The sequence below is a fragment of the Pteropus vampyrus genome, unplaced genomic scaffold (assembly GCF_000151845.1).
Source record: "Pteropus vampyrus isolate Shadow unplaced genomic scaffold, Pvam_2.0 Scaffold11, whole genome shotgun sequence".
NCBI lineage: Eukaryota > Metazoa > Chordata > Mammalia > Chiroptera > Pteropodidae > Pteropus > Pteropus vampyrus.
The window spans coordinates 8897098-8964530 of record NW_011888792.1 but is presented as its reverse complement, the minus strand read 5'-3'; the positions used below and the strand labels follow the sequence as shown (position 1 = coordinate 8964530).

General features: G+C 34.6%; 3 protein-coding genes across 8 annotated transcripts; 2 read left to right on the top strand and 1 right to left on the bottom strand.

The window, feature by feature from the left end:
* Positions 1-7742: 7742 nt before the first annotated feature.
* Positions 7743-19595, top strand: LYSMD3 (LysM domain containing 3). Its single transcript, XM_011377960.2, has 3 exons — positions 7743-7959; positions 11234-11499; positions 15798-19595. The coding sequence occupies exons 2-3, from the start codon at positions 11245-11247 to the stop codon at positions 16461-16463; spliced, it is 921 nt and encodes a 306-aa protein (XP_011376262.1). The 5' UTR covers positions 7743-7959; positions 11234-11244; the 3' UTR covers positions 16464-19595.
* Positions 19596-20370: 775 nt separating this feature from the next.
* On the bottom strand, positions 20371-53007 carry POLR3G (RNA polymerase III subunit G). Of its 6 annotated transcripts, none has more exons than XM_023523250.1 (8): positions 52953-53007; positions 46978-47137; positions 44610-44739; positions 38822-38878; positions 36958-37008; positions 31545-31627; positions 27780-27926; positions 20371-22608 (listed from the first exon to the last, which is right to left on the bottom strand). In XM_023523250.1, the coding sequence occupies exons 2-8, from the start codon at positions 47092-47094 to the stop codon at positions 22522-22524; spliced, it is 672 nt and encodes a 223-aa protein (XP_023379018.1). In that variant the 5' UTR covers positions 47095-47137; positions 52953-53007; the 3' UTR covers positions 20371-22521. The 6 variants fall into 6 exon arrangements, with proteins under 6 accessions (XP_023379018.1, XP_023379013.1, XP_011376237.1 ...); XM_023523245.1 differs by lacking the exon at positions 52953-53007 and adding an exon at positions 52318-52341; XM_011377935.2 differs by lacking the exon at positions 52953-53007 and adding an exon at positions 46159-46315 and having other exon boundaries at positions 46978-47104.
* On the top strand, positions 52892-65092 carry MBLAC2 (metallo-beta-lactamase domain containing 2). The gene is made up of 2 exons (XM_011377946.2): positions 52892-53528; positions 61761-65092. The coding sequence occupies exons 1-2, from the start codon at positions 53075-53077 to the stop codon at positions 62144-62146; spliced, it is 840 nt and encodes a 279-aa protein (XP_011376248.1). The 5' UTR covers positions 52892-53074; the 3' UTR covers positions 62147-65092.
* Positions 65093-67433: the final 2341 nt, after the last annotated feature.

The window sequence follows — 67433 nt, the reverse complement described above, 5'->3', positions numbered from 1 at the left end:
TTTGGCTGTCTTTCTGTGTCTGTTTCTATGAACTAAGCAAAGCTCCTAAGTCTCCCAGTCTTATTAGTTTGGATTTGTGAAGTAGGTTTCCAGTGGTACAGTCATGAGAGGGGTTCAGTTTCGGGCCAAATTTAGCCCAAGCCTCTGCTCCTCTGGGGCCCACCTGTTAAGATTCAGCAATTAATCCACAGATACTGTGCTTATAGTTGCCTCAAAAGGCCACACCAGAAAACAAGGCCAGTTGCCTCCAGTATGAATCTAGGCACTGCTCAGCAAGAAGCACCCGACTTGCTGAGGATACACCTGGTTGTGGCTTGGGTGGAGCCACGAGTCGGGAGAGGTGGGGTTTCAGGGAATCCTCTGGGCGGAGTGACTTCTGTTATCTAGTGTGATGATGTCTCAGCTATGGTGGCACTGTGTCCATGCACTGGGAATGGGGAGGGCTCAAAAGGGAACAATGGATACTGCTGGCACTTCTGTGCAGAGCAAGTCTCGCCTAAGCCCTCCCTCCAACAAGATCTCCCTGTAAGTCCCTGGTGTATCCTGTGTTTAGCCGAATGGGCACTGGTGTTCAGAGCTAGCAGGTCCGTCACCATGAAAATCCGCTGCAGTATGCAGCCCTTTTAAGAGGTGTCTGCCGCTGCCGCTGCCACTGCCACTGCTGCTGCCGCTGCCACTGCTACAGCCTCTGTCTCACTCAGCCACTCGAGACCCGGCAGCTCTGCGTCCTCACCCCATCCTACCTTCTGCTGTTGCAGGGTGATTTCTTGAGTTTCTCCCTAGATGTGTGGCTTGTTCATCTTGATCCCAGGTGATTTTTCCTTGCTACTTGCTCCTTGTTTCCATCACAACTTTGATTTGGTCACTAGAGGGATGAACAAAGCCTCTATCATCTACACCATTTTTTTCCTCCCTTTTTTCAGTAATATTTTATTTCCCATCAGGGTTGGCATCATTTGTGGTTAAAAATATTCTTGCTTGTTTGACTTCTTTCTTCTTTCCAGCATATAGAAAACAAGAAGATGGCAGTCTGCAACCAGGAAGAGGGCTCTCACCATGATGCAACCATGGCACACCTTCAGTACCACACTGTTTTGATAAGTGTAGCTTTGTAGTAAGTTTTGAAATAGGAAAATGTGAGTTCTCCAACTTTGCTCTTCTTTTTTAAGGTTTTTTTTTGACTATTTGGAATCCTTTGCCATTTGATATAATTTTAGGATCAGCTTTTCCATTTCTACAAAAAGTCTTTTGGGATTTTGATAGAGATTGCAATGAAACTATCATTTGGGGAGTATTTCCATCTTAACAATATTGTTTTTCAATTCATGAACACAGGTTGTCATTCCATTTACTGATATGCTTTCATTTCTTTCAGCATTGTTTTGTGGTTTTCTGCATACAAGTCTTGCACCTTCTTGGTTAAATATATTTCTAAGTATTAATTCTTCTTGATGCTATTGTGAATTGAATTATTTTCTAAATTTCTTTTTCAGATTGTTCATTGCTAGTGTATAGAAATACCAGTGACTTTTATATGTTGATTTTGTATCATGCAACTTCACTAAAGGTATTTATTAGCACTAACTGTAGGTAGATTCTCGTATTTGCTCTACATTCTGTCTGTTGCTATATACATTGTTTTGGTGGGAGTATATGAAGAAAATTATTCCTCTCATAAATATATAGCTAACATAGGGAGAAGAGTTTTAATAGTTTTTTCAGATAATTGTGGATATTTGTCTTTGATACTATACCAAGATTCAGTAAGTGATAGTTTCTTAAAAGTTATTCACAATGTGGCATCTGAAATCATATCAATAAGCATTTTTTACTCAGTCATATTAAAACTCTTGGCCTTATAATTTGAACGGGTCTTATATTCATGCATGATTTTGTTACATTGTACCTTTGGAAATATTGATTCACTGACTTATGCAAATTTTCTAAGTGTTGATACTTTTCATTGCACGATATTTGAAAAAACCCATTATTAATATCACCACCAATTTTCTCACAAAGTCTTTGTTTTGAGAAGCTGCCAAACTCATTGGGGCAATACAAGTTTTTTAAAACCTACTTTTTGCAAGTCCACCAAATATCCAAGTCTTATTGACCATAATTTTTCTTTCATTCTATTAAACTTTGTGCCCTATGATTAAAATGGCTTGTTGAGCTCCCAACTCAAAGAAGGACACAAAAGCTTTTCCTCCAATGATTGTACATTTACATGTAGTAAAAGAGCTGTATTCATATTTCTCATTTTATCAGAAAAAATAAAAACCTGTAGTCCAATGCTGAGATTTAATAAAATGAATACTTTTTTACTCCTTAAAGAAGGAGTAAAAAAAAACTAAACTTTTTTTTTTTTCTAATGAGTATGCAGTAGTGAACAATACAATGAAAACTAATAGTTTGATGCCATTGCCTTGATTCATGCTAAGGATCACCATGAGTAACAATGACAACACAATGAACAAGGCCAATAACTTCTTAGAATTATTGCAAAAATACTTTTGACCTTGAGGACTTTATGAAGGAATCTTGGGGATCAATAAGGGTCTGCAGACCATGTTTTGACAACAGTTGAGATAGCTATTGAAATGTCAGTTTTGTACAAACTGCATTAACTTCATAAATGTTGAAAGAGGTGGATGTTACCATTCTTATCATAATCTCCTTGTTGAAGTTTTCCAGACACTTAGAAATGCATTTGGGTGCTCTCAGTACACACACCCAACCAGCAACAGCCATCCCTACTTCCAGCTCTTATAAAACTAGAATTTTAATGGAGAAAGGGCAGATATTTAGAAAAAATTGAATATGGCTCATGGAAAGTAGGACAAGGTGGGAGAAAAAAAGAATTCACTATAAATTGTTTTGCATATTCACATCACATTCGCCTCCAAACTCTATCTCAACTAGTTGCTAAAAACCAAATAATATAGATGGGCTAGCATATCTATTTTACTAGATTAAGTAATTGTTTTATGGCTTTGCCTTATGAACAACTATAACATTTTTACATAAAGAATCATTCTTAAGCTAATGATGTCTTCTTTTGTGTCAGCATTAATTATAATGCCTACATAAGATATTTTCTTTTGCGGACTGGTATAGTAAAATATTTCTCTTTCAATGAAATGACATAAACAATAAGATATAGAAATCTTTACAAACAAAATATTCTTTTATATTATGTTAGCCTATAGATAACCAAATATGTAGTATGTTCTCAAGGACAGGGTAATGAAAGGGAAGTTTCCCTACACTAGCAATACAAATCAATTCTCCCACAAAATAACAGATTAGATATAGTATTAAAAAGTACTCCAAAGGAAAATAAGTCCTTTTCAAAACGACAAATCAAAGCAAGTTTCAGTGTGTTTCTTCTTTTAACAGACTACTTACTAATCAGCATATATCATTGCCAAACACAGTATTCTACATGGAAAAGAAAGAAGGTTCCACTACTCTTACTATATACTCCACTGGGTAAATCCAAATGTGAAATACTCTTTGAAGTCAGCAAGCAGTCTTTACTTCAAATAATTCTGAAGGGATTTAGAAGCCAGATAGGATTAAAGCTTTAAAAAAAAAAAAAAGCAGGGAGGGGTGGAATTAGCTCAACCTTAACTGTAAATAAAAGAAAACTTGGTGAGAAGGGAAGAAGAGAAACAGTGGTAAGGGTGGTTTATTTAGAATTAATAGGGAAAAAGGACCCTAAATACAGACTCACTAATCAGAGTATGCAAGAAAGGACCTGTGAAAAATATCTTTAAAACTAAAACTGAATAACCTCATGAATTTAGGTGCTTTGAAAAAATATTTTTAAACCAAGTATTTGTAATCCCAATCAATCTGACATTTGATCTTTCTGATTCAAGCCAACCTCCCTCTTGCCCTAGTTACTGCAACGGCCTCTTAAATAATCTCCCTGCTTCTACTCTAGCCCTCCTAAGTGATTCTTTTAAAAGGTAGCTAATGTCCTCCTCTGCTCCAAACCCTCCCATGGTGTCCCATCTTGTTCTGAGTAAAAGCCCAACTCCTGACAATGGCCTACAAAGTCCTATATAATTTGGCTCTAACTTCATCTTCTACTCTTCTGCCCCCTTGTGTAATCCATTCCAGCAATGCTGACCTTCTGGCTGTTCCTTTAGTACACTAGGCACAGTTCTTCTCAGGGACCTAGCTGGCACTTGGTTGTTCCTTCTGCCTGTCAAGTTCTCCCAGGTACCAGCATGCTCACATACTTACTTTCTTCAGGATTGTGTTAGGTAGGCCTTTCCTTACCTACACTATTACAAATGCAAACTCCTCCAACCCTAAACACTCCAACCTTCTTCTCTACTTACTTTTCCTCCATAATTAATTTATCACCATCTAACATTTTAATATTTATTTTTTAATCTTTCTTCCATCATAAGAACATAAGTTCCTTAAGAGCAAAGATTTGAGACTGTTTGTTCACTATATATCCCCAGTACTTAAAACAGAGTGTGAAACACAGTAGGTACTTAATTAATCTTTATGGGATGAAGAGATATAATTTCTGTCTATATTTTGTCAGATAAGTACTACCTTCACTGTAAATATATACATGTCACTGTTCTATGATTCTTTATAGGGGCATGGAAGCTTTTCTTTTGAACTTCTTGGTTTATTGTTGGTTAAACCGAAGACTGCCACAGACATGGTCTCTAAGCATCTGGAAAGACTTCCCCAAGACTTTTAGAGAAAAGACACAGTAATTTTCTCTATGTATAGATTGTTTGAAGATCAGCAATGAGGAGAATTTTTTTAGGTTTCACCCTCAATCCAGTTTTGAATTCATTTGCATTTATTTTAAATATTTTCTTAATGTACAACTGTATTTTCCAGTTTTGCTTCTAGAAACTAGAATTAGAAAGAAAGGCGGATAAAATGATATAGGGAGAAGCAGAGAGTAAAAGAGGAGGAATGAAAGAAATCTAGCATAGGGAAATCAAGGAAGAACGTAAAAAGAATTTAACATTCTGCTATCGTTTCATTTTTTTGATTTCCAGGTGACTTGATCTGGTTCTTTTCTCCAGGCACTCACTACTTGAATATAAACAGATTTAGGAATGATTAAAAGATCGATGGTTGACTATCAGTTAACTGTAGATAAAACAAGTATGGCTTCTTAACAATAAAATGTGTTCAGTCTTAGTATTTTTTGAATAATAATAAAAGCACGTGGTAATAAAAATTCAATTTATATAGGGAGGTCTAAGAAGAAAAGGCGAAGTCTCCTGCCTGTTCCCCTGCCACATCTAGTCTTTTTTCAACCACCGTTTAAAAAATCCTTTAGTAATTTTCCAGAAAGAAAAATTAAATGCATCTCCCTGCACAGATAGATGAATGTGTGTGGGGTGGGATGAGAGTAGGAGAGAACACATTTAAAATTTTATTCTAAAGGAATAACATCATACCTTCTACATGACAACTTACTTTTTTATTTTTAAAATACATTTGAGAGATCTTTCCATGTGCCTACATGGAAGCTCCATGAGTAAGGAAACTTTCTCTTTTAAATCACTCTATGTCCAGCGCTTAAAGGCCTCCATACTCTTTTCCACCAACAAAAATCTGTTAGGTAAATGAATGAATAAATCAGAAAATACAGATTAACTTCAGTGTTTTGAACAAAAGCATATTACATTATTTAAGTGCACCAGAAATATCCAGTCTACTACTGAAGATCATTTAAGAATATTTGAAGATTTTCTACTATTACTGTAGTAAACATTCCTGAAAATATTTGTTAAAACTTATCCATATGTATCTGTAAGTGAATCCAAGGCAATTACTTAGTAATGTAATAGTTCAGTCCACTGCATTTTTAACTCTTACAGATATTGCCAAGTAACACTCCTACCCAGTTGGAGGAATTTAAATGCTCATTACAATTTTTATTCTGGAGCAGATCACAAAACCTAAAGGTTAAAGACAGAAACACATATTCCTAAAAACTACATATTCTTTCATCTACAGCCATTTAATGAAAACTGTCAGATGAGATCTCAAAAAACTGAAAATCTTTTTGGCTTTGCTGAACACTGGGGACATCCTTTTTCTCAAAGATAAAAGTATTTGTTTGTACTGGTCGGCTTTTTGGAACTTGGCCAAAATTCATGGCTAACTGCTTCCTTTGCGTATTCTAATAAAATATAATTCTCTTATTGTCATTTTGTAAAAGTTCCATAACTGCATCTTTGTTACATATAAATAACAATTCAAGAGCATGTAGATATCTTTGAGAAAGTATTTATACAAAGTAAACAGGTGGCAGTCCCCTAGAAGTGCTTGAAATTCTATGGCTCAGGCTCTCACATGGATTCCACTGCACACTGACGTTAAAATAAGAAAAGTAACCTGTATGCAGAATGAAGGTTGTATTCACATTAACATTCATTAAGGCTGAGCAGCTGAAGCCCTACACATCAAGTAGGGAATACATCCTTTGTTTACTGATGAGAAAATGTCGCAGTGATAAATGGTTACAGACAGGGGTGTCACAAGGGCAAGAGCACACAGAACAGCTCTCACAACCTTAAAAAAAAATTTTGTGTTCCTCTCCTAAAGTTCTTTTTGTAGCATTGTGAAACACAGTGCCTATCCCTTCGAAAAAAAAAGAAAAAGGAAAAAAAGAAAGAAAAAGAAAAAGGAATAATATTGCAATATAGAATTTCTAACTTTTACTGAGAGATGCTCTGACAATAATTTAAAACAAAGCTTCAAAGGCTTCATTACATATATTCAGATATCATGAAAAGAAGTGCTATGCACCCTGCACCATGCCTGTTTCTAAAATGTATACTGTCATAAGAGAAAAGTGCAAAGTCCGTAACGTGAACACTGGGAGACATTAGGCACATTATTAAAATGTTTACTTACATAAATTCTAACACATTATTGTACTTTAGTAAATTTGTGAGAAAAACCATGTATGGAGTCATGAGTTTGTTGTTTAACAAACTAATATTTCATAGACCCCAAAAGTAACTACCAATGACTTTCAATCATTTTCAAAGCAAAATGAATTGCAATTTGTAGACAGCTTTGTCTCGAGAATAGAAAGCCTGAGAACCAGGGCTCGAGGGCAAACATTTCCCAGGGCCTGACTCTAGGTGGCTCACTTTCCTCATCTATAAACACAAAGGATGGAACAACTGTCCTCTGCAGCGCAGGGGTTTTTCTCCAGTGTTTTGGCTCTTCTGCATGTCTAGAGGCTTCTGTATGAAGAATAGTAAGACTTGTACAATATTCTAAAACATAGATGTCAACGCCGTACTTTCGGGGTCATTCCCCATCCTACAGAAACCTCCAAATGCAGTACAAAAAGAAATGCACAACAGCCCCCACAAATCCTCAGCGCCTCCCGGACTCAGTGCTTTCTAGATAGTTTTGCTAGTGCTGCGTGGACAAAGGACAAAGGCATAGACAGCAGGTCGCCCTTGGTCGCTGGATTAGACTGAGGACTTGGAACGAGGAACTAACTCTTCTACTGGAAAAACAAAGCCCCGCCAAAGGGGAGGAGGCAGAGGCGGGCTGGAGCTCGGGCCCCGCCCCCGGGCCCCGGCGACATCCTTGAGCATGCGCGCCGGGCCTAGGCCCGTGGTTGGCGAGCCCCGGTTCTGGGCGCTTCCTCACGCCCCTGCCACCCCCTCCGCCCCCACCCCCGCCCCCGCCCCCCCTGTCCCTTCCCATCTCCGCCCACTTGACGCGATGACGCACGACAGGTTTGCGGACGTGGCGGCGGCGCAAGGCCGGGAAGGCGCAGACGCTGACCGCCGCGGCAACTCCTGTAGAGGCGGCAGTGGGGGAGGAAGAGGACGGGGCAGCCAGAAACGGAGGCTCTGCCATGAACTTACCCGGAACGGTCGCGCCGGCGGACCTGGCAGCCGCCTCCTCGTTGTGTCCCCCTTGCTAACGGGACAGGTAAAGATGGCGGCGAGAGGTGGGGAGTGGCTCCGTCCGGCACGGCGGGGCTGGGCCCCAGCGGTTCTCTCGCTGGAGGCGACGCGGGGCCTTTGGCCGCAGGTGTGGCGAGGGCAGCTGGAAGAGTCCCCGAGGTAGAGGGACCCCGAGGCTTACCCCAGCAGAGTCCCTCGATACAGTGTAGGGAAACAGGTTTAGAAGACGGAGTCTTGCGTGCCCGATTCCCGGAGCAACGCATTTTCTTCCCAAACACTGTATTTCTCCCACAACTTCGTGTTTGTTTTGAATGTTCGCTGACGGCATCTTGCCCACGTCGTCCAAGTTTGATGATGTGACATAAAAATTGAGGTTTAGTCATCGCAGGGGATATGAGGGAAAGGAAAAACTAGACGTGTGAGATGTGAGAGGGAGGGAAGGGAAGTTTATACAAACTGAATTGGCTCTGGAGCATATGGTCCCTGTGATAATGTCCCTGTGCTGAACTGCCTTGTACCTATTGCTCCCTATTTAAGGACTGTCAAAGCGAAACCCCCAACAGCGGTTTATTATACAGAACGAAGGTGTTTGGGAAACCATTTTCATTTACAGCCTGAGCTGATGAATGCTTAAACACCGTATCCATTGGTAACTACTTTTTGTGAGTGCTTGTGATATACGTAGCATGCAGGTTTGTTTCCGTTTTCTGAAGCAGGGATTCGTGATTTTTTTTTTTGCCCAAAGAGAATTAAAAGAGGTGAAGATAATGACTTGAATATTGTGTACTTTCTATTTCTGTTTTGTATATAGTTGGCTCGCATAATTATCTGCGTGGGCCAAAGTCTAGCTTTTCAATTCTTTTATACACACAACCAATTGTTGATTATTCAGAAACAATACCGGTTTGTGGTATTCTGCTTGCATTTCATTGCAATGGGGAGTGAAGAGATATATGTTAAGTTCAGTCTTCAGATATTACTTAGCAACATATCACAGAAAGAGGTCTATGTAAATATCTTAAAATGGCTTTTGGGCATTGCTCAGTGACTTTCATCTGTACTAAGCAAGTTTGTGTTTCTAGGAACAAATTATAAGAGAGAAAAAGTCTAAAGGCAGTATAACTGGGTCAGTATAGCAATATGTAAATTGCTGTATATTAAGTAGGTCTTAATTTTTTAAAATCATGGACACCTTTTGAGACTATGAAAACAATAGTCTCCCCAGAAAAATGTACATATGTATAAAATGTGCCTATGAATCTGTGGGATTCACAGACATTCCCTAGATTAAAGACAGGATAGAAAAGACTTGATTAAATAAGGGTAAATAAAACTATTATGTTTTAGGTGAAGGTGAGATACTCTTTCAACTTTCTTGAAAAATAAAAATAAATCATCCTTAATTTATTATGGTATTAAAACAAGTATAATCATTTTGTCACTTGTTAGAATTCCTGGAAAGAATAGGTGTGATCATGCCTTCGAAACTGATTTTGAGATGTAAAATGTGGGTAGCTTTCTTTAGTTTGGTGGTTGTCAAGTTAGGAATCTCATTCATAGTATTAAATAATATAGCCCCTTGAGGAAACAGGTGAAATAACCTACTTAATATATAGCTATTAGTTACTTATGTTATCTGACTTAAAACCCTTGAGTTTTTAAAGCATTATAAATTTGCCATAGATCAAAGTCAGAAAATGATTTTCAAGGGTTGGGTTCAATTGTATGAAATAGTTCCAAAAATTTTATAAGTATGTGCCTACATAGAAAGTATAACCTATTGTCATTCATATTACAAGTTCAGACATTTGGAGTTGGTCTTTTCTGATTTTTTTTTCTCTTTTTCACTTGGTACTTCTCCATAATAATCACAAATGAACTATGTTCTTCTTTGAGACATCATTTTGCTATGGCTTCCATGACACAACATGGTTTCCTCATCCTCTAAACACTCCTTTTCCTTCTTTACATGATTATCTTTCACCCAGGTACTAACTATAGCAGTTCTTCAAGGCTGTCTTCAACCCTCTTCTCTTGTGTGCTTTCTCTAGGTGATCTCATCAACACCCACAGCTTTAAATTTCTACCTCGGTGCAAAATGAGTCATGAAATTATATATCTAACCCAAACCTTTTTGAATATCACCATATAGCCCACTGGGCTACTTGATAGTTATTTGGGGTATCTTGAAGGAGTTTATAATCATAGTTGCTGCCCCCTTCCCACAAGCTCTTCTTCTACTGTTCCATACCTTAAAGAATGGCACTACCATTTATTGAGTGTTGCAAATCAGAAATCTTGGCAGGATCCTTATCTTCTTTTCACTCTTTATATCAGAGCCATATTATTAAGTCCTAAGTCCTAAGTATTTTGTCTCCAAAACGTCTCTTATTAACTGTCTTCTTTCACAGTAACTGAAAGTGATCTAGTCTTTCTATGCGAACAATTTATACAAAGCTAAAACTGTGAATGTGGATTTAGTTTGTTCTCGTATTTGTTTTTAATGAGAATAGACCAACTTGAAGGCAAGGTGAGAGTCAGTACACAATTAAAAAGTATTCACTGATAAATGTTTTTAACTTAGGTCAGTTCTCAGTCAGTCTTAATAGTGACTTTTCTGAAGTAAAAATGTAGTGGCCTAAAATCTGTTCACAGCCTATTATGGACTGTAAATTGAGTTTGATGAGAACTTTGATAAGTTAAAGTTTAATGAAAAGCTTCTAGAGAAGAAAACTCCCTGGTCAGGAGCAAAGTCATAACCTATGTACTAAATATAAATAGTGATGTCACCATGACCCAGGAAGGTAGAGAGGTAGTACAAAAGATATTTCAACCCCACATGAACTTAAAATGTAGAACAAGCCAAAAAGTTTTGGGTTCATAAAAGTATTGAGTGTGTACCTAAAAAACATTTGATTCCATCAGAACTATAAATTATATATATAGGAAGGGTCACAAGTTTTGAAGACAATATCTAATGTTCTTCACATACTATAAAGAGAACTTAATTTTTTGACCTAAAAATATTATAGCAGTTTGCCTTTGTTAAAATGTAATTACACACGTTTTATGGTATATGGTCTATAAAAATGGATTACCTCTGTCTTATCCTATTGTCTTCACTGTCAAATATGTTCACTACTTAAACAGCTATAAAACATGAACCTAAATTTTTAAATAACTAAAATCATTCTTAAAAAAAAAAAAAAAAGATAAAGTGTCCTGAATGTAAGATTCTTGTGAATCAATCAAATGGATCAGCTACATTTCAAAGTTTTCTCTGCCTTCTTTCTCCCCAGATTTTGACATTATGGCAGGGAGGCATCAGAATCGTAGTTTTCCTCTTCCAGGAGTTCATTCAAGTGGTCAAGTACATGCATTTGGAAATTGTACAGAGAGTGATGTGTTGGAGGAGGATGTTGAAGTGTATGAGCTTCGATCCAGAGGAAAGGAAAAAATCCGAAGAAGTACATCAAGAGATAGACTTGATGACATTATAGTATTAACAAAAGATATACAGGAAGGAGATACTTTAAATGCCATTGCCCTTCAGTACTGTTGTACGGTAAGTTTTAATTTAATATTGTATGATGCAGTACAAAATAATCTGTTCATAGCACAAATTGAAATAAATGCTGTGCCTTTTCATTTCGTCCTATGCCCTACCCTTTTTTCTTCTTTCCATAGAAATCTGTATCATGTAGGTGGATGTTAACTTTTTAAATTAAGTGAAAACTTGAATTTCTTGTCATTTCTAGATCCATGATTCTGTTTGTAGTATTGAAAAACACCCAAGTGTGTTACCTTTTTCTCCTTTTAAGAATACATACATATATATATATATATATATACACACACACACACACACACACACATATATATATAAAATACTTGGGAGATTGGTGATTATTGTGGTTTTTAAATTGGTTTATGCTATGCTTATTACTCTATAAATTGCCTTGGTCTTTTTTCATTTCCTAGTGTATCATAGATATCCCTCATAGCCTTATAGATCTAACTCATTATTTTGTGTAGCTATATAATATTCCATAGTATCAATATGCCATAATTATTAAGCCATTCTCCTCATGGATTGTCAGGATTTTCCCCGTGTTTTGCATTTTGCTGTGAATGTCATCACAATTAATGCTTAAATAGAGGTACTTTTATTTCTGTAGGATAGATTCTCAAAAGTGGACTGACAGATAAAAGGAAAGGTATATTTTTTATTTTAGTTCATATTAAACTGTTTAAAGCCCAAGTGTGTCATTATGTCCATCTTGCATCCTTAGCATGGAATCTGCTTTCATATAAACACGTTGATGTAAAAACTGTTTAGAACACTGATTTTCAAACTATTTGTTCTTGTACTCAGTAGAATTTTGCAATGTATGTACTGTGTACCTCGGACATTTTAAAGTGAACTTCTTAAATATGTCCTTATGACTTAAAATAGTTACAAAGGATATAGTTTCTAGAATGTTGTCAATACTATTATTTAAAAATAAGACTGTTAGAATACTCTTTAAATGTATGCATGGAATTCTAAATATTACCAGGATTTGCTACCTGAAATCATTCATTTAAATATATATATGCTCTTTTTTTAATCGCATGAAATTTTATATCACTTTTTCTCCTTGGTTAATATTTTCATCCTCTCCCCTCCAATCTTTCATAATATATTCTTGTACTTGAAAACCTTTTATAATTACATATTATTATCTGCAATAGAAATACAGATTTATAAACATATATAAATATAGTTATGGAAATGTTTTATGACCATGAGGTGCTATATGTTTTTCTGAAGTAATTATTCTTAATTGATCAAAACATAAAAATTTTGATTTAAAAAGTTAATACAATATTTTATTGAAATGTATTTCTTAATATGAGGCCAGAAGAGCTGGGTTTTGGGTTTGTTTTTTGTGTTTGGTTTGTTTTTTACAGTTCATGTATGGCAGTACCATTTATTATTAAATCAGAAAAATACCTGATTTCATTTTTTTATGCAAATAAATGTGAAGGTGTGGTTTGTAGAAAAATAAGACCACTGAGAAATAAATTACAGAATGTGCCTTAAAAGGTTGATTAGGGAAATTGAAAATTGAAAATGAGGGGTGTTGCTAAAAATACCAAGTTGAGATCCAAGAGATGAGTGTGGTCCAGTAGCTTCATTAGAGAAAGACATTAGTTTTCCTTTCATAAATATGGAAAATTTTCTTAGAAGGAGCTAAGTTTGAAATGCCATATAGACGATTAAAAATAGGTCATATTGACAATGAGATAGGTGAAAAGGAGAAACTATTTCAAGCATATAATAGTGATATGGAGATTTCAAGGAAGAAATAAGGTGAATAATAGAGAAGTGTGGTTCAGAAATGAGCATCATAGACTGGGATGAAGCATTTGAGTTAACTGAAGAGAAGTTTGACCCATATAGTAAGAGAACACCGTCATACAATTTTAACAGGAATGCTGCAAAATGGTGGGGGAGCCTGCTGGTGAATTGGAGGGGATTCATTAAAGAGTATATTGGAATAATTCAGAGGAAGATGATTAGGGCTTAAACTATTTGTTAGTAAGAATAGAGAAGAAGCTGATAGAAAATGTATTTAGTAGAAGTCATATAACATATCAGCTGATTCCATTTGTAGAATGAAAATGATGAAAGGCAATTAGCTTAACATTTGAGGAAAGATGACATTGGCCATAGTGGGAAAATTGATACAACAGAGTTAGAAAGTTAAGATAAGCAATGCTCAAGTAGCAAAAAGAAAAAAAAAAAAAAAAGATCAACCTTACCAAAGGACTTTTCAGTTAAAAAATAAACAGTATTTAGTGCTGTGTGCCACTTACAGATACTCAGTTATAGGAATGATTGAAAATATGCCAGTTATAAAACCGTAATAAGAAACCAGAAAGCCTAAGGTTAGACTCCTAAATTAACCAAGCAAGTTAACGTAACAGCAAAACTATAGGACTATTCAGAGAGAACCAAAGTAGATACTAAACCTTGGAAGCTTAGTTCAGAAAGAGTATTGAGCAATTATTAGTTAGAATATAACCAAGCAAAAAACATTTAAAGAGAAGAGGGTCAGGTTTGCGGTTTGTCAATGAATTTTTGCCTTAAGAAAAAACAGTCTCAAGGTAGTAAAATGACAGAGCACCCTTCATCTTTCATGTCTTATCTCCTAGTTATTCTTCAGTCCTCTCTCCCTCCTCCTCCCACACATACACTTCAAGGGAACTGATTTTTCCAACCAAAAACTCTTACCAGTCTTCTTAGGACTTGATCAGTAGTCTGCCATTGACCAGTTTACTCTCTCCTTAAAACTTTGTTTGACCTCCTTGATTCTGCAGGTTTCTGATTTTCCTACTGTTAATATTTAATGACAGTTAACATTTGCATAACATTTGCATCACTATACTAAATGTCCTTCATACATTTTAATTCATTAACTTTTACAACCCTATATGGTAAGTGATATTATTACTGTCATTTTACATAGGTGGAGACTGAATTTCAGAGGTTAAACAACTTGTCTCAAATCATACAGCTAGAAAGTGTCATAGCCATACTTCCAATCCAAGTAGTCCATGCTTTTAACCACCATCATATATAGCTTTCTTGGTCACTCTTAATCTTTGTGGACTTCTCTTACTCAGCATACTTTTCAAATGTTGGTGTTCTTCAGACGTCTTTCCTGTGTTACCTTTTACTCCCTGTCTTTTTCTAGTGACTATACTCTTGTGACTTCAGTTACCATTTTCGCTGGTAATCTTCAAATATATATTTCTAGACAGGATCATTCTTCTGAATTTCAGACATCTATAACTGCTTGTTGGACATCTTCCACTTGCATATTTCAAGCACCTCAAAGGCAACATGTATAAAATCTGCGTTCATTCTTTTTTCTCCCTGCAAGTGTTCTATGTCTCAGTAAATAGCATCATCCATTGAGTTGACCAAACCAGAAATCTAAGTTTATCCTAGACTCACTTTACCTCTCTGACATCAATCAAGTGATAAATGTTCAAGGTTTAGTTTAGAGCATTGATGGAAATGAAGAATGAGATAAACAGCTTAAAGGTAGTAGGAGAGCTTGGCATGGTAATTGCTAATCTGAGAAACACTCCCCTATGTCTTCTCACAATGGCAAGTGAATAGAATATACAGGTAGGTGGAAGACTACATAATACATAGGGAAAGCTTATAAAAATGACTGCTCTCGGGGATAGTTGAATACTGCATTTACACTGAGAAATTTGGGAAAATTTGAGAAGTTAAAAGTTATATTTTATCAATTCTATGGTATATTTTTTCACATTTTAACATTTTTGACATTGGAATGGGGGCATCTTCAGTATTAGGTGGGTTTTTTACTTAATGATAAAGTAATGGCGCATCTTGGTTTGATAGCATCTTAATCTTGATAAAATATGGTAGTTTTAGTTGGGTAAGTTGACATTTACCTATATTCTTAATTGCACATTGGAAGAACATAAGTATCTGTAATCTTCACAAATTGTTCACAAGCTGCAGAAGTGTGATATTTGTGCATGATATAGAAAGAGAAATAGGTTCCTAGAATCTACATAAATAGCTAGCACTAGTGTTATTAACTTTGGGTGAAAGTAAAAAGTCAATTGGTGATTTCCTAAGACTGGGGTAGATCAAAAGTGGTATAGAACTGTTATCCACAAATAAAATCTCTTTGGATGTGATAACTTAATACTACTAATAATTAATCTCAGCATTTTTTTCCCTCCCAAAATAAGTGGGGCGAATGAGTATTGCTACATCTATTTTGAATTAGAATTCAGTTGAATGTTGCTTTTTTTTTTTTTTTTTAACAGGTAGCAGATATCAAGAGAGTTAACAATCTCATCAGCGATCAAGACTTTTTTGCCCTTAGGTCTATCAAAATTCCAGTAAAAAAGTTTAGTTTATTGACTGAAACACTTTATCCTCCAAAAGGAAGACAGGCTTCACGTCCTTTATCTGTTCAATTCGTTCCAGAACAACAGGAAATTTTGTCACCTAATGATTCTCTTTCTTCCAGTGAGTCAGCTGGTAGCTTTTTAAAAGAAGTGGACCGAGACATAGAACAATTAGTAAAATGTACAGACACCAAAAGAGAGAACCTTAACGAGGTGGTGTCTGCCTTAACAGCACAACAAATACGTTTTGAACCTGATAACAAAAACATTCAACGTAAGGATCCTTATTATGGAGCAGACTGGGGAATAGGGTGGTGGACAGCTGTAGTGATAATGTTGATAGTAGGTATAATAACGCCAGTATTTTATTTGCTGTATTATGAAATTTTAGCTAAAGTGGATGTTAGTCACCATTCAACAGTGGATTCTTCACATTTGCATTCAGGAGTCACACCCACATCACAGCAGAGAGAAGTGGAAAATGGAATTGCTCCAACTCAAAGAATACCTTTTGACCAACAAGGTGAACATAAACTATATAGTCATGATTCTCAGTCACCTGCTGCTCAACACAAAACATAGCATTAGCTCATAGTTACAATGTTAGTGATCACATATACATCTGGAATGTGGTGAATCAATTATATTCAGTAACCACTTCAAAGGCAGGATTTAGGGAGATTGAAGATGCTTTTGTTTTTCACCTTTTTTGAGCCATTTACAAATGGATTGAGAATAAAATCCCTGCAGTTGCTACTTGATATTGAGAGCAGTAAATCCATATATCTGTTGTATAAGTGCTTAAAGCAGAAATGAATTTAAATATGTCTAGAAAATTCTTAACTTAGAAAACCTGTCTTTTTTCTTAAGACTGGTTATGTTTAAATTTTACTTTTTAATTATTTTTTTGGTTTAAGGTTATTGATGTTACAAAGCAGAATAATGATAGCATCAGATATCTGCAACTGAATAAAATTTACTGTGAACCATCAAAATATTTAGTTGCAAAAAAGTGATTCTAAAATTATGAGCACGCATACTTAATACTCCATTTTGAAAGTTTTTGAAAACAAGTTTAGCACGTCTGCCATGAAAACAAGTAGAAACAAGTGGGAAAATAATGTGTAATGTCTATAATAGAGGCTAAGATATATATTAAATGTTATTTTTAAGGCCCTAAAATAATGTGTTATGGTTGGGAAGTTGCTATTTGGTCACTAGAACACTGGATTAGGTCAAGATCTAAAAGTAATCTTTGTCTCTTAAAGAATGCTGCCTTTGCTTCTGTTTTTTAAGTGATTCTATTTGCCTCTGATATTTGAAAGCACTTTTGTAATTCTTTTATGAAAAGTGTTATATGTGTACAGATTAGCAATATTTAGAAAACACATACTGTGATAAATTTTTGCTGTCACACATGGTAACATGCCTTAATTACATTTAATGCCTTATAATACATGTGATACAGTTTTTAGAATTAAAATTAGGCGTTATTTCAGATGGTCCAATCAGACTTATAACATAGGCTGTATAAATTCGTCTCCACCTTCATTTCACTATCAAGCACAAGTTAATGGGGTCAAAACAAATTTTCATTGTCTGCCTCTGACATCTGTTGCATAAAATGGTTCATAAGGTAAAAGCAAGAGTAGAGACCTTTTGCATTAGCAAGAACAAAATGTTTATTGAACCCTTCACTTGTTTTTCAAAGAGAAAATGTCCAACTTAAACTTTTTTTTCCCGAACTATAGCATAAAATTGGGGAACAGAGGCCAAAAGTGTATAAATTTGTTGAAAGGGCTTGATAGTGCCACTTTTTAAGATCTATGGATCTGCTAGATAAGCATTTTGCATACCGATTCCATCATTTAATTTTTAAAAGCATATGTTTTTTAAAATGTAATCAAAAATTAATTAGAAGCAAGATCTGGTGGAGTCTGGATTGCCTGTTTTATGTATAAGAAAGTATGTACCTTAACACCTATAATCCCACCTCATTTTCTGGGCATTATTTCCTAATTTTAATGTTTCAACTTTTTGACCAGTCATTTGATATTTCAAACTCCAATCTTGATACAAAGTAGGGTGAATAAATGTAAATGAGATTTTATGTACCTTCAGTAGCTAAGTTTCATAAAAAAGATAGGACGAAGTCAAACATTAATGCTTTTGCATATATTTGAGGACCTTAAACAGTTACCAAAAAGTGTTAACATGGAAGTTGGAGCAAATTGATTTTTGGGGTAACTTATTTTAAAATTTTAAAAATTGTTGTGCCTTGGACATCTTGAAGTGATGAGTATGATCTTTCTAATTTATGCTCAGTGTTAACTTGGTCAGTTTACGTTGTATTTATTAAGCCTGCTGAAAAATCAAGTTTTAGGGAAGAAAATACAGACTATTTTAGGATAGAATGGGTTAGATGTCTTTTGAAGAACTTTGTTTACATTAAATTGATGAAAAATACAGTCAGTGATTCCTTTTTGCTAGTGGTACTTTGATTTCCAGGGTAATTTATTTTTCAAGTAATGAGATGTACTATGTACTTGATGATTAAAAAACATTTGTCTTGCAAAATATCCTGTTCCTTGAAGGAAATATAACATCCTTTTGACACAATCAGGCAGTTTCCTTTTTCTGTATATTTGAATTACATATTTTTAATTGAATATAATTTGAATTATATATAATTCTGTCATCTACAGAATTATAGATTGTAATCATGTCGTTTTTTAAAGAAAAAAAATCCTAAGCATTTAATGCAGAATTTTAGCCTTTAAAAAGTACTAATATACATAAAAATTTATAGCAAATACAGATTACTTTGTCAAACTTAATAAGAAAAGTTATTGTTTGACACTTGCGTTGAAACCCTTACCTGAATTTCCACTGAGGCTTCACATTAGAAGATATGTATCTGTAAATGTAAAAGTAACTGAACTATATGTGAATCATTGCATTTGGTTCACTTTAAAAATTGGTATTGCAAGTGAAGAAAAAACTATTTTTAGGGCAGATTTTTTTTAAGTCCAGTACAAATGGTTAAGGTTGTTTTGAACTAATGGATGCCATTTAAGATATGATTATAGAGTCTGCTGGCCACGTTAAGAATTAGACTAATATTAAATAACTTCTCTAGAAGACTTTTTGTTTTTTAAAGCTTTTTCTGGACTCTGCTATTCAATGGCCTGAAGAGTTCTTTAAACGAACCACTAAGTAATTAGTTCTTTGAAAAGGTATCTACTTCTAAAATTACCTACTTGGGAATATGAAGGATACAGTTAAGAGTTTTAGAAATGTGAAGCAAGGATACAAAGTTATAAGGTAAAGGAGTTTTTAGAAGTATTTACTTAAATGGTGCATTATGATGGGAGTCATTCTTATTTTGAATTACAACAATGTTGCTCAGGAAGTTAGTATTTTTCTTCCATGTATGTGCATATTGCACTATTAGATCATAGAAATATCTGAATGCATTATTTCTTTTTATATATGCAAATACTATCAATCTTGTATAATGTATTTTATACAAATGCAAAGTGGAATTGTAGAACATTATGTTAGCATGTACATCTGTAAGACTGGTTTTTAAAACTTGCTCCATATTTTTCATATTTTAAAAGATCTTCAAAATGTAATAAAGTTTCTATTTTATTATTCAATCTGAAATGGAAGCTGGTGAATTTAATTGAATAAAGCAAACCTTCTTTCAAACTGTTTGATATATACTGTGTGAGATAGATTAAATTGCCAAAGGTTTACCAATTCAAATTTCCCCTTTATACTGAAACAAAAAATCTACTGGATTATTTATAGGATATAAGTGAAATGAAATTGAAAAGAAAAATTTCAGGTGGAGGTTCTTTAGGGGATCCTGGATCTTAGGGAAGAAGACCATAAAGGCAGGGTCTCTGACTTATTAGTGAATTGTGGAATCAGTCATATAAAATATGCTCTATGGTTAATTTGATTATGAAACCTTTCTACAAGAATGTTAATTTTTAAAAATTGCAGTAGTAAAACAATGAGAGTTCTTTGGAGCTATTATTTAATGGAAGAATTTATGGTGTAATCCTTTTTCCATTTTAAAAATCTTGATCTTAAAATTATATTTAATTACATTTTTTAAAAAAAAGATGAACGTTTTTAATTCCATATTAAGGCAAAGCCAGTGACACTGCACATTAAGGTAGTGGGGAAGGACAAGTTAACATCTTCTGAATATTCATTAGCATTCTCTCAGATCCAGTGTCAGTCCAATGATCACATTCATATTACACTGTCTGACAAATCTCTTAGTCCATTATCAGAACATTAATCACCCAGAGTTTTCTTTGTTGTTGCTAGTGATGGTTTGTTCAATAATACTTGATAAGAATATTTGATATTGGCATGCCTGCTTAATATACAGTTATTTTACCAGGTAAAATCTGTATTAACAAATAAGTTTTTTCTATCAAATATGTTTAGGTTCAAAATAAAACAGGACACAGTTTTGTAAGAATTTAATATGTAAATACAAAAAAGCATTATAGCAACAAAAATTTGGCTTGTTTTATAGCAATTTTAAAACTTCACCAACAAATACTTTTTTTATGTATGAGTTATCTGCATTAAAGTTTTCCATTCGAGTAACTTCACTGAGATTTTAAGCCACAAAAATAAGATTCATGCTGGCAAAGCAACATGCAGATACTTCTGCCTGTTCTTACCGTTAGTCTACTATAAACCTGTAAAGATATTTTCCAAAGGGGAAAGACAAAGCATTTAAGAGAGATGGCTAGGGTTTCCAGGGCAAATACCTGCCCAAGGGGTTTCTGCAGGACAAAATCGTAGAGATAGATTGAAAGTGAGGGGAAAAAAATACCTGTATTTTGGTGTTTTTGCCCTATTCAAGTGTTTATCTGCAAATTTACAATAAAACAAACTACAGAGATAAGACATGTTATTTAGCTAAGGTACTATGGAGGTGAGAGAATAAAACACCTGTTAATAATCCTAAATAACTTTATTTGCCCATTACAAACAACTTTAAGTGAGGTTTCTATTCTAAGTACAGTAGATTGCTGCTTTAAAGTAGACATTCATGTTTTCCATTTAGTATCTTTAAAAATTTTACAAGTTCCTTTAAACAAGAAATAATTCACATACCATCAACATAGCACTGAACATCTGATGGTCCTCATACCTATCTTGAATTATCTGAGAAAGTATTACAATTGAAACTGATCCTTTTCCTGAGAAAGCCACGTTACAAAATGGCACAAGAGAATATAAATGTTCCCCAATTTTCCCTACTCGAATACAAAATGGGAAAACCAGGTTACAATGTTTTATGAGGAAAACATGTTTGTTTCTCAAAACTGTTTTCAAACATTTTATAAGCTACAGTTTTTTAGAGGGCGAGACCAAATTTAAGAGGTGATCATTTCTATATGTTAAGAGAATGAATACAGTAAATTTCAGTCAATGTTGAAGCAATTTATATAGGAAATTGTTTACAAGTGAAGAAACCAAGATACAAAAAACTTAAGCTCAATTTCAAGATTTAACAGTCAAAGGAGAAATAGAACCTAAGGTTCTGATTCTCAGAGGGTAAGGGTGCTATCTTTCCAAAGGGAAAAATAAGTTTCTTTTGGCGGATAATATTAAACTTTTTTGAAATATGTAATATGAATTCCTGTCAAAATCTTTGGCATTTTAAGTATTTAGAGGCTAAGGTTTTTAGGCATTCCTCAAATATAAAAAGGGAAGCTAGTTTTTAATTAAAATAAAAGTCAATTTCAAAATGACCTGAGTTGTATTCTGCACTGTCATATAAATCAACTGGATAGCAATGAGTCTTTTGAAATAACAACAGACCATTACACCTCACAGATTTCACACATGCATTCTGCAGTGAGATTTATATGCCTAGAACTTTACCTATTGTAAAGTAAAAATTTAAATAAGTTGTCTTAGTCTAATATTTTATAAGCCCAACTATTCAAAGATACCAAACTTATTACAGTGGGTGATGATTGATTCATATATGGTATGAAGTCAACCCCAAATTCAAGTATTTTTACTAATCATCTCAGGTAATGGCTGAGATATGAGCTATGAAATTTACATGGCTCCAATTGGCATTTGTCCCTGTGTGCAAGCTTTCGATCACAAATCTAACCTCATATGCACTTGTAAGAGCTCAAATAGGTTTATGTAGTCATAATGTAGTAACACAAAACATGCCATGTAAAAGCAAAAAGCAAATTCAAGTTTTTCTTTTTAAAGTGCTCCATGTGCAATATTAAATCAACTCAACAGAAATCCACTAGGATGACTACTAATATTTTACAAAAGATCAGCAGTTAATAATTTGTTCAAGGACGAATACATAGATTAAAAGATGCAAAAACTCTTTAGGCACATTCTAATCCAAATAATACTAAAAAAAATTGAATACTTAAGAGGGATAACAGGTGTTGAGAAGGAATGTCAGAATGTCAGACTAACTGGTAAGGTAACTGATATGTAAACTCAAAGTGGTAAATATTTGTCCAACAAAACGTGAACAAAAATACTCATTCCTTATCAGAAATAAGTCTGTCCAAATGTTCAGAAGCTGTATCATAAAAGTATTTTTTGAGAAATTTCAGAGCTAATAGGTTGCTTCATCCATGTTGTCATCACTGTCTGCGCCAAAATCATCTCCATCTTCAAAGTATGAGTTAATGTAGTCATTTTCCTAAATGAAATTATATATTCTTCAGTAAACATTAAAATGAATGAGCAGTTAACATTGTTAAGGACCAATATAGGCTGTCCTTTTAAGTTTGTAAATACTAAATATAGGTAATAAAATACCAGGCTTAAAAGAAGTCTCTGCTATGTCATCCACTTACAAAACACATTAGCTTTCACTCACATCTACCTGTGCTGCTTTCTTCCTACTATTCTCAGGCACCAAGTAGCTAAGAGAACACAAAAGGATGCCTACATACCTTAGTAGGATGATACATCTAACTCATCACACCTTAGTGGGATGATTTAGCTAAACCACGAAACACTTATTTTAAACAATGAACAGACACTCGTGAGACAAAGCCAATTTATATTAACATTAGACTACACCAGATCTGAGGGGTTTGATCACAGTACACAACAAGCATAAATAGAGGAATGTTTAATTCCTATAAAAAAAAATGTCTCAATACCAAATCAAACCTAGAGGATGTCATATTACATTGCATTCAGGGGCCCTTCAGGTTAAGAGAGATTAAGCCATCAGGAATATTCTAATTCTAAGGTTAAGTAAGGTTATTATCCATGTAAATGACTCAAGATATCTATGCTATCAAAAATTCAAATATTCATTTTAGATATTAAAAGAAATTTAAGAGTGTTATTAACCAACTGCAGTGTATGGGCTGTCTTTGGATTCTGACTAGAACAAATTTTTTGAGACAACTAAAAAAATTGGAACATTGACTTAATATTTGATAATATTAAGGAATTATATTTCATTGCGTTAACTGTAATAATGATATTGCAATGTTATTAAAGAGCACTTATTTTTGAGTACCTACTCAAATATTTATGGATGAAATGACACAATACCTAGGGTTTGCTTTATAATAATCCAAGGCGGATGGGGTTGGAAATGGGAGGACAGAATTGGGTGGATGGATGAGTGATTGAAAGGTCAACTATGAATTAATTGATCATTGTTAAAGGTGGGTGATAAGTCCGTGAATGTTAATAGTCTCTAGATTTTTGTTCATGATTGAAATCAGACATAATACAAAATTAATCTCTACATCTCTACTGTCTACAGCAAGAAATATGATAGATAAGAAATAGAGACTATTTCCAAAAGAAAGTCTCTTGGATATCAATTTATTTAATGCACGGTGGGATTATATATATAATTTATATAAATAATGCAAGAAAGGTAACTAATATTATTCAGATGAATATTTCATTACTTTGTCTTCTCTAAACACTATGTTTCTGTATAATGCAAGAAAGGTAACTAATATTATTCAGATGAATATTTCATTACTTTGTCTTCCCTAAACACTATGTTTCTGTATATGGCTAAGACCTTTACCATTTCCAGGAAGTTGGCCTGGCTCCACTGGTGCCAAGAAATCCAACAATTCTGGAAACCGGCTGAAGCCTGAGGCCAATGTATGGGGGAGGAATGGCATGGTTGATAGTTCAATTGAGGCTGCCTTGGAAATGACATCTTGACAAGGACACTTGTGTGGAAGTATAAGCTAGCCACTTTGTACATAAAAGTGGAAATGAGTAAGGAAGGGATGCTCTACTATTCCAAACTGAGGATATGCCACTTGTCTTTTAGACATGACTACCTCCAAGTATGTCCAGTGATTCACATTAGATAATTTTATGTTAGTAACCTTGATACAGGTAAAAGTGAGAACTTGCTGAAACTGATGACTTAAATGGTTCTTGGGTTTCATTTGAGCCCTTGCTTTTATCTTTAATTACAATATTCAGAAGATTGAAACACAAAGAAAAAAGTCTATATTTACTCAGTTTTATATAGATGTTACATAGATAATTTGCTCCATTTTATTCTTCAATACAAAATGCTTATCAAATCCTTAATACATTGGGTAAATTAATTAGCATGAATCTTTCATTAATTTCTAAAAAGAACGACCAAAAAAAAACTTTAAATCTAGAAAGGCTTTAACCAAGATCCTGTTTCCATCCCTCACCCAGCCTCACACTCAGAACATATGTCATAGTTGTTTGTTTCCTGATGTTTGCTGTTCTTGTAAGGAGAGATCTTAATTTCAACACAGCTCAAATCAAGCAGACTATAAACAGCATTCCAAAAGCCAGTCTTGTCTAGAAAACTGGCTCATACCCCCTTGAAGCTAATAGCACTCCACCATCCCCAAGACCAATTGTGACACCCAAAAATGGCTGCAGACATTACCAAATATCCTGTAGAGGACAAAATTACCACCAATTGAGAACCACTGGTTTATAGCAACAAGCTTTCAAACGTGATCCAACCTTAGATCCTTCTAATCCAAGCAATTGATCTTTGTAAAATACAGATATGATCATACTATTCTGCTGCTTGAAATCCTTCAGTGACTCCCCATATTTCTCAGCCCGGCATTCAAGACCCTTCATTCATCTCTTCAGCTTCATTTCTCCACATACTCCCAACTTACACTCTCTAGTCCAGCCATATTGACTTACCTGGCCAAATATACTATTAGGCCACACTCTCATCACTTGCAAGCCTTCTCCATGCTTTTTCCTCTATCTGCAAGTCTCCACTCCATTTTTCATCTTGATCTTATTTGACTAACTCTTCAGATCTTATAAAATGTCTTCTTTGAGACATTTCCTTTGACATCCCTAAAATGGAGTTTGGTGCCCCTCTTACATGCTCCTATAGCATCTTGTACTATTACATCATAGAACTATTCACTGTATTATACCTGTCTCCATTCTCATCTGTCTCCCACTAGATCAAAGTCCTTGAGGGGAGCTATATCTAGATATTCTCCTTGCCTAGTATAATTCCAAGTATATACTCAGTGTACAATCACTAAAGGGTGAATGAAAAAGAATTTATTATTAGTCATAAGTATTATAGGGTAACTAAAACTTTGGATATGGATTCAATCAATCAGGGAGATTGCAGAGACAAAAAGAAGTCCAAGGGAAGAATTCTGAAGGATACTGACATTTAAAGATTAGAAGGAAGAACTCAAAAGAGACCATTAAAGGTACCAGTAGTGGGGGAAAAACAAGAAGTGTGTCAAAAAACAAGAGAAGCAACCATGTTTATCTATGTATTGGCACCTAGTACAATGCCTGTAATATAGCAGATGCCTATAATTACCTTAAATTGTTAATTTAAATAAAAGAAATATTTTGCGAGCAGTGTTAAATTGCAGAAAAGCCAAGTGAAACAAACACTAAAATTTACTAGTGAACTTGGCAATAATTTCAATAACATAGTTGGAAATCAGACTAAAAAGAGCTAAAGGAAAAAAAGAGCTAAAGGAGGGGAGGGGAGAAGTGAGCAACTGATGACAGCTAATGAGGTCTTCAAGAGATAGTACAAGAGTTGGAGAAGGAATGTAGGGAACATATTTTACAATGGGAGATGAACATGTTTTAATGCATGAATGAAAGAGATAAGTAGAAAAAGAGGCTGAAAATATGGAAAGGGAAATAATATGAGGATTATAGTCCCCAAAGAGGGAAGGACAAGTAGTCCCAAATAGGATGAAGGACATTTCTTCCACTGATAAAAAATGAGGAGGAGGAGGGAAGACATTTAGTCTGCAAGCAGAGGACATAAAATTAAGGGAGTTTTCTCTTCGGGGCTTTATTTTCTGGAAGAAGGTGCTATATTTATCTGCTAAAAATGAAAAAAGGTACTCAAGGAGAGGGTTCAAAAAGAAAGAAGATCTAAAATACTTTCTATGGAGAGCTGAGTTGACAAGAGAAACAGAAAATGTGTTAGCCAGCAAAATGGGGCTAGTGTTTTTTTGGTGGCATCAGTTTTTGTGATTCTTCAGAAAAAGTCAAAAGGCAAGTCTGGAGAAGAAAAGGAGACAATGGAATTGTTCAAAGGTTGATTTGGTCTAGAGTATACGCTGGGAAACTGAGAGACAAGAGCAATGGCAAGAAAGAAGTTGAAGGGTAAGCAAGGGTCCAGGCTTGCTTACCCTGAAAGAAATTAAGAGAGGAACTAATAGAGTGGAAATAAAGGATCAGAGGGTCTGTCAGTCTCAATCATATCAAAGTGCAGGAATAAAAAGAGTAAATGATTTGGAAAGAAAGTTGGAGACAAATGTGATGTTTAGTTTAAAAATGTTTAGAATTAAAATTTATTTGTAAGAATAAACAAAGAATAATTAGGAAAATCCTAAAAAGGAAGGGTAACGTGCTAAAAATATTAACAAATAATCAGAAGCTTCTGTTCATTGGAAGAGCTTAGTGATGGTTCAGATACAGATCAATGGAACAAAGTCCAGAAATGCATCTAAGTAGATGCAGGAATCTAATAGTTGATAGAGGAGAATTTCAAATCTATGCAGAAAGCAAATTATTTAATAAATGAGGTTAGCAGCTGGCTAGCATCTTGGAAACAGATAAAAATTCCTTTATAGCAATATGAATTTCAAAAGAATCTAAATTTAATGCAAAATAATTAAAGCATATAACGAAGATTTCATAGTTGGAATGGTTTCTGGTAAAGAAAGATTCAGAGTGTGTTGTGAGAAGCTGAAATGGAGTGAAGACAAAGGGCACTGGAATGGAGAAGAAAATCTGTGTCAGGCTACTGCATGAGGTGTTTACAAAGTCCCAAAGAGGATGTGACCAACAGTTGCCCTACTCAAAAATATCTTGACTGACTCCAGCTTACTTTGAAATACACCATGTTTCTAAAAGCTGGAAATCTAAAACACTGAGTTTTGACCCACTCAGATGCCTGAGGTTGGATTATAAATGTTCTGTTAGTGTCACATGCCCTTTAGGATTGGAAACGCGATGTGCTGCAGGAATTCCCCCTCAGACATACAGGACTAAGCCCTTTACTGCGACTTAAAATTTTATGTCCATAAACCTTAATTAATTTGATCAATTTCCTTAACTTATGGACTTCCACTAACAATGTTGCCTATCAGGTCAAATTTACTTCCTATAGTCAATTTGGCATCATTATAATTTCAGTGCTATAATAATTCTCTTGATACAAAAGAATTGACGTCAGTAATAATAATATGCCCCTGTTCCCATTAAATTGCTTTTTGTTTGTTTATTCATTTTAATCTATACCATATATCTGATTCCTTATTAGATAACTCTTAAGCTTGGTAACTTTGATACCCTTCCAAAATAGACCATTACCTCTTCTTGCTCTTCTTCATCATATTCCTCTTGTTCTGCAGCTTCATCTTCATCATCATCATCACCTTCTTTACTTTTCTCTTTGCTTCCTTCTTTCTCATCATTTTCCTCATCTGATTTCTCACCATCACCTTTCTTTTCCAATTCCTGGTATAAATAAGCTTCATTAACTTATATGGAAACCACTAGCCTTTGACCTCCCTGCTCAACCTATTACCTTATTCTAATCCTCCCTTACCAACACCTCCAGACCATCACATGGAAAATTGTGATGTTATCTCAAGAAAATTGTGAGTTAACTCAAGAAGGGAGGAAATCACTGTCCTACTATGACACCAGTATTTTCTTTGATTTTGTTACTTCATAATTTGGTCTCAGGTAATTCTAGAATATCAGCTCAAAAGCACAGTACATTAATTTTATGATTTCTATCCTATCTCCCTCTAAAATATTGAATTGACTCAGTTTATGGTGAAGAACTTTTAGAATGTTATTTTGTTTTCCTTCTAACATAAAGGAGAAAAGAGGATGCAATGGTACTACTTCAAAATGTCTATGTTTTAGTTTATAAGTGGAATTACTTTAAAAAATATCAATTCATATTGGGCTGGATTATCCTATTTGCAGATCATCCATGTCCTTATTTCTCCCTCTTTATTTACTTCCCATTTCCAGGAATTTTGCTTGTTAAGATATCTGGCAGGTTGAGAAAAAAAATAAGATTAAAACTCAAATTACAGTCAACATTAGCACTTATTAACAACTCTATGAGAGGAAGCAAAGGAGGTGCAGAATTAGAAAAGCTTTGACTGCCTAATTCTACTGATCCACCCTGTTAAAATCACTATGCTATGCTACACAAATTTAACTTTAATACACCTTTATATTCCTATTACAACTACCAATAATCTTTTCCATTTGATAAAAAGTGATCTGTTTTCATTTCTGTCACCATTCATTTACTAAATTGTCCTATGCTTAATTTGTACAAGTGATAGAATTTCACAAGTTTTCTAGGAGGTGGGTACAGAAATAATTTCATATATTAATATTCGTAATTAAGGCATGTGATCTTGTTAGCTAAGATGTGACTATCTTTAAATAGTAATCAAAACATTAATTCATAAATTTGCATATACTCCATCCTATTATATTTGCTTAAAACACGCTTTATATTTGGAGTGACTAGAATTTAGCTCTTCCTTTACTGGTTCTTAAATATGTATTTTTAAAAATTCCTTTAATTACAAATTTGAATTTAAGGTAATCAAGAGCAATAGAAAGACTACATCAGATAAACTCAGTTTTTAATGAAAATTAAAACTCCACCTTTCTTGTCACCTCACCCTACTCAGGCAGAACAAATAAAAACAAGATAATTATGTTCATACTGACCCTGAGTTACCTTTTTTGTTTTCTATTTTAATCAAACCATGTTTGGGCAGTTAAAAGGGAATTATAGTTCTATATTTACTTAATTCTGTGCAAGGTATACACTGTATCTAAAAATTCATGCCATTAGCTATTATTTCTCAATTAACAATAGAGTTATTTAAACCAGTTATGTAAACATATTTTTTAAATATAAAATCCATTCCATGGTACATAGGGACTAGGAGTCTTCATTTCCATTACTGCCACCTCAAATAAATAACCTCAAATTTATTTCTACCACATATACCTAAAACTCATAAAGTACTAAATAGGTTAACAAATAGCAGATTTATACAATTTAAAAAAATGATCTCAGAGCCACACACATTGTCTCATTACTTCATTCCCTTTGTGTTAAGCTACTCGTTCTGGTTCATCTCTTTAGTAGTCCCCATTTTCTCTTCTGTGAGATTTAATTATTTACTCCTACTACTTTACATTTATATTTAATTTAAAAATAATGTAAATAATATAATGAGAAAACACTTTAAAACAGTTAATTTATGGACAGGAAACAGTTCTTTTAGTTTAAATTCTTTTTGGCCAACCCATTACAGAGAGAGTCTTCTGTATGTCATGCAGAAATAGGAAGCTCAAATATTAGTATACTGCTGTCTGGTTATTCACACATTAATCATGAAGTTTGACTGTATGTTGCTCCCTCTCCATCCACATTAGTTTTATTACAATAAAACTTACAAGTGCTTTTGCTGAAGAAATGAACAGTAACAGTCATCTGGAAGCTAATTTTGCTCTATTAAAACTGCTAACTCATTGATTTCTAAATTTAATACTCCAGTTTTAAGAATATTTATACTGAAAAATGTGTTTAAATGTAGGAAATAAGGAAACACAATTTGTCCTGATGAGAAACTACAATTACAGGTCCAGATCAATCTTCCTTATAGCACATGTTATCTTAGCAACTTCATTCCAGGAAGCTTTAAGAAGAGTCAGAATCTGTGTTTAATCAATACAAATTGGCTAGGTCTGCAAGCCTATCCATCATTCCACCACAGTTAACCTTGACAGTTAACACTATATTTCAACCATCTAATTGGCTTTATTTTCAGCTCAAGTATTGGTAAAAGAATAAAATAGCAAAAATATGAGTTTCTCTTACCAGGTAACTGTCAACTTTGCCAAGCAATTAAGAGTTTTAAAGCCTTAACTTCTCATCTGTGAGTAAAGAATAATTTATACCCATCTCTCTTTGTTGTAATAAAGTCTTAAGGACAGAATGAATATAAATAGTTCATCAAAGAACCTGGTAAATAGTAAGTTCTCAATAAGTGTTAGCTGCTATCAATATCATCATCATCAATACATTGACAGTGGGAATAAATTGGTATACCCTCCACAGAGAGTGATATGTTAATATTTATATGTAAGACAATACATGTAACAACTGTCCCCACAAATCCACTTATAGAAATCTAACTTACACATATGAAAATTACATACTTAACATGAAGTCACTGTAGCATTGCTTATAATAGTGAAACACTAGACAAGATATAATGTCCATCAGTAGGAGATTGATTAAATAAATTATAGTTCATTGTTATGGTGCAGCCAAAAACAAAAAAAAACGAAAAAAAAAACAAAGTAAATCTAACAGACATGGAACCATCTCCAAGATACTTTTAATAAAATGAAAATGCGAAAGAGTATATATGACCTTTCATCATTTAAAAAAAAAGAAAAACTGTATCTGCTATACATAAAATATTTCTGGAAGGATATATAAAAAACTGGTAATTCTGGTTGTCTACAGGATGGGAATTGGGATAGTAGGGACCAGGATTGGATGGTAAATTTTCAATTAATTAACCTTTCAAATTTTATATCTTTCTGTTTTTGAAACATTAAAAATAAGAAGATACAAAAATGTTTCCTAAGATATAGTTTGCCCTCAACAGAATCTTCTATACTTAAGATGAGACAGAAAAAAATATATTAAAAAAAGTACATATACAATAAGAGAAAAACTGAGAGGTTTTTAAAAGAAATACATTTTAAGTACATAACTCTTTTATGTTTCTTTCCCATGCATAATTCAAATGCAAGGGGAAACAGAGACAGTGGTAAAAGAAGCAGGTGATAAAAGGTGAGGTAAGTTAACAGGTGAGGGGTAGAAAAAGGGCAGGATGGAGCCCCCATATCTCCCAGCGAACAATGTTCATACCTTTCCAGCTATCTGTGTGCTGGGCTTGGTTCTGCCAAATCCGCGTTATTAAAAAGTGAAAGAAGGTGGAAAGGTTGAAGAAGGCAAAAGGAGGTATGACATATTTTCAGTTCATTCTTACAGTAAGAAGAAAAAAAACTTACCTCGATTTTTTTCAATACATCTTCAGTATTACTGAGTGAAGTATCTTTGCCAGTATCTTTTGTCTTTTTGGAGCTTGGGCCTGCTGAAGTAAAACCACTGATAACACATTTTTCTGTAACAGCAACTGTGTGTTGTATTTCTTTGCCTTTTAATATGCTCTCTAGAATAGTGATATGTCATACCAGGCAGTCACATCATTTGCAGACTGAATTAATTTTCTTAAAGAATGAACAAAATAAATCAGCACACCTCAACAATTTTCTATGAGAAGTAAATGATAATAACTTAATAAGATATTTTCTGAGAATGCAAACAAATATCTTTACACAAGTACTGAAAATCTGTACTGGCAATTAATTTCATTCAGGCCAAAATCGTTACCTCCAGTAGAATCACTATAGGACCAGTGAAAAGCTCTCACAAATGACTATCTGAACTGGCTTCTTGTTTACTAGTTAGTGTACTTCATTTTAACTAGGGCCATTTTACTGAGTTTGGAAAATAAAAAAACAAGTGCAATATAAACATGTATTCACCAATAGTTAAAGAGATAAGAAGTTATATTCAGTGCAACATAGCACTATATTTGGAATGAAGATTAAAATAGTTAAAATGACCATACCCAATATGTAAATCTGAAAACGCAAAGCAATATAAATAAAATGTTTTACAGACCTTGGGATAGCTTTTTAAGCCATATAAAAAATGTAGCATTTTGAGGTTATTTTGAAACTGAAGAGACTAGAAAATTATTTCACATGTAGATCATACCCTATCAATCAGTTACCAAAGCATTATGATATGCTACAAAACTGTCTCATTATGATTTAAAAAAGTATTACAGTCTGTCCCCAAATCAAAACTAAATACATAGAAATTACTTAGTAACGAAAGGAAATATGGCTCAGAAAGATGTAATTGTGTTAAAGATTAACATTTAATCTGCAGAAAAATTTTTACATTGTAGTAGTTGACCCATAACTAATGGAATTATAATTTATAGTGTTATTCCAAATTGCCACATGGGCAGTCACCAAGCTCAGAACTCCCAAACACATATAGTAGTGAAGTTTTGCTCAAACAAAAGTAATGGTTAGATTTAATGACGGGTAACTTTCTCTGTTCCCCTTGAGGACAAAGACTGTTTAATTTGAAATGTAGTACATAAAACATAGTATCATAAATGAATACAATCTGAAAATATAATATTGATGCCAGATAACATTAACTAAGAATGTAATTTACTCATACCATTATCTTTTCTGAGTATCTTTTATCAAATTATTCTTCTCTAAGTACCTTTTATCAAATTATTTCATTTTTATAACACATAGGTCTATTAAATGGATATTTTAGAACGTGGTCAGGTAAATAAACTCATCAAAAATTACTAATCTCTTAAATAGGAAAGTAAGTTGCATATTCAAGTCCACTCGGCATCTTTTGCTATTTATCATTCTGGTTTTATACAATGCCTAATCCTTACATGTATAACTAGAGAAGAAGTATCAAATTACCAAAATTTGTTAAAAGACTGTTTTAAAACATTAACATGAATTATTTTTCCATCTTTGGTCAAATATGTGCATATGTTACAATTTTTGTTTCTTTCAACACCTGCCAGTAGGTGTTTCTTCAAGAAAAAATTTCAGCCTTTGGCCCTTTTGGTACTATTCATTTTCATATAAATCGATGGAGCCAATTTTAATAAAAAGGATAATAAAAGCTTATCAGGAATAAAACACAAAAATTATATAATATGCAATAAAAATATCAGCTCAGAATGGAAAAAGAAAAGTTTTATTGTTTTAGTTTTTAACAATCCTGGCACACTGGAAGCTTTTACTAATGATTACTATATACATGAAGTTCCAGGGATGAGCAGTCAGTGGGATGTATTTGAAAACATCAATTCTTCCAAATCAAATTCGTTTTTTTCAGCTCTTTAAAGTCAGCTACAAATTGAGATGCACTAGGACATGCACTAAGCCAAGGGTCTAAAAGATAACTGATAAACTATCATATCTCAACATATCCTGCACTCAGTCAAGCTACGTATTCTTGTATACTGGTGCTTTGAAATAAAATATACTTCCATTTTTATATACATGTCAAAACTTACCAAATTGTGTATTTCAAATATGTGCATTTTATTGTTTGTCAACTATATCTCAATAAAGCTGTTAAAAAGAAAAGGGAGATCTCTTTCAGAGGACAGAAGCAGAAAGAATACCTCCTAACTCATTCTATGAAGCCAGCATTACCCTAATACCAAAACCAAAGAAATATTAAAAGAAAGAAAACTAAAGACTGATATATCTCATGAATAGAGATATAAAAATCCTCAACAAAATATTTTCAAATCTTATTCAACATACAGAAAAAATTATATACCACAACCAAATGGGATTGATCCCAGACATGTAAGGCTGGTTCAACATTCCAAAATCAAATAATGTAATCCATCACATTAATAGGTTAAAAAAGAAAACTCACATGATCATATCAATAGATGCAGAAAAAGCATTTGACAAAATCAAACTCTAACTGACAAGGACAGAGTGAACTTCCTCAACTTGATAAAGAATATCTACAAAAAAACCTACAGCTGCATCATACTAAATGGTGAAAAACCCAGTATCACACTTAATGGTGAAATATCTGACACTTTCCCACTAAGACCAGGAACAAGGCAAGAGAGTTCCCTCTCATCACTACTCTTCAACATTGTACTGCAAGTACTAACTAATGCAAGCAAATAAGAAAGGGATATAAAAGGTATACAGACTTAGAAGGAAGAAATAAAACTGTTGTTGTTCACAGATGACATGATCATCTCTGTAGAAAATTCTTAAAGAATCAGCCAAAAAACTCCTGGAACTAAGCAATTACAGCAAGGTTATAGGATACAAGGTTAACACACAAAAGTCAATCGCTTTCCTACATACCAACAATGAACAATTGGAATTTGAAATTAAAAACACTAATACCATTGACATTAGCTCTTCCATAAATGAAATACGTAGACAAAAATCTAACAAAATGTGTATATATCTATATGAGGAAAACAACAAAATTCTGATGAATGATATCAAAGAACTAAATCAATGAAGAGATATTCCAGGGGCATAGATAGATTCAGTATTGTCTGGATGTCAGTTCTTCCTAACTTGATCTAAAGATAAAATGCAGTAGTCTCAATCAAAATCTTAGTAAGTTATTTTATAGATATTGACAAACTGATTCTAATGTTTATATGGAGAGGCAAAAAGACCTAAAATAATCAACACAATATCAAAGGAAAAAATAATGTTGGAAGACTGGCATCACCTGACTTTAAAATATGCTATAAAGATATAGTGATTAAGACAGTATGGTACAGGTGAAAGAATAAACACATACATCAATACTCTTACCATGCAAGCCAACAATCATTCTCCTTGATATTTACTCAAAGGAGTTGAAAACTTATGTCCACACAAAATTGGATGTTTATAGTAGCTTTATTCATAATTTCCAAAACTCGGAAGCAACCAAGATGTCCTTTAGTAGATAAATAAACTGTAGTACATCTAGACAATGGAATATTATTCAACACTAAAAAGAAATTATCAAGCCGTGAAAAGTCATGGAGGAAACCGAAATGCATATTACTAAGTGAAAAAAGTCAATCCGAAAGGCTACATACTGTATAATTCCAATTATTCTGAAAAAGGCAAAACTATGGAGTCAGCAAAAAGATCAGTGGTTTCCAGGGGTGGAGAGACGGGTAGGATAAATATACAGAACACAGGATTTTTAGGACAGTGAAACTATTCTGTATGATACTATAATGGTGGATACATATCATTATACATTCATCCAAAGCCATAGAATGTACAACACTAAGACAGAACCTTATGGTAAACTATGGACTTCGAATGATTATGATGTATCAATGTAGGTTCACCGATTGTAACAAATGTACCACTCTGGTAGGAGATGCTGATAATGGGGGAGGCTATGCATGTGTGTAGGACAGGGAATACATGAGAAATCTGTACATTGCTCAATTTTGCTGTGAATCTAAAACTGCTCTAAAAAATAAAGTCTATTAAAAAAAAAACAGGGCCTGAAAAAATAAGAGGGGGTATGGGGGAACTGTCTTCTCTTAGTTATTAATCCCATTGTTCTTAACCTCTCTGGCCACTTCCCTTTTTCTCTCTTTATTCTTAGTAGCAAAATTCTCCAAAGACTCATCTATGCTAGCTGTCTCTATTTCCTAAACTCCCACTTGCTGTTTAACCCATTCCAATCTGGATACTACCTCAGCGAATCTTTTAAAAAAGTTCTCACTGAGGTCAGCAATGATCAACGCGGCAGAAATAAATTTACATTTTCCAATCTTTATCTTATGGACCTCTCAGCAGCACTATTTAAGCTCCTTTAACATTCTTGACCACCTTCTGAAATATTCTTCACGTCTGTATACTTTTGCTTCTGTAACTCTACCCTCTTGTTTCTCCCTCTCCTCTGTCTCTCTCTGCATCACCTTCCTTTGATGATTCAATTTCTTCTATCAGCCATTAAGTTTTGGTATTCCTCCAAGCTCAGGCTTAGGCTCTCATTTCTTCAAATTCTTTAACTTGACTCTATATCCATCTCATCCTTTCTCATAGTCTCCATCATATCTATTCTGAGGACTACCATCTTCATTTTGAGGTCCATCCCCATGTATCCAGCAACATATTAAAAAATGCTACCTGTATATTTTTTAAAAACCTTATATATCACTCATGAATTAAACTTACGATTTTCCCTCACCAACCTGGTTTTTCTCCAGTATCCCTCCTCCAACTTCATGTTAGTAAACTACCCATCCTTCCATCTGGAGTCTAATTCCATCTCCTTGAAGAACTCTGTCCTAATCTCCCAATGAGGACAGCGTGTTTCTGTTTAATGTTTTCACTCCGTTTGATTATAAGCCCTACAGGGGCAAAGACTGTCCCCACTGTGCTCACTCATTCCTTTTAGCACAGTGTCTGGCAATATTTACTCAGGAGAATTATGAAAGCATAACACAATGGAAATTTTCACTTTGGTATGTAATGTACAACATAAAGTTCTATTCTACCAGTGTCCAAATTTTACCAGTTCTAAATGTTTTAGTTAAAAACATAAAATATTGCCATTATATATAACCATTAAAACATTTCAAATATGCAAATAAAATTATCTACATAATTGAAAAGTCTTTCTTACCACATCAAAATTCCATAATTAAAGAAAAAGCTTTAACAAAATAATCAAAATGCCAAACATATTTTAAGAGAAAGCATTCAGAACATCTGAGTATAACTTCAGTTGACAATTCCATATTAGAATTTAAGCAATAACCTTTTCCTACCTGGATTATTCTATTAGTCAATGTACCTTTTTTGCATTTTTTCCTTGGCATCATCTCTCTTGGGAGTCTTCTCCAATCTGTGTGTACAAAAGAAGAAATATAAAAATTGCAGTTTCCTCTAGAAATTAGTGGCACTGAATATAACTATTTAAAGAACTTAGCAGTTGTTCAAGCAATGAAAATAAAATTTCTTAATATCTAACTATACAGATTTAGCCTGGGAATGAAAATATAACAATAATACTTTCTCCTATGAAGAAAAAGTATTCATTAAAATAGCTTTGAAATAGTGTTATAAAATTTCTACAACATTCTTTAACAGTTATACAGTATTTATATAATCAATCTTAAAGATAAATTTCATAACGAGAAAAATGTAGAAAAATATTTTTCTACATAAAAAGTTTGGGGTATGAATATTTATGATATAATATTGAATTTAAAAAGGTTCTAAAACAATATGTATAGAATCCCAGTAAATAAACTTAACATATAAATATTTATATCTATATAATATTTGTGCAGGAAAAGCTCTAGGTTGGGAACAAAATATTACAGTAGTTTTTCGTGGGTATTAGAATAAGAGATGTTTTTCTTAAGCATTGTCTATTTATTATTTGACTACCCTATATTTTGTAACTTTTTTGTAGTTGATATGTATTTCTTATGTAATAAAAGATTTTTCAAAAGTTAAAATATGTGACCAGAATCCCAACATATGCAAAATTAAATATTTCTATTACCTAAAAACTTTAACATTAAAAACAATTAGCTGTGTAAAAGTAAATTCCCTCCAACAAATAATTTTGCCCATATTAGCTTAAACAAGTCCTCTAATTTGTCACCTTCTTTTAATTTTTAAGCAGAGTTAATCAGAAAAATGAAGCAATATAAAAATAGATTAAAAACACTGCCTGCTAATAAAAAACCTCAGTGTATTTTGTAGAAAACATTTATATCTCAAGCTATTTTATCTGAATAAATTTTGCTTTGAAATATATTTCTGCTTTTCCAAACAACTCATAATCATGAGAAAGTATATAAAAATAATCATTTAGGAGATGAATATTTATGTAGGGGAAAAATGAAAGATCTAAGAGAGCGTTTCCAGGGGGACTCAACCTTATCAACAATCAACACTGAAAACAGCACTGTAACCCGTGAAAGCAACAATGCTGTAAATGCCACTTATGTTTTTATATAAAGGCAGTTTCTATAAAACGCCAAGGACAGAGATGTCAAAGGAAAGTGACTGAAAAATGAGTAGACCTAGATCCTAGTATTACTACCCAAGTTATCCTGACAGGTCACTTCATTTCAATGGCAACTGTTTTTTATCTGCAAAATAAATGCGCTGGATGAGATCTCTACCTCTTCTACCTAGTCCATATCCAAGGCAAACATGTGAATGTTGAAAAAACTCTCTTAGGTATGGTTTTGTTGAAAAGGCATCTGAACAACTAAAATTAGTCTATGTTTGCTTGAAAGAAAGGATGATCCATGAATTTGGCTTAAAACTCTTTAAAATTAGATTTATTTTTTCTTCAAAAGCTATAAAATCACTCAGGAGCAGGGAAATGAGGACTATTGATTCTACAGATTGAAATTGTGATTGTGGCAAGTTAAAATGGAAAACTCATATGGGTTTGGCAAGTCCTAGTTTATAAAAAACAGCATTTAAAAACTTCCACAAAAACACATCAAATTTTCCATGTTATAGTATAAGAATCTGTTCATCTTAGTTTTCAAAAGATATCTATTACTAATTACAGGAAAAGAGCCAGTCTCTATTTTGCTATGGAGAAACAGAAAATTTGTACTAAAAAAAAAAATATGGGATAGGAAGATAGCTTTTAAAAATTATTTTCACATTTTCAGTTTTATAATTACCTGGTATCCACTCTTCTTTGTACACCTTCATATATCTTTTATTATATCTTTCAATATCTAGCAAAAAAGGAAAAGGTATTCATTAAACAAATTAAGAATAAACCTGAATTTAAATCATTCCTTTAAAATGATTGAAAACACCAGATAATATCTTTTACTTCACATTCAGGGAGTTTCCTACAATTATACGTAATGTTTTCCTGAATACATACTGAAAAGTTCAATTGTATATTTAAGAGTGGCAAAAAGCAGCTGGGTATGAATGGCTGGGGGTTGAGAAGAGACATAAACCCTAATTATGGTTCTTAGAATCAGATGACCTGACTAAACTCTGAGAATATTCACAAAAGCCCAAAGCCACATCAAGAAGCCGCTTACATATATGGATAAGGGCAAGGAGGTCTACTCAGCATCTATGGTTTTCTTCTTGTGACACTGGCCTCCAGCTCCCAATCTTCAAACCTTGTGTAACTGTGACGTATTAAATACCTAAGTGGGAAGGGAGGGCTGTTTGCTTACCTCCAGCACTTATTATACACATTCAGTTAGGCTTCTCAATGAGCTATATTTCATAACCCACTGGGGAGGATGGGAGAAAGGATACGAGTAGGAGAGGTTAGACTCGGATGATGCCATGAACGATCAAGTCACAAGCCATCCATGCAACCTACTGAGAATTCTGCAGGGACCTTCTGAGCTTGCCCCAAATTAAAGAGCCACAATTATAGCTCTTGCTTCTGCTTTGCCCATTTTGCCACAGGGAACTCCCTTAATGAGGGCCCAAACCCTTTCCCAGCAGCACAAGCTGGCAATCACCACCATCATGCAATAGCTTGAAACAATGGATCATCATAAAAAGTGGTTTAGGGAAAGTAATACAAAAGATTAAAATATAAAAATCAAGACCAAAATAGGTACTGATTTTTTTTCCACATTAAGAAAATGCTTCCAAATAATACTAAGACCATGGTGTTAGACAAAGATAACTGAAGCGGATCACAGACCAAGAGAACAGGCTTTTCTGGGTATTTAACTGTTTGATTTCATGCTTGCTCTCATGTTTTTCATCTGTAAAGTCGGTATAAATGAGAGATTCTCAGCATTTGCATTTAAAAATTTTCTCCAAAACAGATTCTATATTTTGAAGAAATTCAACGTAAGTATAACAAAAAGCAGTTATTACCATTTATTACCTGGATCCAATGAACCAATTTTTATATGTTTAAGTTACTTTCAAATAATTTACAGAAGAATAAGAAATACCGAAAATCAACTACTGGAATTCAATTAAAAAGAGGCAAATGATTTGAATAGACATTTCTCAAAAAAAAAAAAAGATATACATGGACAAAAAGTACATGAAAAGATGTTAAACATCATTAGTCATTAGGGAAATCAACATCACAATGAGATACCACTTTATACCTAGCAGGATGGCTAGAACCAAAAAGACAGTAACAAGTGTTGGCAAGGATGTGGAGAAACTGGAATGTTCATACGTTGTTGGTAATATAAATGGTGCAACCACTCTGAAAAACAGTTTGGAGGTTCCTCAAAATGTCACAGAGTTATCATATGACCCTAGATATATACTCAATAGACATGAAGTATGTCCACACAAAAACATGTACATGAACATTCACAGCAGAATAACTCACAATAGTCCCGAAGTGGAACTGACCACAATATTCATCAACTGATGAATGGGTAAATCAAACATAGTATATACAGACAATGATATATTATTCAGTCATAAAAAAGAAATGAAGCATTGATACATGCTATACCATGACAAACTCTAAAAACATTATGTTAATTTAAAGAAGCCAGTCACAAAAGGGCACATATTATGATTCCATTTATATGAAATATCCAGAACAGACAAATCACAAGAGACAAAACAGATTAGTGGGTGCCATGGGCTGGGAGAATGGGGGGTCGTACTAATCAGTATCGGGTTTCTTAAAATCAGTAGTATTGGTTCCACAATTCTGTGAATACATGAAAAGGTACTGAAGTCTATACTTTAAAAAGTGAATTATACATATGTGAATTTTATCTCAGCAAAGCTGTAATTTAAGAAGAAAGAAAATTATTGAAAATTTTAATAAGAAATTAAATATAGTAAACCCAAATTTATATTCCATCATTTTCCTGGATTTGAAGGTATATTTACCCCAAATGGGCAACATCTTTCGAATGCAGCTAACTAGGTTTTGTCATACACAAACCCTGAATATATGCAATTCGTATACCCTGATTCCAGATTTCAAATATATCTTTAGTAAGTTCTAATTTATTACTTCTGGTTCTTCTTCTTACACCTGCAGCATCCAAATATAATACTTTTAAAAACTTTGATGGCTCACACGTTTGTGGAAGAAAGAATGGCCCAGCCATCTTCTTAGGTCTAAAATTGCAAAAACATTTTCATTATTAAATTTAAAATTACTGATTAACATGATTAATCCACTAAAATGTTTCATTTCTACATAATCTATTTTGTTTCAATCATTTTTGTCTTTACCATCAGCATTTGTCCAATTATAAATGACATCAAATAAATTTTGGTACATTAGTATCATAAAAAGAAAAAATATGGTCACATGTGATTTTAGCAAACAGTATGTTCCAGATTATTATCACAAAATATTATGTAATGATGTGCTTTTCAAAGATTAACTATGTGAGAATACCATATTTCCCTTTTATCCTTAGAGATATATCATTTACTCACTGATTCTTGAGTTTGAGAAAATTCATACACAATATTGTCATCTGAAGACCTGGTGTGAGATTTTGCTTACACAATCAATTTCACCATCACCATTAGCATACAGAGACCTGCTGTCTCTTAGTGTTCATCTCTTGATTTGTCTAGTAATTGTGAAACATCATCCTCTGTCAATTTTCTTCTTTTTGCCATTATAAAGAGAATATTAAAAAATCTAAATTCTCAATTGTATTCTATAAAAGCTAATTCAAAAACAAAACAACTACAAAGACAAGAATCTCTAGACCGCATTTATATCTTCTTAAAAATTAATGTAATACTTTGGGCAACACAATAGGAAAACTAAAGGATACAATAGGGATGATTTACTTCAATACTGCATCATCCTTCTATACAATTTTATTGTTCTTCCTTTTTTTTATATTTTTAGTCTTTTTTTCCAGTATAGTGGAAAATAATGAATGAATAATAATGAAATAAAATCTACGATAATAAAACAGCAAGATGTTTCAAGAAGAAGGAAAAATAAGATTACTAAGATTCTCAAATGCATTTTAGATTTATAAAAGGGTTAAATGGGCTGATACAGAAATGCTAAGATAAAATAAGTTTTCTTTTTTCAAAAAATTCTGTTTGTTCTTTGGAAGATCTCCATGAAAACATAAAAGTTATGAATATCAATCATTACATATAGTAAGAACTATTCAAAAAGAAACCCAAAAATTAAAATAGGGTCACATGGACCCTGACGGTATACAGAGAGTTAATAAACCAAACAAACTCCATTTATTCAATAATAGAGCCTCTGGCTATATTGCAGGTAAATGTATAATTTCCATTAAGCTTTAGGTTCTGAAAATGGCTTACAGAGCTATTGCCACTGTTACTCCTGTTTCTACCTCAGAGGACCACAGTGGTTTAAGAACCTGAGCTGAGAACCATTGAACCAGATGTTCTCTATGTACCCTTGAAGCTAAAATTTGTTTTTCCTTCATTATAAAAATAATAAATTTCATTGCAAAGAAAATACCAAACACTTCTATAATTCTAACCAAAAACATTGTAAACAAACTTTGAAGACAACATAAAATATGTTTACTCTGTGCCCTCCATTCTTTGTCAGTGCTCTGAGCCACCAGCCACTTGATTATTAGAAAGTCTCGAGATCTCATACCCTACTTGCTTGTCCTAGTCTCCAGTGATTTAGTTTTTACATTAGTTCATAAGTCTCTCTTTCCTACAGTACATTGGTGGTGAGTGATGGGAGAAGCCTGGTAAAGGTGTAGTGATGTAACATAGAATATGTCTCCCTCTGATAGTTGCTTACTTCTGTTCCTTCTAACCAATTTTTCATTCATGGTGTGTATATTACATAAACACTATATGTACATATGTATGCATATATATATATAAAATTAACCTACATACCTACATATGTGTATATTATGTTTTTTAAAAACTATTTTCAACCGTAGTTTTTTTAAAAACACATTATATGAGGAAAGAGAAGTAAACATGAAGATCTCAAGGAGAATGTACTTGTACTAATTTGGAAAATTCTAGATGAGTTCTCTCCCGAATGAAACAGAAGTAAAAGATTCCTTATATTTTTAATTACTGTATCATGAAGTTATCAAAGACAAAGGGCCTTTTGATCCAGGTCCAAGCCAACCACACCCAGAAATCAACAATGAAATTATATTCTTAATGTCTAAAAGACTCACATCAATGCTTCAATATTATACACTTTAAAATTAGACGTGTGCTTTAATAACAGCCACATTTAGTTAAGCAAATCTGTCCCACAGTCTAGAGAAAAGACTAATTTAAAAGTTTCTGAAGTAAACCCTATACAATTATTTTTTCCAATAAGAATGAATACTTATTAGTTCATTTAGTATTACTTTTTAAATCTTTAAAAGGAGAGCTTTAATTTCAGTTTGAACTCAAATAGATAAAAGCATGCAACATAATCATGAAAGTAAAAACATTCAGTATTTTTGAGGTAAATCTCTTATCAAACCATTATACAACTTCAAGCAGTTACGTTTTAAAAAATTAAATAAACTTATCTAAAAAGCTTCTTATAATTACAAGCACATGTAATATTATTATATAAGACTTCCTTTTTGACTCTTAGCCAATTCTGTCTTTTAGGGAGAGGAAAAATGGAATGCATTTTCAATACTAATGGAATGAGATGATACTAAATGAATTTCTCATGTTTTAGTGATGTTGTTTTGAGAATTCAAGAATGATATCGATTTCTCTAATTTCAACATTCAAGGGCAGAAACTGAAAATCAATATAGTTCTGTTGTGCTAAATAACTACTCAGGAATGGATGATCTTCCTCTACAATCACTTCCCACTTCTAGAGTGAGACTGTCAAGCCTTCTCCAAGTGAATTTCTCCTCTCTTTCTCTGGCATAACATGAATACGTGTTTTATATTCTATTATATCTGATATATAAATCAGCCAAAATATAGTCAAAGCATTTAAAATTTTTAACCAAAATATGAAATCATCAGAGACCTGCATAAAGATTTATGTATAAGGATAGTAATCATGGCATTATATACACATATGAGGAAAAAAATTAGAAACGACCTTAAATTTAACAGCAGGGAACTAATTACAATCAATGTTGTAGCCTCACAATGGAATACCACATAGTCATTTTAAAAAAATCCAATTTTTTAAAAACAACACATATAGAAGAAAAAATCTGGATATAAGGTAAAATATTAATAGTATTTTAATCTAGACATAAACATTGTAGGTGATTTTTATTTTTAGTATTTTTTGTTTTTCATAATTTTCATTGAACATATAACACCCCTATTCTTATTTCTTAAAATTACCGAAATTTTAAATATATCAATTTTAAAAACTTTTTAAAATATCAAAAAGTTTAATATATATTTTCTGTTAAATCAATATAAATACTTTTTCTGACTCGAGTCAATCAGCATTAAAAGACTATATATCTTGTGCCAAAAACTTGTTTCGTCTGTATACACTGAACCACAAAATCAGAGTCCAAATACGCACCTTGTTTTTCTTCTGGTGTTTCTATAAAATAAGGCATTCTTTTCATAGTTTCTCTCAACTCCTGTTTCAAGGCGAGCAAATAATCCTCACCCTCTCCTGTTTTCAGTGGCACTGGTTTATAATCTGTATCCTGTTTAAGTTAAAAGACAATGGGATTTTTAAATAAATTAAATATTTTAATATCCCTTTTGCCTGTATTCTGGGAAAAGTCAGTTTATTGAAAAGCTACATTTTACAGGTACTAAGTTATACAATCAACTTAAAGATGGTGAGCTTCCACAATCTAACCTTTTAGCTCATTTCCTACTTTGCTCTTATTTTAGAGGTAGGAAAGATGTTTAATTTTCCTAATGGCCCTAATTTTCCTATTGACCACACAACTTATCATTTTGTCATATAGTCTGATTCTATAATTTAAAAATCAAGGCACCCAAATGAGAGTAACTGCTTTCATCTCCAATTAATCTCAGTCAGTGGTGGTGGTATTGGTGGAAGTGTTAGCATTAAAAAAAGAAATAGTAGCAGCTATCGTTTGGCAAGTGGTTACTATGGCCAGGATGGACTCTACTAGGTTTTAGCATCCATGATCTCATTTAAAGTATCATTGATACTTCCCATTTTACAGTGAAGAAACTGAGAGGTGAACAAACTGTAAGCCCATATAACACATAAATGGCAAAACAGGAGTATGAATCTACCGCTTCAATTTAAAAAACTTATATGCACAAACGCATATGTATATATGTGTGTATATATATTCGTAAAAAAGTGGGTCCCCAGGGTACATAATAAAGACAGTTCTGGATTCAGAGGCTAAGTTTAGGATACATTTTCAAAACTTCACTTCGAATTTATTCATTAATTCTATGACTACCTATTGAGTGCCTACTATAAGTCAGACATGGTCAGGCAAAGGCGAAACCATTATGAACTAGTCAAAGCTCCCTTCACATGGAGCTAACATCCCAGGGCAGAAAGATACAACAAATTAGTAAACAAATGAGGTAATATATAATTTCCTAATGTATAGTTACAGTGATATGAAAAAAATAAGGCTGAGTAGAGGAAAAAGTGACTGACAGAGTACATGGTGGCTGGCCTACACAGGGTAAGCAGGCCCGACCTCTGGGGGAAATCATGTTAGAGCAGAGATCTGGATAAAATTGGGAAGCCACCCATGCAAAGACTTGGGGAACAGATCCAGCCAGGGTAATCAGCAAAGGATAATGCCTGAGGGAACAAGGACGCCAGAATGGCTAGAAAGAGAGAACAGTAGTAGGAAAAGGGTCAGAGATATATCAGGAAAGCCAGATCAGACAAGAGCCTCTTAGTCAACAGTAAGGAATTTCAATTTTATTCCATGTATAAAACAGTATGTACTAATATTCAGAGTGTTTAGAAGTAATCTCACAGATGAACAATAGCTTGTTTTAAAAGAAAGCAGTGTAAGGTAACATTATACCTATACCTGAGATATTTATCTTTGTTTTCAGGCTGTAGTGAATATCAGAAAGGCAAAATATGAAAAGCAAAAGTTGAGACTCCTTACATGAGACATCTAGATCCCCAGATACATTTGTCCAGGGTCCTTGACTCACATAAATCTTTCAGCAAAGGCCTTTTCCTTTTGAAACAAGGAAGAGATTCCTGAGGGAGTATCCGGTTATTTATAAATTTTTCATTGTTATACTTCAGCACATGAACATCTGGAAACGTAAGCTTACATTTTAAATTAAATATAAAGCAAAAGCATTAGATTAAACATACCAATTAAGACTGCAGCATACTCATTAAATTTAAAAGCAACATTAACTGTAGTCGAAGCACTTATATTTTGAGAAACAGCAAAATTTAAATTGACTTTAATAAAATATGGAAATAATAATTTTTAAAAAGTTCAGTGGGAAATAGGCCAAGTGGTATCTAGGAAGCAAAATTATATTCTATAGATGCGAGATGAAAAGAAAATCATTAAGTGAAAGTCTGGTACAATGGGAACTGAGGACCACTGTAAAACCTAACTTCGCTTTTAAAAATGTTCTTTTAACATTGGGCTGTATCAGTAACAGCAATACAAGATGCATGAATTGAAAAAAAAATTTAGTTCACACAGTATTGAATATATTCATGGAAAGATATATACAGTTTTGTTTTCTATATTTTAAGAAAGCATTCTGAATAATAAGAAAAGGTTCAGGGAAGAACAGTGGAAATATTCAAATTAAAGGTAAGTGAAACACGTGCTTTCTTACTTTCTTACACTTTAGGATATTATAACAATATCATATATTCAAATCCAATAGAGAATTTTAATTTTCTCTGAAACATGAAAAAACACATTGTGAGAATTTGCTGTTAATGTACTTACAGGAAATAGTGGGGGTGGTTTCAGTACTACGTCAGGTAACTTTTCACCTCTGCTAAATCCAACTGCTTCAATATTGAAGGTATAAGCAGCACGTCCTCTTCCTTTATTCCCAGCCATTGGAATTAGTTATACCAGAAAAGTGGGCAAATTCTGAAAGACACTGTTAATGAATAAGATTTACCGGATCATATGAAAAAATGAAACTGACATTTTAAAGCCAAATATACTCGACCGCTTAAGTAGCATAGCTGATTTAAAACATTTCTGGAAAGCAAAACTTGTAAAAAAATAAGCATGTGATAAACTGATTCCTGAACCCCTCACATCTAATCATGTTTGGCAGGTGAGGTGATGATGGCCTCAACTATCTCACCCAGGTCCTGGGTGGAGGCTGACCTTGGGTCTCCTTTAAGATGCTGTCTCAACCACTATTCGGCCAGTTGATGCAATTTTCTCCACTCCTCTGTGGTTTTGCAACAAGATCTCAGATATACATAAAAATGTCAACGAGGAAGGTCGAGCTAATGAAGAGAGGACATTCAACTCGATGACTATCAGCAGTCATACATACTTTAAACTTTTTTTTTTTATCCTAGAGTTTGAAAGTTAGAAAGGATCCTTGAGATCAAGTCCAGTGTCCTCCTTTTAGAAATGGCAATGGACTCAGTAAGACCCCGAAGAGTTCTGTCCAAGCAAAAAAAAAAAAAAAAATTTAAGTTCAGAGAAAAACATCTGAAATAGTTAATAGTTAAAATAAATCTGTATTCTCTTTAACTTTGGAGACAGTAGATATGTCACATACTCAAATCCTGTACTGAAATTCTGGATTGTCTGAAACATGATTACACTATAATATGAGAACTGAGCCAAGCAGTGCATTCATTAACAGGGATTCTGACACTAAGGCTCTTTCACTACAACTCTGCATCCGTAGTGAAGGTTATAATGCCTGCTCTTCAAATCTCTTTTCTCACTGATAAGACTGAATATCATTCAATCCTGTGAGCCCAAGAAAGCAATAGTATGCTCTCCTATATCACTATTAACAATTTCCTCCCTTTTTTCCCTTGCCATTTATTTGTTAGGAAAAAAAGAAAGAAAAAACAGAAAAAGGAAAAAAAAAAAGTTCATTGTCCATACAATGCTTCTCCAACTTTAAGGCACATGTGAGTTACTTAGATACCTTGTCAAAATCTAGATTCTGATTCAGCTGGCCACAAGCAGGGCCTGAGAACATGCATTTCTAACAAGCTCTCTGGAGGTATCAATGCTGCTGGTTTGCACCCCACACTTTGAGAGTAGCAAGGCTACACATTTTCTCATAAGCTAAATTTGAGTGACTGTATACATGAGATGTGGTTTAATACATTCCTCTATTCCCTGTATATTTTATAAATGGGTAGACTAGAGGCTTACTCTAATTTGTGCTTGATTTTTTTGCAAGAATATTTAAAACAGATACTCTGTTTTTTCCACATCAGGATGCACATGAAGTGTCTGTCTCAGTGACGGACTCTGGTCAGTGGGTTCAGGTGCTGTCAGTCTGTTTCATCTGGTATAGAGTTCTCCATCCCTTTTGAACCTAATGATTTTAGCAGCCCTTGATGATCCACTATTACTTTATGGATTGTAATGTGGTGACATACAAATTTTATCATTCTTTCTGTATTTAGTAACTGGAATTCTACCAGGAATCATTTCCCCTCATCCACTGTTTAGTTTAATTATAAAATACAATTCATATAGGAAAGCTACTTATTTTAATAACCAAACTCATTCCAGCTGTTCACTCTAAAAGAGAAAGAAAATATCCAAATGTGCTTGTTTTAACTGCTGAGTCACTAAAGCATACACTGAACCTACAGAAAGCTCATCTCTCAAGTATGAAAATTGCTTAGCACCTATTACACCTTAATTAAAGATTAAGAAAAATTCTAGGTTATGTCTCCCAAGCTTGCTTGATCAGGAGAATTACCTGGAGGACCTACTGAACAGAGTCTCGAGTGATTCTCAAGTCCTCAAACCTATTACACCAGAATCTTTGGAGGTGGGCCCTGAGAAGCAGTTTAGAAAACTCACCCTAAAAAGAGAGTATATTAACTACCATTGCTTGATGGAATAGCTCTTGAGAAATAGCAAACGCTGCTGCTTCTAAACGTCTATATTTATCAAGCAAACTTTGGCTATATAATTGACATCACTAGTGAACGTACCACTCTCAGTAGAAAAATCAATCCTAGTTTTAAAGACATCCTTAATAATTACATGGCCTTCTGGCCTACAAATCCATCTCTTTTTAGTTAGGTCATCATGAGTCAGTTCTCCTGTACCTGGAGAAGCTGCTAAATTCATTTTCTTCTCTTGTAGAGCTGAGAGGCTGTCTCTTGACTCTGTACCTGTCTCATGGGAAAAATGGCTCACAGGCCTAACCATCACTCTTTGAAATCCTTTAAGTTGATTTAATAATTGCTTTGTTTCTTTTCACGCTGCCAAACTTCTTGAAGGTTTTTTTTAAACCAGCTTTCCCTATTTTCTCATTAACCGAATCTTCCTCTACGTCTTATGGGCCAATTTCATTGTGTCATTCATTCAACCAATCTAAAGCATTCCAAGCACTGTGGTAAGACCCAGACAGCATTGAACGAAATGGATTGCTGCCCTCAGGTCTTCAGTGGATCAAAGAACACAAAAAAGTAAACAAATAAGTACATAACATAATATTATGTGCTCTTGTCGTGACTTGAACTGTGTCCTCTCAAAAAATATGTTGAAGCCCTAACTGCCAATAGCTGTGAATGTGATCTTCCTTATTTGGAAATAAAGTCTTTGAAGATGTAATCGAATTAACCTGAGTTCATACTAGATTAGTGTGAGCCCTTTTTCCAAAGATTGGTATCTTTCTAAGAGGGAAATCTGTACAGAAATAGAGAGACACACAGGAAAAATACCATGTAAAGATGGAGGCAGAGACTGGAGTGCTGCTGCTGCAAGCCAGGAACACCAAAGAATGCCAGGAACCACCAGAAGCTAAAAGAGAGGTATGGCACAGATTCTCCCTCAGAGCTCCCAAAAGGAACAAAGCCTATCGACACCTTGATTTCAGACTTCTAGCCATGAGAATAAATTTCTGTCGCTTTAAGCCACCCAATTTGTGATCATATGTCATGGCAGCTCAAGTAAATCAAGACAACTCTGAAAAAAACAAATTATGGTAAAGGGATAGAGAATAACAAAGGAGTATGGTAGTGGCTTACTTCATACAAGGAAGGTCTTTCTGTAGGGGATAAATCTGAGCACTGTGCTAGAGAAGGCCTGAGCCACAGATGGAGAGATGGGATAGAGATGATTGGACAGAGGAGTAACAGCAAGGGTAGAGGAGGAAGCCACAGCTGGAAGTGTCCAAAGAACAAGAAGCCCATGTAGTTGGTGAGAAGGAGAGGCTGGTGGAGGCCAGATCTTGTGGGGTCCTGTGGGAGCTATAGTAAAGGGTTTGGCTTTTATCTTGTGATGGGAACGACACTCCCAAATATGCTGAAATGCAAAGGTCCCAATGGTCCTCCGTGGCAAAATCCACTGGTCATGTTTGTGGACTTCTGAAATATGCAGCTCATTGCTGCCTCCTCTATTTTGAAACTCTCTCTTTCCTGGGCTTTAATAAAACTCCAGGTTCTTCTACCCCAATGACCATTTTTTTTTTTGGTCTAGTTCTCTTTTTAAACCCCCCTAAATATGGATTTCCTTAAGGTTCAATCTTTGCTCTTCCAGTCTTTTTTTGTCTTCAGAAAATACACCCCCTCTCAAGGTATGGTAAACTCTCCTACACCATTACCTCCAGCACTGACTTTTGCCCTGAATTTCAGCCCATGTTCTTACTATCAAAAGAATTTTGAGACAGCACCTTAAACTTACATCTAAGGTCCTTTTTTCTATCCATGGTATCTTTCCAGTCACCAACATTTGAAGATTTGGAGTCAGTACTGACTTCTCATTCTGTCCTATTCCTCCTATCAAAGTAATCATCTGATTTTTTTCTTTAAAATGTCCCTTCCTTTCCATTTCTTCTACAGCCCTTTTCCACCTCACATCTGATTAACTGCAAATTTTGTGGTATCCCTTATTCTTCTTATTTTAATTTATTCTTCCACATTGTTCATCCTAACATAGTTCTGATTATGCTACTTTTCCTATCTTCCCTCTTGGCAAAAAAATTAAATCCAAACTCCCTATCCAAGTATTCAGAGCCCTTTTAAGACAGCTGCACCTATCCTCCTGACTTATTCTTTTGTAATCATGTCCTGATTACCATTCTCTCCACTGCAACCTACTCCCCTTCCTCCCTGCCTGGCTGCATCCCTTTTAACCTTAATATCCAGTTTAAGCTCCTCAACATCCACAACAGTCATTTCATCCCACCTTGCTCTTGATAAGATCCTATTAAAATAAATCATCTAGCCCAGGGGCTTGCACATAAGGATAGCCCTGAAGAGAGTGACTGGAAAAATTCTAAATAGGTTAGGAAAATATTCAGAAAGGCTGCATTCCCACCAAAAGCTTTAGGCGTGTAGAGGAGAGTACATCTCTCCTTGTGTGAAGGGTTACTAGCGGCTGCCACAATAAGGGTTTTCATAATTATCTTTTATAATGCTGTCTCATGGGTCTCTATATATTTTCGCGGCTGACGAGGGAAATTAGTCACGTTCTCAAGGGGATTTCTGAAGCCTAAATGGATGTTTCAGTAGCTGGGAGGTGCTAGGTGGGGAAAGGGACCTGGCGTTAAAAGTGGAGGTGATTTATGTGGCTGGCAGGGTCACACACAGTTATTATCCACTTTTTCTGTTCTCACAAGGTGTGGCTGCCTCCACTTTCCTTAGTTGAGCCTTGCTAACAACTTTCTTTGCTCTCTTCCAAGAGCGGATAAACTAACCAATAAAAAAAGAAGAGGGCGGAGGAAGAATACAGAATTTAATTTTTTAGAAGAGAAGAAATTAACAATCCCTCTCCCCATGAAACAGGATAAAGTGACAGCAGTTAAGAAAACATTCTGAATAGTCTGTCCTTAACAGCAAGTCTACAGCAATGATCCGTGCTTGAACCAATCACATAATCACCGGATCTGAAAATGTACCATTAGTAAGAGCATAAATTCCTTTCTAACTCACTGCAAACAGTCCCAGGAAGTGGCGACTAGGTAAGATCCGGAAATGCCGATTTTAAAAGATTTTGAAGGGATCAGGAGGGGTAAAGCTATCTCTCAACGCCCCTCAACCTAGAGGCGCTTTACCGAATCTCCGCCCCTGACTTCCCCCATCTCCTCCATGTGGCCCTTTAACTCCCCTCTACCTTCTCAAGTTCCTCCCAAGCTCTCAGTTGCTTCCTCTGTTACCTGCTAAGTCTCGAGGCGTGGGCAAAACTGCAGCCGAAGTGCCGACCGGCAAGGAAAGGGTGCGGACAGAAGGCGCCGGCGCAGGGGTGCTGTTTCCAGCTCTGGAGAAGCGCGCTCCGCCTTCCACGCGGCCTCAGAGCTTAGTTCAGAACCCCACCAGTTAGCCCCGCCCACTCCTCGGCTAGGCCCCGCCCGCTGGGCGAAGAGCTTTTTAGCCCTTGGCAGGCGCCGTAGTCGTCCAACACTGGCTTGGCCTGACTGTGAGCCAGCTGAAAGTGCGCATCGCGGCGCGCCGTGGGTGGGCGGATCTGGTGCCTTCTACGTCTCGCGCCGGGCCTCTGCAGTCAGACCCCCAAGGTGGGCAAGTGTCGCCTCCTAGGTCTCCAGTAGGCTGCAGTGGCCCTTGTGTGAACGCTGTCTTGTGCTGCAGCTCCCGATTGCTCCAGCGCCCCAGTGCGGACAGAGCAGCCTCTGCTCTCTGCGGACCTGGCGGCAGAGTGCGGGCGGACACTGCATGCAGTCTCCGTGCAGCCTTCTCCGCCTGATTCTTCCCCCACCCCTGCAGCAGCCGCATCCTCCGCCCCCTCCTTACTCTGCACCTCCTTCCTGGCTGCGGGCAGACCGCTCCACACCGCCGCAGCGCCTGGAGTCTGAACAGTCTTCCGGAGGCACACACGCCCACGCTCACTCCGCCCAGCCGCAACCCTGCCCAGCATGTCTGCGCTCGAGTGGTACGCCCACAAGTCCCTGGGCGACGGCATCTTCTGGATTCAGGAACGCTTCTATGAGTCAGGCAACCGTGCCAACATCTGGCTGGTGCGCGGCTCCGAGCAGGACGTGGTGATCGACACCGGCCTGGGGCTGCGCAGTCTTCCGGAGTACCTGTACTCCTCCGGCCTCTTGCAGGACGGCGGGGCCAAAGAGGACGCGGCGTGTCGGCCGCTGCTGGCGGTGGCCACCCACGTGCACTTCGACCACTCCGGCGGTCTCTACCAGTTCGACCGGGTGGCCGTGCACCACGCCGAAGCCGAGGCACTGGCTCGCGGGGACAACTTTGAGACCGTGACCTGGCTGTCCGACAGTGAGGTGGTGCGGGCGCCCAGCCCCGGTTGGAGGGCCAGGCAGTTCCGAGTGCAGGCTGTGCAGCCCACCCTCATCCTGCAGGATGGTAATGAGCCCTCGCGCGCGCGCGCTCTTATTAAGGGAGGCGGTTGGGAAGACACCTGCCCGGGGATGCATGTTGCACATGTGTGTGGCTGTTAAGGGGCTTGATTCGTCACGTCGCAGAAACACCACTTCTGCGTCTCCCTCCTCTGAGTGAAAGCTCACTCGACCAGAGCGAGGGCCATCGCAGCTTTCCCTGCCAGAGACTAGTTCTGGCACCGTGTAGCAAGGCTCAGTACTCGAATGAAAGATGGCCCCACCCCCTAGTCAGTTTCTTGTGTAACGCTGCAAAGACTTGAGGCTAGGAATTTCCCATTCTTTTCCCGAACACCTGTCTGACATTTCCAGGCGCTTTTCTAGCGAGAAGACTTTTAAGGAATGATGTCTCACGGAGGAGAGTGTGTCATGCTCTGTGCTTTTGAGAACTGCGACCTCATCTGCTAGGTGACCGCCAGCTATGAGCTATAAGCAATTCCCACCTGTAGGCTCAGAAAGCCATTAAAGAGCAGTGGTTCTAATCTGCTTGTGCATCCTTATTTTCCAGATAGATTTCTGTTCTTGATGTTGCCTCACGAGAGCGAAAGCTTGATAGGGTACATAAAAAGTAGAATATGTCTGAGTCTTACATTATGACAGATATATCTGGTCAGGTTGAAAGCAAGGCCTGAGAAAGATTAATGAGGTTATTTCCGGCGATAGTTAAAGTATGTGGACTAATGCATAGTAGCCCTGGAGCCTCTTTGGCTCTGCGAAACATAGGATGGGTTTCAGAGAGAAACTAATGGAATAAAATATGAGTAAGGCCCCAATCCTTCCAACCCTATGCAGGCACTTAAATAATTGAGCTAATTAGACACAGCAGCAATATTTGTATATTTCCTTCTTTTTAGAATACTTTTGTTAATTTTATTTTATCCTCACAACACGTGTGATGGGGAGGCAGCTGACCCCCAATGAAATGACACGCCTAAAGTGCACAGAGCAAAGATAGTGACAAAAGCTAGGTTTTGAACTAAGGCACAACAGATCAAAGCATGCAAATCATACACAAATCCTACCTCATAAATATATTACAGTAATTTCGAGTAGAATATGAATCCCCTTTCTTTCCATTATATCTTATCCATTTTAATTGCCAATTTCATTTATTAAAATGTTCCTCGAAGAGGTAGAAAAATTCAGTTACTGCAGTACAGTAGGGTCACTTTATGACTGACCAATATGACAAATAATAAAATATTTTAGAAAAATTAGTTTTACAATAAGATCCCGATCACTTGAGATATAAAAAATAGAAAGCAAGATTCTATACCTCATACCCTACCAAAAAAGTCTTTTCCTTAAAAATTTAAATTTAAAGATTAAAAAAGAACTGATTTAGAGAGGAGTCTTATATTACCTAACAATCTGAGGAGAAAGAATAGTACATTTACATTAAATGTAGTTTAATTACTGCAGATGTTGATAAAATTGATACTTTTAGAGTCGAGATTTCCATGTAGTTGATGAGTGTTGAGACTAAATTTTTTCTGGCATCCAGACTAAAAATTGTTTACATTACTATTTAAAATATATTTAAATTTTCTAAACAAATAAATTACTTTCGATTTATTTACTTTTGCTCTCTGCCAGCAATAGGAAAGCAATGGTGAAAGAGTAATAAAAATTACTGTTTCATAGATGAATAATAGTCCAAGCAGGCGTGAATATCATGCCTGAGGTCACATAGCCACTTTGGGAAAGAGATGTGACTAGAGTCCAGTTTTCCTAAATCCCAGTTGATGGTAGAATTATAGCTTTATAATTATGACTAATGAATTTTGAAGCTTCAAGGGGCCTGCAATCCACCTGTGTGGTGTGTTAAGCCTGAAGATGTGAAAGGAAAGCTTAATATTTACCACTTTGAAGGTGATAATACTATGTTAAATCAAAAGTTGTTTTTCATTGGGAGCTGGATGCCTCATCCTCTCCAGTAGTATATAATTTCTTCTTTTCTCAGGAATATTAATTTCCTGTCTCTTCTGAATGGTGTGGTCTGCTAACTTACTGTTGTAATCTAGATGCCTGGAAGGAGATATTAAATATTTATATTAAAAATTCATACACAGTTACATACACACATCAACAGTGGATACCAAGCAGTGTAAAGTCTTCATTGTTTTGGTTATAACATGAGGAGGCTGAAGTCTTCTTTTATATTACATTTCATTTAAGTGAATTGATGATCACCTGTCTTGGGGAAACATAAATCTGTACACTGTATCACTAACTCAAAAGCCGACTTGTAAATGAGGGACAAGAAGGAAAAGTAGAGCACATCATCCAGTGCATCATCTTTGATGGAAAAACAACTCACCATACTATTAGTGAAATATTATCTTCCTGTAAGAAGACAGTGATAAATCTTAGATTGATGTAGCACATTCTTCTTGAATGGGCACACATTTTGCCCAATATTCAAGTGATACGAAGTGCTTCTAATATGCATGTTTAAACAATTTGCCCACAGTCACCAAAATATTAGAGCAGTTGTTTCAAATGGACTTTCCCTTCCAAAACATTGTAAAGGGACTGAGGTTTGTTCATTTTAAGTATAAATCCACATTGAGGAACTCAATGTTTCGGATACTGGAGAGTAGTAACTGATGCCTGAGTTAGCAGTTTTATCCTATTCTAGTAATGAGAAATCAAGAGCCAGTCCCAGTTTGCACTGCCGGAGCCTTGAAAGTAATTAGTAGCTGGTACTTTAGTGGGGGCAAAGGAAGGAATACCACTAAAATAAGAAGAATTGGTTAAAAGCCATTTAAGAAGCCGTTAAGATTCTAGAACCCTTCTTCCTAAGTGAAAGCCCATCCATCCAGTCAGTTTATTCTATGGAGAGAGTAAAACTGGTTTCTTGATTGAGAGATGTCAAATAATATTGAGCTCAGGGGTTCAGAGTGGAAATAGGAGGAATAAGTGTGTGTATGTGTATTTTCAGAATGGAAAATAGGAATAAATAGGGAATATATATATTCCCTGCTAGTTTCCCAAATGACTAGAGCCCCCCTCCCCCCCCCCCCCCCCCCCCCGCCATCCCCTGGTAGTAAATTGGAAGAATCTTACCTGGAATATCTGCCCAGCCATAGAAGACAGACTAAGATGCTGATCCCTAAGTAATTCTTGGCTTGATATCTCTACAATGAAGGCTAAGTCACTAGGTCCCATGCCTGTGTTTCAAGCAGCCTTTTCATCCTGACTCTTAAACAGGCAGCCAAGCATTATGAAAAATCTGGGAAAATCCTCTAACAAGAGATTGAATGCTAAAATAAACAATATTAAGCAACTTGAGAGAGGAAACTACTATTAATATCATCAGGAGATAACAGAAGCTGTTGTATTCAAGATATCCAAGAGATAATATGATGCTTTAAAAATAAGCAACAGATATCACACACACACACGCGTGTGCACACACACGCGTGCACACACACACACGCGTGCACACACACGTGCACACACACACACACACAAACTCTTGGAATTTCAGATGTCAGAAATTACTTAGTAGAAGATCCAAAAGATAAAGTTGAAAACTTACAAAAAGAACAGATAGGCAAAATGAAAACTAGAAGAGAATCAGTAGAGAACCACTTGGGAAAATCCAACATTGGAATAATAGCACAGATAGAATAAAGAAAGTGGAGGATAATAAAAGCATAGGAGAGAGAATTCAAGGAAAAAAATCCCACGTGTAAGGGATGTAAATTTCCAGGTGGAACAAGTCCCCAGAGTTCCCAGCACAGCGAGGAAAGCCCATCAAACCCAAAGCATATTATTGTACAATTTCAGAATACTGGGAATCAAGTTTCCAGAAACTTAAAAAAGATTATCTATACTTGGAGTTAGAAAAGAAGAGCTACGTCATATTTAAATAAGATTGATTTCCAACTTAGAATTCTACATCTATTCCACTAACGATCAAAGTCTCCAAAAATTATTTTCCACATACTGTTACTTAGAAATCTAGAGAGGTCTACCTTTATCCTATTTATTCCCTTCAAAACAAGGGAGTAAACCAAGATGAAGACATGGAATACAGGAAATAGAGTTAATGCAAGAGAAAGTTGAAAGGATGCATGACAGTACTCCAGGTACAGAGGGTTCTAGATTGGAGCAGTTCAATCATTACTCTCTCTAAGAGGGTGAGAGGATGAGAAATGTATACATACATGTGTGGTGACAGTAGGTGGAGAGTGAGGACTAAGGAGCTAAAAATCCTTATATTTCATAGTGAAAGTCAACAGATAATACCTAAATTTAAAAAGCAAGAAATGATAATACATGAATGAAATCAGAACAGTTTATCTAATTGGTAAATCAGGAAATGGAATATAAAAATTATTTAGAGATAACTACTTTGAGTAGAGGCAACTACCAAAAAAAAAAAAAAATAGCTAAAACTGTTAAAAGTGGTTGCCTCTTGTGAGCAGGATTGGAAACAGCCAGAATGGCATAAAGAACTTTTTCTTACATCTAAGACTTTCTGGAATATTTTATTTGAAATATGTACATATATTTCTTTGATTAAAAATGAAATAAAAATAAAAGATTGAGGATGCCAAGATGAAAAAGTGTATTTGAGAAACCAGGAGAACTCTAGTGTGGCTGGAATCTTGTAAGTGGGTCAGGATGAGGGTTTGGAAGGATAATATGTGTCTGTGTGTGTGTGTGCACGTTCACGTGCATGCATGTATGTCACATAATGGAAATTTCATGGGCAATTCTGGTTCTTGTAGGAAAGGTTTTGATGAAATGATAGATGTGAGCATTATAAGCATATGTAAGGCATTTATAAAGCCACAGGTTAATGGCAGATCTACTAATATTCAGCCACTGTGGCCTTAACAGTTTGGGCATTTACATCTTTTCTGTTGCTAAATATTTTGACTATCAGATGGATATAACCAAAGATCAATAAGACTCTACATTGGTAATTCTCTAAAGCTTCTTTGTTAGGATCAAATTTCCCTTACTCCCCTCCTTTCTTATTAAATAGTTTCCACTTATTAAATAGTTGGTCTCCAACAGCTCTATTATTAAGTCAACTTAGCTACAATTTCTTTACCTTGCCTGCCACTCATACAGTAAGTGGCAGTGGTTTGTGATCCCCAGAGGCACCTTAAATCTGGAACAATTATCTTGTAAAAGAATCTGGCCCCTTATGACTGGAATGTTGGGAAATTTGGGAGTATCTGATCCCATCTCATTGTAATTACTGAGATTCAAGACAAGACCAGGACAATCCTTGCTCCCACCCCTGGCCCCACTGATCTGTTTTGTGTCACTATAGTTTCTTTTTCTGAAAATATTCTACAAATGCAATTATTTGATATATAGTTTTTTATGTCTTCTTTCATTTAGCATGATGTTTTGGAGATTAATTGTGTTATTGTATCAGTAATTCATTCCTTTCTGTTGCCTGGAAATAATCCATTCATGGATATAATATCTGTTCACCTGTTGAAGGAAATTTGGATCTTTCTAGTTTGGGGCTGTTATGAATAATACTGCCATGAACATTTGCATATAAGTATTTGTGTGGATACATGTTTTCATTTCCCTTGGTAGATACCTAGGAATGGAATTCTTGGATCTTACAGTAAGTATATGTCGATTTTTAAAGAAAGTACTAAACTGTTTTTCCAAATTAGTTATACCATTTTACATTTTCAACTGCAGTGCATAAGGGTTCCAGTTTCTCCACATATTTGTTAACACTTGATTTTCTCAGTCCTTTTGATTAGCCATTCTAGTGAGCCATTCATTTTGGTTTTATTTGCATTTCCCTAATGACTAATGATGTTAAGTATCTTTTCAGGAACTTATTTGCTATTCAGATATCTTTTTTGGTAAAGGATCTATTAAAATCATCTTTTTAAAATTTGAATTTTTGTTTTCTAATTGCAATCTAAGAGTTCTTTATGTATTCTCAATTCAAGTCCTTTATCAGATACACGATTTGCAAATATTTTCTCCTACTGTATGGCTTGACTTTTCATTTTCTGAATGGTGTCCTTTTAAGTACGAAACTTTATAACTTGGATTAAGTCGAATTAGTTATTTTCCTTATGTTTTATGCTTTTTATGATCCATTTTGAATTAATTTTTGTTAAAATTATTAAGTAAGAGCTGAGAGCTTATTTTTTTATTTGTTTTGTTTGCATATGGATGTCCAAAGTGCCCCAAGTCCAATTTATTGAAAAGATTATCCTTTTACCCACTGAATTATCTTGGTGACACCTTTGTCAAAAATCCATTGACCTTATATAAGTATTTCTTTTTCGACTCTATTCTCTTTCTTTAATTATGTATATCATTTAGCCAGCACCACACTGTCTTGATTATTGTAACTTTATTATAATTCTTAAAATTAGAAGTATAAGTCTTCCAGTTTTGTACCTCTTTTTCAAAATTGTTCTGGCTATCCTAGGTCATCTGTATTTCTATATAAATTTTAGAGGTACATTTTAAATTACTACAAAAAAAAGCATGTCAAAATTTTGATTGATATGTTGAATCTATAGATCTATACTGACCATTACAGTAGCTACCAGCCACATTTGACTATACAAATACAAATTTAAATTAATTAATATTGATTAAAATATAAATTTTAGTTCCTTAGTTGCACTAGCCTTATTTCAGGTGCCTTTAGCCACATATAGCTAGTGGCTACTATATTGGATAGTTTTGATACAGGATATTTTGATAATCTCAGAAAGTTCTATTCGACATTCCAGCTGTAGGAAAAATTGAATTTAATTGCCATCTTAACAATTTTCAGTCTTCTAATCAATGGACATGGAATATCTCTCCTTTTGTTTAGATCTTCTTTAATTTCTCTTCATAGTGTTCTTATAGTTTTCAGTGTACAGATATAATAAAACATCCTTTAGTCTCTATTTTTGGTGCATATACATTTAAAATTTTTATTTTTAACGTATTGACCTAATGTATTTCTTCATATAGTATACCTCTTTTCTCTAGTAGTATTGTTTATTTTGTCTGTATTAATATAGCTACTCTAGGTCTCTGTTTATATAGTATATACAACTTTTTCAACCTATTTTTGTCCTTGGCTTATAGGACCTCGTCCCTGGCCTTATTTGTCCTGTAGACTGACATATATCTTCCCTTTTAAAATCTAATCTGACAATCTCTGCCTTTGATTAGACTGTTTATCCCACTCATTTAATGTAATGATATAGTTGTATTTAGGTATGCCATTTTGTTATTTGTTTTCTGTGTCTCATTTCTAGTTTATCCCTCTGTTTCTTCTTTATTGTATTCTTTTATGCTTCACAAATCCTGATTATTACATCATTTTAATTCCTCTATTAACTTTTTAACTATATTTCTCTAATTTTTTCTCTGTATGTGTGTTTACACTAGAAATAACAGTATGAAACTTTTAATTTATGATGATTTACTTAAGTTAGTACTTATTTAAATCCAATAAAATAGCAGTTTTATACTTATAGGGCTCAATTTCCTCCCACTGTCAAATAACTGGGAAGAGTATGAGATTTTACCCTATGTGCAAGTTAGTCTGCCACAAATTAATGGATTCTGAAAGAAGACATGAAGTTTCTGTGCTAGACACTAAGGACAGTTTATTAAAACAATAGCAGCAGTATATGTACCAATTCCTTAAGCCTAAATTCCAACGGGGTGATAAAACAAGGGGCAAAAATATAATACTAGAGCAGCATTCATGAATTATGTCACCAGGATACTGGTACCATGTGTATTCTGAAAAATAAAAGTTTTGTGGTCAAATAAGTTTGAGAAACTGTACAATCATATCTCCTTCATATATATACACAATATGCATTTGCATATTAAAAGCTCTAAGAAGCCTTGCAGAAAAGAAAGCTGCTATTTTCTTTGGAGAAAAAATTTCCAGAATTATTTGACCACACAATCTTTTCTTCTCCTTCATGCATCATAACAACTCGTAGAACTAGTATTCCACATTATTCACTTTGGCAAACACTGGTCTTAAAAACAATAGAAATAAAATACAGACAACTTATTTTTAAATCATCATTAAGAAACATAATATTTTAAAAATAAAAGTATATTGCGTCATCCTTCCAAATCCCTTTCAAACCATTTAATATTCTTCAATTCTTTAAGTTATCGAAGTCATGTATGCAACATGTTTATCTGTAAATTCTGTTTCCATTTGTAGGGGATGTGATCAACCTTGGTGACAGACAGCTCACTGTTATGCATATGCCTGGTCACTCCAGGGGCAGTATTTGCTTACATGACAAAGACCGAAAGATTCTCTTCAGTGGAGACGTGGTGTATGATGGATCACTGATTGATTGGCTCCCATACAGCAGGATAAGTGACTATGTTGGAACCTGTGAACGTCTGATAGAATTAGTTGACAGAGGTTTGGTGGAGAAGGTGCTTCCTGGGCACTTCAATACCTTTGGTGCTGAAAGGCTTTTTCGATTGGCTTCTAACTACATTTCAAAAGCAGGGATATGTCACAAAGTTTCTACTTTTGCCATGCGATCTCTTGCAAGTTTAGCCCTACGTGTAACAAATTCTAGGACCTCACCCTAGCATCTATACTGATAATCTATTTCGATTAATTCTATAAATTAACCCAATTTATTTTGTGCTGTTTAAAATGATTAATGGTGAGCATTTCAAAAAGTGCTATTATGCTACTATTGTATATTGGAGAAAAATGGTTGAGAATGAATAAGCCAAAAAAGAAAGTTCTTAGTTTAATTTTTTTCTTTCTTCCAAATTAGAAACCATTTAAATAAGATCATAATTTGCCTAAGCTGTCATCTTGTAATATTTGCTCTAGAAATGACATAAAAGTATATGGGGAAGCAGGGAGGCATTTTTGTAATAAGAGAAAGAACTGTCCTTGCCTCCCATTTGTCTTTATTTCCTAGATGACCTAGTAAAAAAGGCATAGTGTTATGTTTATACTACAAACTTGATATTTTTAATATATTATTTAAAGATAAAGGTTCTTATGTTTAAATACATTAGAACTCAATACAGACATATAAACTAAGATTTAGAATGACAGCTAAAACAATCCATTGTTATGGGACAGAATTTTTATGCTTCATTTTATTTATTCTTAATGTAATTATAGCGTATATGTTATTTTACTTACAAAAAGTACAATGACTTTTGTTTTATTACAAAGCTTTAAATGTAAATTGCAGAATGCTTCAGTAAAAAGCTCTTACATATTGTTGTTTGTTATTATGTATGTGTAATATCTTCAGTCATAAAAGTGAAATTCAAATATCTGTAACTGCAAATTGTCAAATTTCACAAGAGGACACTGTCAGGCAAATCTGAAAATATACACATTGAGAATAATTTTTTATTATTCCCTATTTTAATATTAACAACTACTATAAACAAGATTTTTCTTGTGAAATAGCAGCTTCAGTGTATGTGTCATATTTTATGGTATCAAAACAACTAACTATAGAGATCTACAACATCCTGATATAAACTATTCTTTTACTTAACATAACATACATATGTACCACAAGAAGGCTTTTCAAATTAATTGCAAAATGTGCATTAGATATTGACTTAGAGTGAATTAATTGCCTTTTTAATCCTGATTCACAACACCTATTCCTGTTCAGTATTCTTTGTCTTAAATGAAAAGAAGTCTACATTTGTAAAGTTATAGGAAAGATTATACCACTATTTAGTAAAATGTTTTGGTTCGGTGCTCTTAATAATTTATTAAAAAACCTTTCAGAATATTTCATAAAGTTTTTTAAAAAGATTTTTCACTGCCTTTTTATTATTGACATGCCCGTAACCAAACTGAGATAGCTTTGGAAATGAGACTTTTAGTTTTAGGAAGGTCCAGAAATTGGTTTCTGAAAAATTATGAAACTTCCCACCCTACACCTACCCATCTTCTTTAGTCTTTTATTGATTCAGCACACACGTGCATGCACGTGTGCACACACACACACTCACATACATACATGTATAGCATTGTGCTAAAACACTGTGGAAGTCTAAGAAGTCAAAGAGACTACATCCTAGCTAGAAGTAGAAGGCAAACAAAATATGAATAACAGTATGTGCAGGTTGAAGTGTCAGGGACATAAGTGGCGGGATGTGAAGTTTGGGTTAGGGAAAGGTTCCCCGAGGAGGTTTTTAAGTCAGATTTGAAAAGATAATTTGTTAGGTGGATAGTGTAGGAAACAAAAAGATCCGAGAATAAGGATGGAAGCATTATGTTCTACAGTAGGCTATTCCACATGACAGTTTAAATTTAATTTTCAGGAATCTTAGGTCTTCCAAATACCAAGTTCTTAGCATAAGAAAGATGGGTTTGTGATTGTGTATACAAGAATCATCCTTAATGACAAAGAAGCTGTACTGTCACATTCCACCAAATGAACCTTTACTTAATATCAGTAAGAAGGCCATGGTTGTTCAAACATAGAATATCATGGGAGATTCTCTATAATAATCCTTCAAGGCAGTAGTTTGTTTCAGTTGATAGGGCAACATCAAGACTTTAAATTTGGTTCAGGGCAACTACAAACAATCATTTAAAAAGCCTTAAATATAGCCATTATTTTTATATCAGTAGCACAAAAGAAAACCAAAAGTCCTTAACCATTGACCATTTTATCATACTTTAGGACTTTTTTTTTTAACCAGGTCATAGTAGGCACTAATTTTTATTAAGAAATATTTAAACCTGGTGAAGGCTTTCCTTATTTCCCTAAAAGTACAATTTTTCAAAACAGATATTATTTTTAAATTTCTCAATTTTTTTTTCAGGTTTTTTAAATTGTACCAAAACATAAGATATTTTACTATTGCTTCAATATGAGTAAGTTAGGGAAAGGATCTCTCATTCAGTTAGTGCCCATGTTTTGAATTTTAAAATGTGCATTATTTAATTTAATCCTGGCCCCAGTGCCAAGAAGTAATCAACCAGCCTTACACAACACAATTGTGGACAAAGCTGGTGATTGAATACAGGTCTGCCAGCCTCCCAAACTGTGCTTTTTCTCTTGTACCTGCACAATAACATAAAATTGGCAAAGTGTATTTTTACTTTCCAAGATGCCACATGTGCCAAGAATATCAAGTGATGTTAAAGCATAATAGCATATTTTAAAAAAAGCTTTAAAAATATATATTTTCACCCTGACAGTGACCCTTGTTGTAATTTATGTTTTTTAGAAATAATAGTATGTAAGTATAATTCAAAGTTGACAAAACGTAAGACATAAGTAATTTTTATTATTTATATTGTTAATAACTTAATATTTGGAAATTCATTTTCCTTATTTGGTGTTTTCTTTTAATTGAGAAGTCTTAAACAAAAACCTTGTATGTTACTCTGATATAGTTGAATAAATGGTTATGTGTAGTTGTTCTTACATGGATAGTAATATGAATGTGACATGTACAAGTTGTCCTCTTATAATTTTCAGATAAGTGTAAGTAAACATTTGTGTGATAAATATTAAAGTGGACATTTTATTTCAATCTGTAATTGTTATTTTTTATATTAACAAATTCTCCACGTAATTTCTTGTAAGGATATTTACTATATGAAGTACAGTTTTGAAAAGCTGTCAAATCCATAGGCAAGAATAGAAAATCCAGAAACAAAAAAAAATACCCATATAAGCCTTTAGTAGTTAAATTTGACATTCAAATCAATGGATAAAGATGGGCTATTCAATACATATCCCAAATGTTGATGTGGGAAATAAGGCCCCTGCCATCATAAATTCCAATGAATGAAAGACTTAAATGTGAAAAACAGAACCACCTGTGTATTAAAATAGAATTTAAATTATTTTTAAGACTTAGGATAGGGAAGGTCTTTATATAGAAACAGAAAGAAAATTTACATCAAAATTTAAAATGTCTTAGAATTTAGATGCCATAAAGAAAGTTAAAAAGATAAATTAGAAGAAAATGTTCACAACTTGTGTAACAAAACATTTTTTAAACAAATATTAAAACCGCTTACAAATCAGTAAGAAAAAGGTAAACTGCTGTAGGGGAGGAAATACCTGTTCTCTACCCTGAGGCTCTGTGGCTGGGCCTGAGAATTAAACTTATAAAAGACATTAACAGAAGCAAAGCATACAAAATTTTTTTGATGTTAATATTTTTACATGTACATGGAGGCCTTCATATGTAAGAAATGAAAACCCAAAGATGCAGATAGGCTTGAGAGCTTATATATCATTTTAACAGCAATAAATCATAAAGACTGACAACAGAAAAAGAGGTTTGGGCTAGAGTTGGTAAACTCTGAAAAAGTGACTAGGAAATACACAGGAGAAACTAACTACAAGGGTTATTTTAGTAGGTTTGTTTATGCAGATTAAACTTGGTGTTGACTCCCCATTCCTAGTGATAAGAATGTTCTCCTCGTTCTGGTACAGGAAGGGTATCTTTCTCACAGGAAATTTTATGCCCTGAATTAGGTAGAAAACAAGAATTCAGAGAGCCCTTCCTATATTTGCTTTTTCTCAATTGCCTTCAGCTCAATCGATATGCTAAAATGGGATGTTTTGGAGTGTTCTGATCCTCTTCACTACATACTAGAAAAATGGGTAAATTACATAAACAGGTTACTCATAGAAGAGAGAACAAAAAGGGCTAATAAACATAAAATTATGCTGAACCTTAGTAGTAATCAGGGAAATGCAAATTTAAATAATGAGATTGTTTACTTTGACCAGACTGGAAAATTTTGAAAATATGGAATGTTGCAAGGATATGAATAAATGGATAATTTCATGCTGTGCTGCTAGGACTATAAAGTGCTCCAGTCATTTTGGGGGCAATTTTGGAGTGTGATTTGACCAAGACCTAATGATACTGAATCTGGAGTCCCCAGGAAAAGGTGCAGTGGGATCACTACAATGCAGCATACAATTGCTTAGCCTCCCTTCCTTGCCACTTTCACATATGGAACTCTGAAACCTTCCATTCTTAAGTTTAAATATATATACTAAACACTACCATCTTCTGGGGAAAAAACAAAATAATAATTGGAAATAACTGGAAAAACCACTTAAAGCGGTAAGAAAATTTAACAAAGAGGCAGGATATAAAATTAACATTAAAAATCTAGTGTTCACCAAAGATATACAGATGGCAAATAATCATATGAAAAGATGCTCCACATAATATGTCATCAAGGAAATACAAATTAAAACAACAATGAGATAACACTACACGCCTGTGAGGACAGCCAAAATCCAAGACACTGATAAAACTAAATGCTGTCAAGGATGTGGAACTCTCAGTTGTTGCTGGAATTATTCAATGCGGTAAGCCTGATTATTCCAAATGATTAGGTTCTTATGTGTACTGTTATTAACATAATTGTTTATGGTAGAATTGTTTATGGTTAGAGTAGAAAAATAACGATAAAAGCAATCACTGATAATGAAGAGTTGTTGCATCATCACCTCAACTTAAATGATGTTGCCACAAAACCAATTCTCTTGATTTACCCATTTCTTTCACAGGTATCCAGAATCAAACAATCAGTTATCTAGGCCCTTTTCGGTTAAAAATACCATCGTCTTCATGACGTTTCTCAAGCTTGTCTCTTACTTTTCATCCTTTCTACCTTTCATCTACTTCAGGGTTCTATCATTTAACACATGGATTACTGCAAGAACCTTCTACTGTGCTTCCTCTCTCTCTGATCCTAAGCATTACCATTAGAATAATTTCCATAAAACACTAATTTTAATAAATTCTCTCCAGCTCAATATTATTTAATAGTTATACACTTATTTACCGATGGTAAAATCTAATGTGCAAGAAGCTTATTACTAGAGGTAGAGAAACTGAA

Excerpts from the sequence above, each read along its gene's own strand:
- LYSMD3 (XM_011377960.2), top strand. The coding sequence starts at position 11,245 with ATGGCAGGGAGGCATCAGAATCGTAGTTTTCCTCTTCCAGGAGTTCAT. Across the intron at positions 11,500-15,797 it reads CCCTTCAGTACTGTTGTACG|GTAGCAGATATCAAGAGAGT; the intron begins GTAAGTTTTAAT and ends TTTTTTTAACAG.
- POLR3G (XM_023523250.1), bottom strand. The coding sequence starts at position 47,094 with ATGGCTGGGAATAAAGGAAGAGGACGTGCTGCTTATACCTTCAATATT. Across the intron at positions 37,009-38,821 it reads CAAAGAAGAGTGGATACCAG|ATTGGAGAAGACTCCCAAGA; the intron begins GTAATTATAAAA and ends TTGTACACACAG. Across the intron at positions 31,628-36,957 it reads AAGGAAAAAATGCAAAAAAG|CAGGCCCAAGCTCCAAAAAG; the intron begins GTACATTGACTA and ends GTTTTACTTCAG.
- MBLAC2 (XM_011377946.2), top strand. The coding sequence starts at position 53,075 with ATGTCTGCGCTCGAGTGGTACGCCCACAAGTCCCTGGGCGACGGCATC. Across the intron at positions 53,529-61,760 it reads CACCCTCATCCTGCAGGATG|GGGATGTGATCAACCTTGGT; the intron begins GTAATGAGCCCT and ends TTCCATTTGTAG.